The sequence below is a fragment of the Lynx rufus genome, unplaced genomic scaffold (assembly GCF_022079265.1).
Source record: "Lynx rufus isolate CCGP_SWC_20201006 ecotype Redwood Valley unplaced genomic scaffold, mLynRuf1.p SCAF_12, whole genome shotgun sequence".
NCBI classification, from domain to species: domain Eukaryota; kingdom Metazoa; phylum Chordata; class Mammalia; order Carnivora; family Felidae; genus Lynx; species Lynx rufus.
The window spans coordinates 48461528-48533616 of record NW_025814826.1 but is presented as its reverse complement, the minus strand read 5'-3'; the positions used below and the strand labels follow the sequence as shown (position 1 = coordinate 48533616).

At 39.5% G+C, this 72089-nt stretch overlaps 1 protein-coding gene across 1 annotated transcript; it reads right to left on the bottom strand.

Moving 5' to 3' along the window:
• Positions 1 to 16136: 16136 nt before the first annotated feature.
• Positions 16137 to 52742, bottom strand: COLEC10 (collectin subfamily member 10). Its single transcript, XM_047073819.1, has 6 exons — positions 52595 to 52742; positions 31600 to 31671; positions 30159 to 30230; positions 20103 to 20156; positions 18378 to 18473; positions 16137 to 16528 (listed from the first exon to the last, which is right to left on the bottom strand). Exons 1-6 carry the CDS (start codon positions 52740 to 52742, stop codon positions 16137 to 16139), a joined length of 834 nt encoding a protein of 277 aa, XP_046929775.1.
• Between the last annotated feature and the right edge of the window lie 19347 nt (positions 52743 to 72089).

Below are 72089 nucleotides of genomic sequence, written 5' to 3'. Positions count from 1 at the left end.
TTTCCGCTTTTGGGAAATATTTAGTAATTGTCAAAACATTTAGGGGAACTGAAATTTTATTTTTTTAAATTTTTTTAACGTTTATTTATTTTTGAGACAGAGAGAGACAGAGCACGAACAGGGGAGGGCCAGGGGAGGGGCAGAGAGAGAGAGGGAGACACAGAATCTGAAGCAGGCTCCAGGCTCTGAGCTGTCAGCACAGAGCCTGATGCGGGGCTTGAACTCACGAACCGTGAGATCATGACCTGAGCCGAAGTCGGACGCTTAACCGACCAAGCCACCCAGGCGCCCCGGGAACTGAAATTTTGGTATGAACGTGATACTGGAACACAGGATTGATCTCTGACTGGCAGGCATATCCCCATGGGCTTACCCACGTTTGGTTTCTGTGTGAGGTAGGAAGCTGAGCCTTGTCTGTTGGATGAAGGTATTCAGAGCAGGGTGCAGAAGAGGCGCAGGGCGAAGGAGAAATATGGTGGGCGGCATTCTTCTACTGCTAGTTTTACTTAAATGACTGGTAGATACATTCTTTTACCTTAAAACCAAAACATTATATTGTAGATGAGATTGTAGCGTCTAGATGAATTTTTGAGATAAGATAAAAAACTACAAATAAATTTATTTCTGCATCATCCATAGACTTCAGCTTCCCTGGGCTGAATCACTTGGCAGGAACGAGTTTGTGTGTCTAAGTTAATCGAGAAGCTGGGAGGTGAGAGAGAACAGAAGGAAAGAAGGGGTGTAGGAGGCATCTTACAATTTAGCAGAATGGGGGTTGGTGCTTCTTGATATTTATATCTAAATCCCAGTGGTCTTAGGTCACTGGAAAGAAGAACAAAATTCAGGCCTGGGATTTCTAAGGGTGAATGTTCCAAGTAATTATGATGCATGATGCCCTCCTGGCAGAATGAAGATGGAGTAACGGCACACCGGTGCCCTTTGTCCCTTTTCATTTCTTTCCCTTTCTCTCCTTAAGTCCTTCAGTTCAGTTCAAATGAACATGATTCCAAATGCTATCACTCCAAACAAAGGTATATTGATTTCTAGATAAGTAAGTGAATGGATGTATAGATAGAAAGATAGAAAGAAAAAGAGAGACACAGAGAAAGGGAGAGATCCCATGAGTTAATTAAAACATTACTCCTCTCCCCCAATCACCATTTCACCCATTCACCTGCCACCGTGGTGGCACATGACCAAGACCAAGCTACTTGGGGACAACAACAGGACATTGTGCCGCAGAAAGCAGGGCACACCGTATTTTTTTCTGCAGTTGGTAAAGTGGAAGAATGGGGACCCGGGCTTGCAAGGGATCATCTTTCTTATCATGGGATGAGTCTGTAGAAAGGAGTCGAGCAAAGACCAAGAGAACCCAGAGAAGACAGAGCCTTTTCAGGGCCTGGATCCAGATGAGTCATAGTCTAGCCCTCGTGTTTCCCACTTTCTTTCCCTGCTTCAATTAGTCTGAGTTGAGTTTCTGTTTCTTCCCATTAAAAGATTCTGGGCTGAAGCAGAACGAGAAGGCATCTACAAGAGTTGGTGGTGCAGAGGGAACGGGTGTAGTCTGGAGAAACCATTACTTTTCCAAACGACCTTTTTCTTGATTGAACTGATGTGTTGAGATTTTATTAGAATTTAGATAACATTCAAAAAAGCAACTCACTGGTAATTTTTTTGAAGGACATAAGAATATCATTATAATATAATTATATAATAATATAATTATAACATAATTATATTATAACATAATTATATCAATAATGTATTTAATTATGTATTTAATATTACATTCATATTTATAATGATAATATATTATAATTAGCATATAATTAATATATAATGGTATAATTGATATATAATGTTAATCACTTGTTATATTGTTGTTATGTATGTGCATATATATATATATATATATATACATATATGCACTTTATAAGCATGATGGCCGTGATGTCAAAGAATTTCAGAGTCTTTTGGAAATGTTCAAAAATAATTCTCAAGTATTGGGGTCACAAGAGAGATGTAATAGAACTGAGATGCTAAGATATGCCAAGGGGTAGACAGCACTCTTGGAATGCATCCAGCCCCTTTGATTTTAGCAATTTAGGATGTTCCTAAAGTTAGGAGTCCTATCTTTTTTTTTTTTTTTTTAATCTAAATTCGAGTTAGTTAACATACAGTGTAGTCTTGGCTTCAGGAGTAGAACCCAGTGATATATCTCTTACATATGACACCCGGTGGTCATCCTAAAAAGTGCCCTCCTTAATCGCCATCACCCATTTAACTCACCTCCCCACCCACCTCCCCTCCAGTCTCCTATGGTTTGCTTCCCTCTCTATTTTTATCTTATTTTTCCTTCCCTTCCCCTATGTTCATCTATTGTGTTTCTCAAATTCCACATATGAGTGAAATCATATGATATCTGTCTTTGACTTATTTCACCTAGCATAATACACGTAGTTGAAAATGACAAGATTTCATTCTTTTTCATCACCGAGTAGTATTCCATTGCATATATATACCACATCTTCCAGCAATTACATTAGTAGGTATTTATCCAAAGGATACAAAAATGTTGATTTGTAGGTGCACATGCGCCCCAATGTTTGTAGCAGTGCTATCCACAATAGCCAAATTATGGAAAAAGCCCAAATGTCCATGGATTGATGAACATATAAAGAAGGAGTCACATCTCAATCCTCTTTGTTATCTGCCAAAACCAGTTCTGTAGACTTACCAGCTCCTTCTTCACCTATGAGTAAATCTGTATATATTTTGAAAACAAGGCACTACAACCAACTGTATTGTTTTAGATAATTTATCCTGGCCACACCTTCTTTATTTCATTAAAACTACTCAGTTCTGGATTCCTGTCCCATTGGCTCACATCTGATTTCTACCAGAAATCTGCCTAGCTCTTTACTAGCTCTGATGCTTTATGAGGATTGACCATACTAATCCTGGCTGTACACTATTAGTTGCCTTTCTAATTTTGAAGCTCTTTCAACTTCTCCATCTCATCCTGGTCCCCAGAATTCACAATAAACCATCATCAGACTGCTTGCTAAAGAAGAGTTTGGACTCCAGTCTCTGTGCTGGATACCTTTGTTCAACCTTCGGTTCCAATTCTATCTGGTTCCACCATGTTCAAAGCCTCAGAAGGCTGAATTTTATAGCTTACAACTGGGGAATAAGATTAGGAACGCCCTAGGCTTGCACCAATGGGTTAACAAGGCATAAAGAAGTACAAAGTCATAGGATGAGATGGAGAAGTTGGAAGAGCTTCTTTTCTCAAGTTTGGATAAACAAGATTAAGACTCAGGATAGAAAGGGGGGTGCAAGGCACCCAGAATGGAGAGGGGGTGAAAAGGCACCCAGAATAGAGAGAAGGCAAAGGCCCCCAAAATCAAAGGTATATGAGGTAAGCAAGATTGGGCATTCAGGGCGAAAATGCCCCCCAATTTAGTATTATAGCAGAAAGCTGCTTTCACAGGAGGGAAGGACCAAATTAGGTAAGCAGATAAATACAGCCATAGACCACTGCACTGTGCTGTGGGTGATGCTGCCCAGAGCACAGATGGTTAACAAAAGAAAAGGTGCCTTGTTAACCCTGAGGTTATTTGCCCTATCTGTCTTATCCCCTAGGCTAGCTAAGATAAATAGACACGGCGCCTCCTGTCTGCTGTTAACAACCATCTGCCCATCTGCTCAGTGCCAGGATTTTGTTTTATATTGACCCAAACCCCAAACACTGTGTATCTTCAAAACCCCTTTTCCCTCATGCCCATGAGTTAATGCTCACCGATTCATTGTCTCTTTGTGCACACCCATCATGTTTTTAAGCCTCCTGATCTTAATAAATACAGGGCAAGGACCCTTATTCGGGGTTCTTGTCTTTTCCCAGACATCAGCCATGTCTCGCTTTTCATCCTGCATCCCGCTCTCTTGCGGGATACGAGAGAACTTCAGACCCAGAGTCTATGACGACAACAACTGGATCCTTTACCTTCTGGCTCCCAGTTGGGATTGGCCAACGGGAAGCATTTTTATGAGAACAGAGAACAGTGAGAGATGTGAGTCAACTAATGACCTCTTGGCTTCCCTGTGGTCCCAGCAGCAGAAGTGGGACCTCGCTGCTAAGGCCATAGGTCCTGTCAGGTATCTCTCACCTGTGGCTCTTTCCACATCTGGTAAGCTGACTCACACTGGCTCCTACAGGCCTTGCTGCCCTTCATGTTTCATGACCCCTAATGGTTTCCCTTAATTCTATTTACACCTTTGTGGAAGGTTTCCCTTTCAACTCCTCAATTACCTCATTTATGTGTGACATGTCTTTCCCATAAAGACCCGGATTGAAACACCCCTAGTTTCTAGAATTCTGCCCTGCACATAGTGGGGCACCAGGAGACCTTGAATTCTATTCCTGGATTCGCCACTTTTAACATAGTTATTGGGTAAACATGCACTGGTTAGTTCCTATATCCTGGACACTTTGCCTTTGCCTTTAATCCCTGTCTTCAACACAAGATGCCATGACAGGAACATGTAGAGCTGGGCTTACAGAACAGTGGGAGAGCCCCTGAGGGCCTTTGGGAAGCCGAGGTTGTGAGCCGCATCCCACTAGATGCATGAGAGGTTGCTGAACACAAAACAGGGAACAATACACAAGGGCAAAACACACAAATCAGAGAGATGAACTTGTTGTGGAAACTTCTAGCACATGTGTAGATTTGTAGATTTGTAGATTTGCTACCCACCTGGAAGTGGGTAGCATAAGGAGGGACTAAAAAGGCTGGCAGAAGCCATATTACAAAGAGTGCATATTCATTTATCAAATATACAAGTTTGATAATACATTATATTATGAATTTGTGGCTCTATTCTTTTTTTAAAATTTAAATCCAAGTTAGTTAACACATAGTGTAATGATGGTTTCAGGAGTAGAATTTAGTGATTTGCCACTTACATATAACACCCAGTGCTCATCCCAACAAATGCCCTCCTTAATGCCCGTCACCCATTTAGTCCATCCCCCTACCGACCCCCCCCCCTCCAGAAACCCTCAGTGTGTTCTCTGTGTTTAAGAGTCTTTTATGGTTTGCCTCCCTCTCTGTTTTTTGTGTTATTTTTCCTTCCCTTCTCCTATATCCGTTTTGTTTCTTGAGTTTCACATATGGGTGAAATCATATGATATTTGTCTTTCTCTGACTGACTTATTTTGCTTAGCATAAGACACTCTAGTCCTATCCACGTTGTTTCAAATGGCAAGATTTCATTCTTTTTGATTGTGTGGCTCTATTCTATAAGACTATGGGTACGAGATATAATTGGACATTAGAGTTAAGTGACTTTATACCTGCAACATTTAAAAAGTTGCTTCCATCATGGAATAAGTGATTTTGCATTCTTAAAATTAAATAAAGACAACATATCATATTAAGTACATCACAATAATAAGAGAGTGAGACAGCAATCATTTAAAAGAGCTAGGGGGTTGTTTTCCCAGTCTAGAATACTATCTGTACAGCAGAGGGACCCGAATGCTTTCAGAATCCCAAACAGTGGACTTGATGTCCTCACCACATGGAATTCCCTCCAGAGGCACTCATGGTGTCCTAAAGGAGGATCTTGTGTTCTCCATCTTCCTGTCACACTCCATCCCAGGATAACATCACTTCAGCCCAGGGGACCCCAATTATGTCATTTTTCCTTCTCTTAGAGCAATTGCTTCTCAAGGTTTTTTTTCAGAGACTTCATGTTTGGTTTTAAGTGTTTTCAACCAGATCCCCCTGGAACAATCTATCTCTATTAGAATGTTTTTCTTTATGTGAGGCAGTATTTTTCCTTGCCTTCTGAAGGACAGAATAAAAGAGTTGTCTTCAGAATTCTTGAAATATCTGTTTATTCTTTTTGGGGAATGGATGAAATGTTCCTGAGTTTCCAACCTATTCATAACTGATGGAGGTATTGTGAAACAGTCAGGGCTTTGTACAGTTTTTCCTCTTTTCCATACATCCATCAATACGTGCATTGTATACGCAGATAACAAGCTCAGAAAAGTTATGTGAATTGTGAGCAGCTGCATAGAACATGAGTAGCAAGGCAGAAACTCTGGACCTTCCAGATATGCCCATTATCCTATGGTGAGACAGAATAGTGCTGTGATTAATAATGCAAACGCTGGACTGGACTGGATGGCCTGCATGGAATCTCAGCAGGGTGAACTTAGGGATGTTACTTAATCTTTGTGTCCCAATTTACCCATAGGCAGACACAGATAATAAATTAAAAACCACAAACCGCATGTAAAATGCTTAGCATAACACTCGAGTTACATCAGTTATTACCTTTGTTTTGATTGACAATGTCCAATCACCATTCTTGATCTTGTTGCTTTAACTCTCCTTTACAGAAGCTTCTTAAAAATATTTTTCGTCAGTAGATGTGACTTCCCTTTTCTGTCAAATCCTGTGGTTTTAAATTAAAACATGTGTCTCACATGGCACTTTTATTTTTTTATTTAAAAAATTTTTTTAAATGTTTATTTATTATTGACAGACAGAGAGAGACAGAGAGACAGGGAGACACAGAATCCGAAGCAGGCTCCAGGCTCTGAGCTGTCAGCACAGAGCCTGACACGGGGCTCGAACTCACAAACCGCGAGTTCCTGACCTGAGCTGCAGTCGGACGCTTAACCGAATGAGCCACCCAAAGCGCCCCTCACATGGTACTTTTAAAACGATCTACTTCCTGGAATTCTGTATGTTGGGATGTTTTCTATATATACCATCTCTACCTTCTTACAGCCCATTTCTCCATCAACCCTACTGTACTTTGTCTTCTGCCTCCATCATACTACTGATATGTCTTCTGCTAAGTTCCTTTATGACTTCATGTTGACAAATTCATCATCATTGGGTACCAACAGAAGAAACCATACTAACAGTAAAGGAACTAAGGACCTATAATCCCAGTGGCTACATCGTTATTATACTTCAGGAAAGTGTGAGGGTATTTTCCAACAACTATGGCTAGAAATGCCCGGGAAATAAGGGGCCATAAAGATTATGATAAATGCAAGGATGTTTCAGAATCTTAAACTCCTAAAATTATTTAGGAGTATTTGCAGAAAATTTAACAGTAAATATTTCCAGTGTAAGGAGATTGCACACCAGGACCCAGATATCACGTAATTTCTATCCATATGGATCTGAGGGCGTGTTTGTGGTGCTCAGAGGAACACATTCTTTGGTGTGTATAATTTCACCCTGTAAATATTATCTTGATAATTGGTAGTGGTATGAATCGGTGAGGCCAGAACATTAACGCATACCGAGCTACTGAATTTTTGAAAACGTAGGAAGGAGGGAAACTGATAATACAACATTTTGAAGGAGGGGCAGCTGTGTCATGCCCTGTCCCACTCCCAATGAGACATTAGCTGTAAAAGGAAGAGCTTAGGTAGTTTTCCTTTTGCACTTTCAAAGGTGGAGATACAAACACACAAACACACATATTCACCCCCTTCCTTTTTTTTTTTTTTTTTTTTTTTAAATAAAATCTCTCCATGCAGGGGCACCTGGGTGGCTCAGTCAGTTAAGTGAACAACTTTTGATTTTGACTCAGGTCACGATCTCAAGATTTGTGAGTTCAAGCCCCACAAAAAAAAAAAAACTCTCTATGAATCCTTCTGGGTTTCTTAACACTAAATATTTTATTTTCTTTTATTTTATCTTTATTTTATTTTAAAGATTTCTTTTTTAAAATATTTATTTATTTTTGACAGAGAGAGTGTGTGAGCACGAACTGAAGAGGGTCAGACAGAAGGAGACAGAAGATCCAAAGCAGCTCTGTGCATCAGCGCAGAGCCGGATGCAGGGCTTGAACTCATGAACTGCGAGATCATGACCCGAGCTGAAATCAAGAGTTGGATGCTTAACCGACTGAGCCACCCAGGCGCACTGGCATAGTAAGATTTTATTAAAAAACAAAACAAAACGAAAAAGTAAGGAAGGGGGTAAATACGTGCGTTTGTGTCTCCACCTTTGTAAGTGCAAAAGGAAAACTACCTAAGCTCTTCTTTTTTCAGATAATCTCTTATTGGGAATGGGATGGGACTTTGAGAAATTTAACAGAAGACCATGGGGGAAGGGAAGGAGGAAGACAGTTACAAACAGAGAGGGAGGCAAACCATAAGAGACTCTTAAATACAGAGAATAAACTGAGGGTTGATGGGGGAGGCAAGGGAGAGGGGAAAATGGGTGATGGGCACTGAGGAGGGCACTTGTTGGGAGGAGCGCTGGGTGTTATATGTAAGTGATGAATCATGGGAATCTACTCCCGAAGCAAAGAGCACACTGTATACACTGTATGTTAGCTAACTTGACAATAAATTATATTAAAAAAATAAATGAATAAATAAAAGTTAAAAAAAAAGAAAGAAACCCAGAAAAAATATTTTCAAGCTTCTTTAAAAACTGCGCTTTTTGGTACTTTATTTTAGTGTCTCCATATGTATTTTTGGATATATCAACTTATCACTTTTCTCAAGTATAGAGACCAAAATTAGAAATAACTTCTTGTGTTCATTCACTCTATTCTTTAAGTTCTAAGGTCCTTTAGGGCAAAGATAATAACCCGATTCTGTGGAAGAGAGAATTATAGTGCTTGTAAGTTGCTAGTACAAAAATCCTCATCCACCCTGAAGGTTGTGTCTCTGTAAAATACCAAGCTCATCAAATTCAAAGATAAGATTACACAAAACGGGGTTGGGGAAGATATTTTTAAACATAAACATTTCCAGAAATCATCCACTTATAGAACACATGTTTCTCCTGGTAGCCTTCTGCAGAATCACCCTCTCCAAGTTGATTTAGGAAATATCCATGTGAAATTATTATCTACTCTGAGATGAGTCTCTCATAATTCTTTGCCATGTTAACTGTACTTAATAAAAATATTCATCTAGACTTTATTAGATTTCAATTAAATGTGTTTGCAATTACATCTCTCCTTACCTCAGTTTCTCAAGACTTAGAAAATGTTCCTATGCCTGCCTGGGCTTTTCACACATCATGAAAGAGCTTATGAGTACTCGTCCCTGGAGCTGACATTCTATCAATATATCCAGGGGTTGACTGTAGACAGTCCTCATCTCCATCCCCTCTCCCAAAGGCCCACCAATCAGGTTTACACAAAGAGTAAGTGTTACCTATTGATAAATTAGTCTGCTTAAGGGTTTTAAAGTGAAAAATACATGTGCCAAAGGGTCATATAGCTTTAAAATTGCGTGGACACACATTAATCTCCATTATCTCTCAAATGCAGAGGCTAACATAGTGATTAATTTGGGGTTGCTGTACTCACATTTTAATGAATTGCAAAATGTCTGACTCACTTCTCGTCCCTTCCTCCTAATGTCCCTATTTTATTATGAAAGTGACAATCTATGGCAAATCTGAGTTTCACTGAAGGTCAGCTATAGGTCGCCAGGAAAAAATAATGCAAGGGGACATTTACCAGGTATCAATGCTCATTTATGCACAACCTCAAGGATACATTCTATCTTTGTGAGGAAGTGATGTGGGTGAGCATAGACACTGATATGAGAGCTTTTTGTTCACCTCAAAATGAGTCAGTTAAAATGGATGTGTAAATGTATTCAAAGGAATGTGTCTATGTTACTCTTTGAGAAAGGGTAATGTGGTATTGTGACATGAAAATTCCTTGCCCAACTTATTTCAGTAGATCTTTGAAGAGGTGTTATGTTGAAGAGGAAGTACACATAAAAATAGGATAGATTTATATATTCCATCCCTGACAATGGAATAAATCTTGGGCCTCAGCGTGGTAGACTTGATGTTCAATGAGCATGAGGGGAGTTCTGCCCATCAGTCTAGAAATCCGATTTGTCTTCTTTTCCATTGTGTCTCCAGCCTTATCATAGTGCCTTATCATTCAATGCTCCATAAATATATTTGATAAATTAATGAACTCTACTATCCACCCAGGCCAATTGCTCATCGTGTAGGCTCTATGCACATAGATTCTGATTTTGACTTCATTCTCCCACTACCATTGGGACACCTGCTCTGAACCCTCTCATCGAGGACTTCCCCCACCGTCTGCCTTTTAACAGTATCCTTCCTGGGGTTGAACCCTGTGCACCCATGCACCTTCCTAATAAATAGATTGTTTATGACTGAGATGCCCCACATGACTTTGAACACCATTCATACTCTACCTCTGTGCCCCTCATGCCTCACCAAAAAAATTTGAATTCACTGAATGTGGAGAATACCATCTAGGTTTAAAGAAACGTGTAAAACTGGATATCCACCTTAGTAGTCAGTGCCATAGTGAGGACAGTTCTCCCTGCCCTGATTCGTACTTTCATTAAGTACCTGCTCTAGCTTGTCTCTGGGCCAGAACTTTCAGAGATATAAACAGCAGAGACCATAACAAGGACGATGGGTGGGAATTAGAAGGAAGAAGATTTTAGTTCACCATCAGGAAAATTTCTCTAATGGGGTTAGCGAATTACCAAAACCATTCAAATATGGATTGTATTACCATCTGTTACAAGTGCAGTGAAAGAAATTCCTATATTCAGAGAAAGATTTGTGTATAGAATATCTGTGGCAAATGGTTTCTTTCCTTTAATCTTCACTCTAAAGGACATGACTATTTTCCCTTCAAATTTTAAGGGACGCAGCTAGATGATGAAGGCTTACAACCTCAAGGTGATGGTTTCCTTTTTAATTTTTAAAAAAATAGTTACTTTTTTATGTGAGCAACATGAGTTCAGATGAACCGCATCTTAGGAAAAGTAGAAATTATTTTAGGAATCAATCATATCCAGTTATGAACCTCAACACTAATTCTAATCAGCAAATTTATTCACTGCCCTGAGGATGAAAATTTTCTCTAGAAATGAGGATAAGGAAAGTTATCTGCCTGTGTATACATACATAGACACACATATACAGCACATATATATATATACACACACACATATATATAATGTGCATATATGTGTGTATATACATATATATAATGTGCATATATATACACACATATATATAATGTGCATATATGTGTATAATGTGTACAGAAATACATGCATATAGCGTATATGCTGTATACATATATTTTTTCACTTAAGTAATTTTTTGTATATAAAATGTATATAGGTATCCCCCACTTTAAGAAAGTTCACATTGTGCCACTTTGCTTTTACAGAAGACCTACATTAGTATCTGCTTTCACTAACTGAAAGAATCTGCAGAGAATTTTCACTTCCCCGGGAAAAAATCTGAAAAGTGAACATAGCGTTCAGCGTTGGTCTTGCAGGAGCCGGGAGAGAAGGAGCCACACCGTCAGGAGCGGGAGTCGTCCCACCAAGCTCCGTCCCTTGTGACCTACACTCAACATCTCAGCATCAACTGCCAGAGCTTTGACGTGTGCCCATGAGCGTCTAGGCTTTACCTCGATTTATTTTGCGGATTATTAGCAAGATGTGTCCAAAGACATCAAAAAAGCCTAAGACAGGTGATCTTTTTTTTTTTTTTTTTTTTTTTAGGTCTGGAATGCTCAAAAAATATTCCATATACATTAATGGTAATTGTTTCTTCACACCGTTTCAGTCCACAAAAAGGTTTCATGGGAATGCTCTACTTTCGGATACTAGGGGGAAACCTGTATCTTAGAATACGACTTGTTTCTTTTCAACATGTGGCTGATAGTAATGGTCAAGTTTTATCGCACCCCTGTAATGTGCCTGGCTGATACCCTGGATCTTACCTCATTACACATCCTGTCTTTAATTGTCACAGTACTCTGTGGAGGAATTATACAGATTAGGAAAATGAGGTTTAGAGCATGGAAATTTCCCCCTTAATAGGGCTAATAAGTGGCACAGTTGGCATTGGAATTCAAGACATCATGACACCAGATCTGGATTTATAATTTTTTTTTAAATTTGTATTTATTTCTGAGAGAGAGAGAGAGAAAGAGAGAGAGAGAGAACCAGCAGAGGAGAGGCAGAGAGAGAGGGAGACACAGAATCCAAAGCAGCCTCCAGGCTCTGAGCTGTCAGCACAGAGCCCAAGGCGTGGCTTGGACCCACAAACTGTGAGATCATGACCTGAGCCAAAGTCGGACTCTTAACTGACTGAGCCATCCAAGCATCCCTGGATTTTTACTTTTAAAGTGATACTCAAAACTGCAGGGTTTTACATGGAATCCCATCATGATTTTCTTTCCTTTTTCTAAGTTTATTTATTTACTTTGAGAAAGAGAGGAAGAAGGAAAGGGAGAGAGAGACAGACAGACAGACAGACCCGAGCAGGCTCCACATTGCCAGCATGGAGCCTGAAGTGGGGCTTGAACTCACGAACCTCAAGATCATGACCTGAGCCAAAATCTCGAGTCAGAAGCTTAACTGACTGAGTCACCCAGACGCCCCATAATTTTTTTATTAGAGATAATACCCGCAGACATTTAGTCTCAAATCTGTTGACAATGTAGTGGGTGCTGCTATTTAATTAACCTTTCCTATTCAATAGATATCTTATTGTCTCAAAGTATGCAATCCAGAGAGCTGAAAATTAGTTGGTTAGTAACAATCAATTCAGCCCATATTTGGTTAATATATATCTAAGCAGGACAAAATACACATATATTTTTAATGCCAACAGTTTTTATGGGTGAGGTGTCCAAAGTGTAATCAATGTCAGTTATATACGTCTCAACTCTGGGTATACATCTTTCCACAGTGTTTGGGCAATAACTCAATGATATTTCTTCTCACCTAGTTATGGAATGTGTTCCTCTGAGAAGGCAGTGCTGTGAAGTTGTCAATGTATTTTTAAAATTTTCTTCCCGTGGAAACTCTATGTAGTCTTTGGGAAGTACACAGATGTACCCCTGAAAAGTTGAGTATAAACTTAACTTTTTGAGAATAAAATTGATTTTAAATGCTAATTATTTAAGGGAGTTCTTATGAATTTTATGGGGCAAATAAATTATTTTTTCATCTTTACTTTGAGCAGATCTTGATTTTCATATATCTGTTCTGCTTTCCTTTAGCAGTAGTTATCTGCAAAACTATAGGGAGGTCGTACTAAGTCACCTCCCCAGCACTAAGGCCATGTAAAGACATTTATGAATTAAAAAATAAGCTAGTGAACACCAAATTTGTAAGTTTCTCTATCTCCAGCATGTCTGTTAATTGACTCTAATCTTTAGCTTTGGAAAGTAATCAAGAGAGATAATTTGAGTGCCCACTATCATGAGAGAATCGTGAATGAGCTTCCATTTAACATGATCAGTAAACAGGCTGGAGAGAACACTGGAGAGAACACTGGGTTGGCAGTTTGGATCAGTAGGTTGGTCTTGTTTTTCTCCCAAATGAACTGACTTTGGTAAATTGGTTAGCTTTCTTGGGTTTCAGTATTCTCGTGAAAATGGCAGCAAAATGTCTTCCCTTCCTACTGCACAAAGCGTATCAGGACCAAATGAGACATGGTGTGTAAGGGAATTTATTTTGCTATTTTGTAAAGCACATAGGGCTTCATAAAACTGAAGCAAGTTTTTAGTAAATCTAAATGTGTGGTACCTTAGACATTCTGTCATCTTCTCTTAAAAGCATTGGCAGCAAAGATGAGTCATTGAAAGAAATGTTTTAATAGTAACAATGATAATAATAACTAATAATAGTGCTTACAGTACACAGAATAAATATTCATATTTCTGCCACTTAGAACAAATCAGAATATGGATCTCACTGCAAGTGACCTCTAAGCAATGCTTGCTGTCCATTCTTTCTCTCCTTTCTTCTTATTTCTTTCTTTTCCTCCAACTGTTTCTAGGTTCTTGTTCCTCAGGCTCCATCCAAGGTTACTGGCTTTGATATAGTGTCCTGCTTTGTAATTTTTATTAAACTGTCTTGCCTTCCAAATATCATATGCCACATTCTCAAAAGTCTGATTAAGTAACAAGTTTATTAACTCGATCAATGGCAAATCCTGGACAAATTCCTGTAATTGAGCTGAACTGATTGAAGTACAAATGGGAGACCTTGACTTTGATGTCATTGTATCCTAATGACATTCGACATGGTTAGAACCTTCAGAACTTTTCCTCAGAGGTGAGAAATGAAAAGTTCAGCCTTTTGGCTAGGAGACTGTTTTGTATAACTTAGATATTTGGGCTAAAAATGGACTGATTGCAGTATTTTCAAATATGGATATACATTATGAAGTTGCAGGTTTCTGACTTCTCTTGAAATATCAGAGCATGTAGTGATATTGGATCTTCCATAGGAAAAACAGCAGTGACTGAGGAGCAGCCGGTTTCTTTAGGAGAATAAGCTGTGTTCAGCACTGGGATCCCCACCCGTTCCGCTTGATTTATTTATGTCATCTTGTATGGCCCCTGTAGGACCTGAGTCTGTGACTCTCAATAAACCCACAGAAATAACCTAATTAAATCTTATCTCATAACCAGTTAGTCATGGGTGAAATCATGGACAGATGGTTGAAGGTGAACATATGTTGTTGATCTGTTTCTCTTATTTCATTAACCATTTTGCCAGCATTTTGAATAGTCTGATCATATGTCACAAACTATAACTGGCGCAGCAGTTTAGAAGGGGAAAAATCTAGAGTTTTGTTGACTATATTATTTTCAAATTTGAAACGAAAGCTGCTTTGAGTTTTGATTTGCAGTTCAAAGTAGAATTTTACCAGCTCAATAAATGTGAGTTCTAGGCAAGTTCCAAGCTCCACACCCGCCACATTCCTATGATGTCAGAGCATGACAAAGAGCATCTCTGGTATGGGGTTTTTATAACATACAGTTATGGAAAGTAAAAGGTCTCCCATGAAACGTCACCGTAAGTGATATATTAGAGGCAAGAAGGAGAAGACTTAGCAATTTGACATTGGTAGCACCTTGAAGCTTCTAGAGTTTTCTGAAGGTTTCACAAACTCCTTCCTTTGTTCCCCATGCCTACGGGGAAGAAAGTTGATATGGATAAACCCAAGACACAGAAAAATGGAGCGATATTAGTAGCAAGGGGCAATTTAACAGGTTTACAAATAATATTGTTTGGGAAAAAATTCTCCCTTCCTTTTTTCTTTTCAATTTCTAAAGTTCCCCTTTCCTCAAATCAGAGTCAGAACCTGGAGCCCTAGGATTAAGTTGTGGGCCTATAGAAAGAGACCAAAGCAACTTCCTGGTAGATCTCAGTGAATGCTGTTAATCAGAAGCACAGTTCTCTGTGTGATTCCTTACGGTCTGGAACAGGTCATGGGCTAGAAGTTTCTCATACAGAGGCTTGGGGATGAAAATAATCTTATGGGGGCGCCTGGGTGGCTCAGTCGGTTGAGCGCCGACTTCGGCTCAGGTCACGATCTCGTGGTCCGTGAGTTCGAGCCCCGCATCGGGCCCCTGTGCTGACAGCTCAGAGCCTGGAGCCTGTTTCAGATTCTGTGTCTCCCTCTCTCTGACCCTCTCCCATTCATGCTCTGTCTCTCTCTGTCTCAAAAATAAATAAACGTTAAAAAAAATTAAAAAAAAAAAGAAAATAATCTTATGTCTGAGCAAACAAGAGGACCTTGCAAGTGTGGCTACAGGCATGGTGGGTGACCACTAAAAGAATAGGGGATCTCGGCTTCAAAGACAGATAACATCTCTGCACCCCTAGCAGAAGGCCTTCCCATGCATCTGGCTTTGAGCAAGGGTGAGTTAGCCTAATCGTCACCAACCAGCTGTCCAATTATCCACTGGGTTAAATGGACAGTGGTTTAGGAAACTAAGGAGAGACAGTGGAGCAAATGCCAAGAGAACACTTCATCTGACACATGGATAGCCACATTCTGCACAACTAGTAATTCAAACTCTCTCTCAGGATCCGTGTAACTCGGTGAGCTACTGACTCAATAATATACTGTGTATGGCAATGTTCAAGATCATCAGAGAAGACGACAGCAATGGAGATTCCAAACCTCAGTTCAGCATTTTCTACTTGTTTTGAGTCAGAATGAATTTGGCATAATTAGAAAGAAAAGGATGGATAAAAATAACTGCAATGGTAGTCGCAGAGAGAGAACAAATGTGTAGCACGAGGGAAGTTACTTTTTCTTCTTGACAAACTCACAGACAAAGTACATGGTAAGATGGCACTCTGTGTCATTCCATCTGCCTGAACTCAGCATTTCCACACAGTCCTCATGACCATAGGGATCACTGGGCTCCCCCTCTCTCCAGTTGCTGTAGTTCTGCAGTGGAGTGTTGTCTGTGAACACATACTGTCCCTCCTTCTCAAGGTCGTTCACCCCGATGAACACCCGGAAGAAGCCACTCTTGGCGACATAGTCGGCAATGAGGGTGTTGGCAGCTTCGTCCTTTGGCATGGCCAGCATTCCACCCCGGATCCGGCAGTGGGTCAGGGATTCCCTATAGTTCTTCTCCTCCTGCACGATGTAGTAGAATTTCTCCTCAGTTTCCCTAATCCCTGCGATGACTTGGCAGAGAGGAAAAGATGAGCACGATTATGTATCTCAAAAAGGGAAAAAGCAAGTATATAATATTGCTGTGATTAAATTCGTGTATTCGATGTTCAACAATTATTTTGCAAGCCCCTATTATGAGGTAGGCACTGGTTTAATATTTTTATCACCCTCGTAGTTATCAAATGGAGAACAAAGCCTTCCCATTTGCCCTCCTTGTCCTTCCTCCTTAACTTCCCACACGACTGTGAAGAAGAGACTGTTTTGACAAAGACTTGTCATATGAACTGCGCTGAGCTCCTCTCAGACTGTTCTCCCATCCTACTTTACGCTCTTCCATACAGAGTCCAACAGCCTGTCCTTCTCTCTTCCACTTCAATGACTTTTATGCCTGGGAAGTCTTCTCACTGATTTACCTGGAAAACTCCTTGTCAATTAGATCCAAGTGGAAGTATTTTCTCCTGTACGAGCTTTTCTAACGTCCCCGCACAGACACAGGGCTCTTGTGCACCTTCCCCACGTTTCCACTGCTCTTGGCTTTTTCTCTTGTGTATCCCTCAGTGCATTCCAGTCTAATGATTTGTCTGTATGTCTCGTGTACTAAACTATGAGTGTCTTGAGGACAATGTCTGTGTCTTTACCACTCTGTAGGCTCAGAGCCTGCAATAGTGCCCAGGATGGTAAAAGCTTATCAAGCGGATATCGGAATAATGCAGAAATGCGTCCGTTTGGGGCCGAATTTCTGGGCTATGAACGTGTACATAGATTGAAATTGTCCATAGTTCACTCCAGATACATGAAGTACTGAGCTACTGAATAAGATTCAGGGCAGAATTGGGGACTCAGAATCATCCTGAGCTCATAATACGGTAAATATGTTTTAGGCTTCAGGGACATCTGCATATATTTCTTAGGGTCTATAAATTAAAATTTGCCAAGAAATCTGTGACCATGCCAATATAGATCAAAAACTGTTGCTCTGTGTTGAACCTCAAGGGTCTGGGGTTTTCATGAGAATCCAAGTCATGTCAGAGACAACATCTCTAAGAGTAGTTTACAAGATGAAGAGGAACACAGATGGCATATGTGTGTTTCTAATAATGTACAACAAACATAGTTGGATTACAGTAAATAAAAGTGTAGCAAAGGAAACCAATTTCAACTGTAACTACCATAGATTCTTCATTCATACTGTCTCCGAAGAGAACACATAGGCCCTACTTTAAGGGTTTCACCGCTAACTACAATGGGGAAATGGACCAGGGATAACAAAAATGGCTAGCGTGGGAGGTTGCACAGTTCTGAGAAACACGTAATGATCTGTTGGTTTGTATTAAGGGTAGAGGAATCAGTGAAACCCACAGTCAAATCCCCACTCCCCTGTTAATTAGTTCTGTATCTATGGGCAAGGTAATTTCTCTAAGCTTCAGTGTAAACATAATACCCACGTGGTGATCATATTTCAAATTCTCAAGAAAGTAGCTATTGTTTTTACTATTACTTCTCTTTTCTGAGATGCTAACTCTGTTGGACTCTTCTTGTCCTTTTTTATTCTTAAGGCATGGCTTGTTAAACTCTGCCCTTTTCTCCATTCCCTTTTCTCCAAAAAGTATCTTTTTCTATCCATAGGCAAATGAATGTATTATGTATGAATATATGTAGGTAGTGTCCTGGAGTCTGAAGGGATAATTAGCATTTGAGAGACCTGCAAAGTGGTGACACTATCTCAGTAGGCCTTTGCCTGACCCAAGGTATTTGCCGCTAAAATACTGGAAATACTTTGGAATTGTATTCTTGAATACTGGAATTACAGTGTTGAAAGAGGTTGAATTGACAGCATAAAGCAAAAGAGGATATACTCACCATTCTTGACAAACTTCATAGATGTCTTGAGGCGAGCAACACTAATATCCAGTTGTCCAACAACTTTCCGGTATCTTCCACAATCACAGACAGTGCCTTTGAAATGACAAAAACTGTGAATTCATGTTGAAGTACACATAGTTCAGTTGGAAAGGACAATGACTCTCTTCTCAATATTTACTATCTTTTCCTAGTCTGGCTGTGTCTTTCGGTGAATGGCTATACTTTTAGTCTTTTATTTAAAACAAAGGGGTGCCTGGGTGGCTCAGTCAGTTAAGCAGCTGACTTCGGCTTGGGTCATGATCTCGCGGTCCGTGAGTTCGAGCCCCGTGTCGGGCTCTGTGCTGATTGCTCAGAGCCCGGAGCCCGTTTCAGATTCTGTGTCTCCCTCTCTCTGACCCTCCCCTGCTCATGCTCTGTCTCTCCCTGTCTCAAAAATAAAAAAATAAGAAAAATAAAAAAATAAATAAGTAAAACAAAGTTTCCAATTGACATTGTCTTCAGGAATTTACAGAATATCTTTTGAAGTATTTTGGATGAGATAAAACACAGCCCTAAGCCAGATTTTTAAAGTGAAGAGTAAATTGTGGCAAACCACTGCACACACACTGTGGACCACTTGGCATTTTTGTTGAACACAGAATGTGCCCATCCAATCTCAAAATAGAATCTTTACAGCTTTCTTAAAACAAACTTCTAGCCAGTCTCCTCTTCTGTTACTGCATTGCTCACTGGCTCACACAACTCTCCCAAGGCAGGAGAAAACTTTCATGATGAAATCGAATGGTAATTTTGATTATCCATTTCAAGTATAGCTTGAATGATCCTTGAATGTTTCAAGGACTAAATTTAAATCTTGTGAATAGATTCAACTTATAATTTCAAGAGGCAGTCCCCCCATTTGTGGATTAACTCTGATTTTAATTTCCACCATTCATTCCCGCTTTGCTCATTTACCTTTTCAACTACCTGCTGATGCAGAGGCAGAGAAAGAATTGTAAGGGGAGTGATGTGAAATTCAAATGATTCCCTTTTTCTATTTAATGGCTGCTTCGTGTAATCAGTTCCTTTTGCCTTCTTTTTTGGCAATCGAGAAGCAAAAAAATCTTATTAGCCAAAGGGGGGGAAATCTGTGGCTTTATTTATCCGTGTTCACAGTTAAATATAAGGAATTTAAAACAGTTCTTACAATTAGTCTTCACTGCACCTCTGTGAGCTCCCCTCGAAGCAATCTACCTACTTTCCCTGCACAGAGCATTGGAAACAAAACTCTTTCAGGAGGAAAGAGAAGACTCTTTCTGGCCACCAAAGGTGTGTCCTGTACCCATGGAGTCTCTCTGGATCAGGCCAGTTTGCTGCGGATCATCTCCATTTGGTTGAGATGCCGGTGGAATGCAGGGAACGCCGCTTCAGTCCCACTGCCACGGCCACGGTGGATTTTCCTCTGGCTCTGGGAGAATGAGGGCTGCTTCCTGATGTGCTGGGTTTGCTTCTCCCACTAAGCATGACTGGGATGGAATGTGCCATCACTCCCTTCCCCAGGGCTTGGAAAGTCACCAGCAGATGGAAAGGAAAGTTCCCTTCTTTCCTTTCCCCCAGCCCGAGTAAAACCAGGTTAAGCACCGAGAGGACTATTTTTTTCTTTCATAAAAATGTATTTATTTTTAAAGATGAATATATTTGGAATGATGCCAGACATTGAAGAGAAAAATGAGCAAGCCTTACCTGCTTTGCCTTTTCCTCCTGGGATCCCTGGCAAACCCTTTTCCCCTTTGTCACCTGAATAAAAACAATCACCATGAAAAGAACAATGAACTAAAATGGCAGATTATTTCTGGCAGACAATATCTTATACACCTAAAATCATAGGAAACAGTTTTTGAATTTCACTTGTAGTGTCGCCAACTAATATTCTTTGGTTTTACGTAAATAATTTGATTTTGCGTTGGCTGCACAGGTACGACTAATCAAACAAGTCATCATTTATTTAGATCGAATGTAGAATTCCGATAGAATGGGTAGGGAACATTTAAATTTGTGTCACCTGCCCTACTAACGTGGCCTTCTGAGAAAGGCTAATACAATGCTCTGCATATTTGTAACTTTAAAAGCACCATTGTTTTGTATACCTGGATCAGTTGATTAGCACATTGTGGTGCCCCAATTCTCCCATGTGGCTTCACCCTTGGCTTCTCAAAAACATATATTGTGCTTTTCCAATTTAATTCAAATATTTACTATTTATTACTTACACTGTGCAAGACAAAAGGCTTGGTACTTTGAGAAGGTATAAAGAGAGAGAAGATTAAACTTCTGACTTGAAGGGGTTTATACATTTTGGAAAAGATGTGATGTATGCAAATATCTGTAATATAAAGCTGTGTCAAATATATTACGCCAAAATATCAACCTTGATAATTTTCTCTTCTGCTCTTCTTTGTATGTGTCCATTTTCTTATTCAGTCAGAAGCATCCACAAAATAACTCTCAGAGAATCAGGAGTATTAAAGCAGAGAGGAAAAAAATGTTGATTTTTTTTTCAACTTCAAAATAAGCCCTTGAAGCCTACATCAGACACAATAATTGAAAGCAAAAGCTTTTGATTTCCAAGAGGAAATGTTTGGCTGAAGTTCTTGAGAATCAAAAGAGAAGACCCTGATAGAAGTAAAATAGAGTTTATGCTTCAATGGTGAACTAGAAAAAGAAAGAAAAAAAAAAAAAGGAATTTGGGAGGGATGAATATAGGGTGAAGGTCATCCAGGCCAGAAGGGTATGGGGCTTATCTCTGTAGGAGTTTGGTGAGTCCAGGGAATTAGTTATGTGCCCCAAAGGGGCAATATGAATGGAAATGGAGTCAGCATGAAGGTTCTACTTAACCCCATCCTTTACCAGCAAAAGGGAAAAAAATGGGAGCCACTCTAAAACCCGTAGGGTGGCCCATGTTGCCTGCTCATTAGCTATTCTTTTCATCACTGTCTGCTGAGTGCCTTTCATTAAGAGTCCTGTACATATTGGGGGCGCCTCAGTGGCTCAGTCTGTTAAGCGTCCCACTTTGGCTTGGGTCCTGATCTCATGGTTGGTGAGTTTGAGCCCAGTGTCAGGCTCTGTGCTGACAGCTCAGAGCCTGGAGCCTGCTTCAGATTCTGTGTCTCCCTCGCTCTCTGCCCTTTCCCCACTCTCACTCTGTCTCTTTATTTCTCTCAAAAACAAAGATTAAAAAAAAAGGAGTCCTGTACGTATTGACTGTTGATCTTTCAGGAAAGCCCGCTTGCCCAGGCCCCAGGAATTTGCTGAACATTTCCAAATTGACCCATGTGGACACTTCTTTTTACAGGGATGCCAGACGTTCACGGGCTCCCCAAAGAGAAAAGCAGTCCTTGAAACCCAAAATGCAATTTAAGTGTGTAGGAGGAAGCCTCAGAACTTGCACTTGAATGAAATAAGGCAATGATGAAACCCATGACAACAGAATGTGATAAATGCTGTAAGAGAGACATTGAACATTGGACAGAGATAACATCCTCTGGTTCGGGAGGTAGACGAGGCAGTACTTCAGCTGGAGGGATGAAGAAGACAGCACTGGAGCTTGGTTCTGAAGAACTTCAGCAGGTGAAGATGGGAGCAAGTTAGGGGACAATGTCCAACAGAGGTACACTGGAAAAAGCATGGGAAACATGCCATGCACCCTGATGAGGAAGACTGATCTGCTCACACCTAAGTTGTGTCCTGCAAATGCCTCCATTTCTCTTTTATGTAAATTGTTAAAGGTAAAAATAGAATTTGAGGACATCTTAATGGAAGAAAGGAATATGCCTTTGCTAAGTGCCAATCATTTTGTAAGTACCGTTCCAGATACTTTATAGATATTCATATTATTATGGATATTATCAAGTTAAATCCATTAAGCTAGCTATTATCATTATCTTTATTCTACAGCTGAAAGAATGGAGGATCCTAGAGGCAAAATAACTTGTTCATGGACATCTAGCAATTCAGTGGCAGTGCTGGCATTTCTGACTCCCTAGTTCACAGTGCTTCCCAAATGAGTGAACCAATGATTTAATGAAAGGAAGTGAAGTATTCAAAAGATGCTCTCAGTAGTTGAAAGGCATGTCAAGTCCTTGTCACCACGAGACACAATATGGACTTAAAAGCTCATATGAATATAGTTTAATATGCTATCTTTTTAAAACAGTGTGTTTTCTTTATATGTGGATCCCTTTCAATTCAACATGGGCTGAAAGTTGACTCTAGTCCTGCTATCATCCTAGTTCTGGGCTAAACCCAGTGGTGGACGTTAAAGAAGCCTAAATGGAGTATTTGTTTTATAAAAGTAATGGGGTTTTGAGGAAAACAAAGCACTCATCGCAGACCAAGGAAATGGGACACGATCACTATTACCTACTCACAGAATGAAATAAAGGAAATGCCTGCTGGGTTTTCGGCCAAGATGGCCGTGGATCCGGGCAGAGAAGATGTTCACTGAAGCAAGAGCCTTCAGCTGGATCCTAATAATGTGGAAAACGGATTTTTGAATTGAAAAATGGCATTTTTTGGAAGCATATAAGTTTACAGATGTAAGCACTGTGACTACTTTCCAGTATTTTCCCATGAATGTCTTTCCTTTTTTGACAGATGGGAAAGTCAAACCAGTGTGGTAGAGTGAACAACCAAGGCAGTCTGAAAAACCAGGACTTCAATCCTGGCTCTGCCGCTCACTAGCTAAACGTGCCCAGGTTACTTAATTTCTTTAAGCCTTTGTTTCTTCATTTTTTTTTTTTAATTTTTTTTTTCAACGTTTTTATTTTATTTATTTTTGGGACAGAGAGAGACAGAGCATGAACGGGGGAGGGGCAGAGAGAGAGGGAGACACAGAATCGGAAACAGGCTCCAGGCTCCGAGCCATCCGCCCAGAGCCTGACGCGGGGCTCGAACTCACGGACCGCGAGATCGTGACCTGGCTGAAGTCGGACGCTTAACCGACTGCGCCACCCAGGCGCCCCTGTTTCTTCATTTTTTAAGTGAAAATAATGGCACCTAAAATCCGAAGATTATTAAGGAGGATTCATTGGATAATGTCATCTTATCATGGGATTAGCTCTGTGCTTAAGCCATAGAGGCTGCTCAACCAATGTGAGCTTCTGCCAAATACTTAGCTGGTTCATGGAGGATGTGAGCTTACAATGCCTGTTTCCTGAAAATGAATTCAGGTTTAAGGCCATACACAAAAACTTATTTTGGCCCATGAGTGGGAACGTGTCAGTAATAACTGTCTTAAGCTTGAAGAATTAGAGGTTGTATTTAAAAAACAAACAAACAAAAATATCATAATGCTTCCACTGTAAAAGGATTATTGACCTTAAGTAAAAACATTTATTTTGCTATGAGGTTGAATTTGCCTGTACTAAATCATTCTCTCTTATTCCTAAAATGAAATATCGACATCCAGAAAGCTACCTTGTCCACGCAAGTGACAACATTAAGGTCATCCCAGAAAGTTGAGATTAATCTGAGTCAGTGAAAAATTTAGAAGAGCCCCTGACAAAATGAGGGCAATAAATTTCAAAGTACAGATTAAAAATGAAATTAATCCAGGTGAGCCAGAACACTAAACCTCAATTTTTTTTAAACTCCGAGACATGCTCATAAATTTTGATGGCATATCTCTGGAAGAGAAAGAAATTAGTGAATGGTGGAAATTGATGTTAAGGGACAGTAGTACTTATAGAAACAAAGAGTCAAAAAGAGGGCCACATCACAGGAAATAAAATATTTTATCATTCACGTTTTCATTCTTAATGCAAAAAACATTTAGAAAGTTTCCACTGTACAATAGGCACTAGGATAAAAAAGATTAAAAGGTAGGGTCCCCACATAGAGCTTATCTTTAAGCGAATAGAGCCAGTAAATCTTTCATTCATTTGGTCTTCCAGAGGTTCACAGTCTAGAGGGGGCAAAAAAGACAAGCTAATAAGCCATGACAATGAATAAAGAAATAACGGTATGCAGGTATGGAATTGTCTCGAAGAAGATAAGGTTAGTTAACCCTATAATTTCCAGACTGTTACTTATTCAACATTTGTGGAAATTCATCCACTGAGGCTCAGAAAATCATACTGAACTCGACTCTTCATCATCTCTGTTATCTACCACCCTCCCAAGACACATCGTCTTATTCTACGAAAGGTTTAAGACTTGATTCAAGATCACGAACTCCAATTCCCCTAGCTGGAGCCTCATCTGTGTTTGACACACTTAAATCTGAAAAATGAAGTCTTGAATTCTGGACGTGTTCATGAGCGTGACTCTCCCTCCGCCTCCACTTCTGCTCATCTCCAGGGAAATACTTAGGATCTCAACCTTATTGAACATGGCTATATCTCAGAAATCTTGAAGTCCGGCATCCCACTTTCTGGCTACATCTTTCCTTCTCTTAACTAGTTGCTACATGAAACTGATATAGCCAGGGGCAGATCCATGATTCATTTTATCTGAAACTTATACAATTTGGGGAGCCCTGTTTAAGAAAAATAATACACAATTACAAATAGAAAAGTGGTATAAAAATGAATACTTATAAGAAATAAAAACAAATCATTAAGACTTTAAAAGTAGGCAAACACCACAAAATTCACTAATAATCATAACACTTTAATTAATAAATTTGTGCCGCTATAATTCTTTTTTCATACCTATGGCCTGCATATGTTTGGCTGCTTTCATGAGTATCCAATTGACCTCGCACTATTTATTGATAAATGCATCATTTCCCATTGCCAAGTAATGTCAACTTTGCATAAACCAAATTTAGGAGTCTGTTTCTGCATATTCCATTCCCTTTCATTGGTGTATTTAACAATCTCTGCATAAATTAACACTATCTTGATGGATGTAGCTTTAAAATAAATGTTTAAATTCAGGCTCCCAGCTTTGTTTTTCTTTTTTAAGATTGTCTTTGGGTATTCTTGGCGCCTTTCATTTCCAAATAAATTTTGAATTGGCTTATTAAATTCCAAGAGAGCTGCTTCTGGGATGTTGATGGAGATAACATTGATCGATACATAAATTTGGGGATCAAGTTAACAATATTGATCATCTTAACGATATTGAGTGTTTCAATCTCTGAATGTAGTTTTAGTTCCATTTTTTCAAACATTCATTAATTGCTCTCATTATCATTATGTATTGTTTGTTGAAGAAGACTAAGCACCTTCTTTTTTAGCTTTATTCCTAGATATTTAAGAATTTTAATGCTCTAATAAGTGGCATCATTTTAATTTCATTTTTAACTGTTTCTGGTATGTAGAAACAAAATTGATTTTGGTGTGGCTAAACTGTATAAAAAACTTAATACAAATAATCTGTAGATTCTTTTTTTTTTTAATTTTTAAAATTTTGTTTTTGAGACAGAGAGAGAGAGAGAGAGAGCAGGGCAGGGGCAGAGAGAGAGGGAGACACAGAATTCCGAAGCAGGCTCCAGGCTCTGAACTGTCAGCACAGAGCCTGACTCAGGGTTTGAACCCACGAACCATGAGGTTGTGACCTGAACCAAAGTCAGACGCTTAACCAATTGAGCCACCCAGGCACCCCAATCTGTAGATTCTTTTGTATTTTCTGATCATGCGGTCACATCATCTGCAAATAATGACCCTTTTATTTCTTTGTTTCCAATGATTGTGATTCTTCTCTCTCATGCTTGCAGTTTTACTCTAGTTAGAACCACTGCTATTATGCTGGTTAAAATTGGTGATGAGGGCTCCAAATCTCAGGAGAGACGTGTTCGAGGTTTCATTATTGAGTGTGATTTTTAATGGGTTTTTGTTGCTGTTTTTGATGTTCTCTTTCATATTGAATATGTTACCCTCTATTTCTAGCTTGCTAATAGTTTTTGAAACGTGAATGGGTTTATGTTTAATTCAGTGTTTTTCAGAATTTCTGGAGTTCTAGCTGAAAATGTTGATTTTTGAAATGAGAAAGAGTACCATTTTCCTGGGCCACCCTTCTTTGGCAGGCCTTGAATACCAACTCAGTTTGAGCAACTTCTGCTTGAGCTTCTTAGTCTCATAGTGCTGCCTCGCTCATGAATTGATGAACAACTTGAAAGGAAAATTAGAATAGAATGCATAGCTCATCTTAGTGTGGTTCCCTTCTCCTCCAGATCAAGACCCTAAAGTCCTATTCAATTTGGTACCTCTCCCGTTTGTTTTGTCTTGTGGTTTTTTTTCTTTTTCTTTTCTTTTTTTCTTTTTTTAATTTTTTGGTGGTGGTTGTTTGCTTTTTTTTTTTTTTTCCTTTTTTTTTGACTCAGGTAGTCATTCTTTTTTTCTTCTTGATTTTTTTTTAACGTTTATTATTTTGAGACAGAGAGAGACAGCGCATGAATGGGGGAGGGGCAGAGAGAGAGGGAGACACAGAATCGGAAGCAGGCTCCAGGCTCCGAGCCATCAGCCCAGAGCCTGACGCGGGGCTCGAACTCACGGACCGCGAGATGGTGACCGGAGTCGAAGTCGGACGCTTAACCGACTGAGCCACCCAGGCGCCCCTCTTTTTGATTTTTTTAATGTTTACTTACTTTTGAGAGAGAAAGAGAGAGACAGAGTGCAAGCAGGGGAGGGACAGAGAGAGAGGGAGACACAGAATCCGAAGCAGGCTCCATGCTCTGAGCTGTTAGCACAGGGCCCTACATGGGGCTCAAACTCACAAACTGGGAGACCATGACCTAAGCCAAAGTCGGATGCTTAGCTGACTGAGCCACGTGGGCGCCCCTTAGGTAGTCATTCTTAAAGGATTAATGCAAGTGAATTTCTCATGACTTATAGCAGAAATCTGGCTTTTGTTTTATTATTAATAATGTAAGAAATTTCTTTCACCTTTACCACTTATTATTGATGATGTATGTAAATTAAGAATATTGTCAAATTTGAGAACACCTCTGTAAAGCTTTTTCCATATAGGAGCTGTTGGATTTAGAAAAATTTTCCACAGCCTCTCTCTTGCCCTGTACATTTCAAATGTTGTTTCTTTTCTGCAACTCACACATTTCTTGTGCTGGGGTCCCAAGACACATTCTTGTGATGATTGGATCTCTGCACTTTTTCATCATGACTTCAGATAGATCTGTGCAGTAAGTGGTAGGAATATTCTTGGAAGCTATTCCTACACTGAAATTGTTAGCAATAACTTAATTGTACCTGGAAGTAACTGCACACTATCTAAGTATATCCCATGAAGTCCAAACTAAATGTTTCTTTCCCCCACTCAGATTCCTCTTGGCGAGCTCCCTGAATACTGTGTCCACTCCCATAAGCAGCTGATACAAAGAGAAGTCTGATAGAAGGGAGCTGGAGCAGAGGGAGACAGTAGGGGCACCTGTGTGGCCCAGTCAGTTAAGTCTGACCTAGATTTCAGCTCAGGTCATGATCTCATGGTTTGTGAGTTCAAGCCCTGCATCAGGCTCTGTGCTGACAGTGGGGATCCTGCTTGGGACTCTCTCCCTCTTTCTCTCTCTCAGAGTAAATAAACAAACTTTATTTTTTTTTTTTAAAAAAAGGAAGGAGACAGTAGTGTTAACCTGTGCATCCTTGATAAGGACAATACCAGTTCAAGGATATAAAAGTCGGTTCTAGAAAGGTGAAAAATCTTGCTCTCTTTTATATATAAAGCACAAATATACACATAATACATAATAGATATATAGTCCATGGATGGTATTAAAAATTCATAGGGGAGGGCAATTAGAAAAAAAATACGCATAAAAAGGCTTGTAAGGGGGGGGAATAGTTTTGTTTTGTTTGTTTGTTTGTTTTTATGTTGAGGGGTACTATTTTAACCAATTGAGGATAAATGCCTTACTTCACAAACTTTCCCAAGCCATACGGACATGTGCACCCATTGCTAAGGCTCCTTGTCAGGGTCTGGGGAAGGACCTAAATAAGTGTGGGGCTCCAAAGCCAAAGCTTCATTCATTTCATGGTAAAACCACCCCAAATGCATAAAATGGGAAGAGTCATAATCTCTGAGGAGTCCATGTAGCTCTTCCCCAACTATGAGAATTTCAGTCACAGGCAAACATACACTATAAGCCACGGGATCAAAAAAAAGCACAGCACTTTCTTTTCAGTGGCACTACCCTCTGTCCCTGCCCTCAAATTCAGGCTGAGGGAAAATTCTCAAAGGAATGAGTTGGAAAAGGATGGGAGAGAGGAGATAACCAAGCTCCAGGATGAATGGAGAGGGACGGCAGCCTCTCTCCCGCTGCACCAGTTCACCGTTTAAGAACGCACCTCTGGAGACCGGGGGCACAATATTGGTTATGCTGCTGCTGGGGACGCGGATGGCAGGAAGGCTGCCGGGTACACATCCAGGCTGCAGAGTCCCATCGCCTGTGGCACTGAGTTTCCCCAGATCTGTACCTTTGCACTAGAATCTCTTGCCTCCCCATCAAATGTCTTTCCCTCCATTTCCATACACATGTCACCGCTCCTCAAGACCTAGGTAGGTTCTTTATATCAGTCAGGCCTTCCTCTCCCACCTGGCTCCTATAGTAGTCTTTTAGTTATTCAGAATTATGATTCTTTCTGAGCAAGTCCTGTCTTCCCAAATAGTCTATGAACTTCTTGCAAGAAAATTGTGATTCTTATTCAGCTTGGTATCTTCAAACCAAGTGGAACAAAGCATGAACTGCTGACCATCAGGAACAGTTATAACCTGCTGTCATTGTGGGGCTTTATAAGAAGACAGTAGGGAGGAGTGCTCAGATGATAAAGAGGAAGCCACCCCTATTGTATAAGAGGAAAGCAGTAATTTTGTGCAGGATGGGGACAGGACTCAAAACAAAAGAAAATACATACATACACTCAAAGCTTCTAACATGTTAATAAATTCCAGATGAAGAATCTTTATTATTTAATTCAGTTTAAGAAAGAAAATTCCAGGGGCGCCTGGGTGGCTCAGTCCGTTAAGCATCCAACTTCACCTCAGGTCGTGATCTCACCGTTCATGGGTTAAAGCCTTACGTTGGGCTCTGTGCTGATAGTTCAGAGCCTGGAGCCTGCTTCGGATTCTGTGTCTCCCTCTCCCTCTGCTCCTCCCCTGCTCATGCTCTGTCTCTCTGTCTCTGTCTCTGTCTCTCTCAAAAATAAATAAACATTAAAAAAATTTTTTAAAGAAAATTCTACTGCCCTTCACTGCATTGAGTTTTAGGAATAATTGTTTTCTGTTACTGAACATGCATCATGGTGGTGATACCCATTTTAACTGTATCAAGGATTACAACCAGCAGATCCCAGGAAATAGTTCAATGTAGAGACCACCAATACTATTTTTTAAATTAATTAATTAATTAATTAATTAATTTTGAGAGAGAGAGAGCATGCATACAAGCAGGGGAGGGACAGAGAGAGAATCCCAAGCAGGCTCCATGCTGTCAGCGCAGAATCTGACGCGGGGCTGGAAGTCACGAACCATGAGCTCATGACCTGAGTCAAAATCAAGGAGTCAGCTGCTTAATGGACTGAGCCACCCGGGCGTCCCAAGGCTACCAGAACTTTATGTTTGATTCTGTCCCTGAATTTCTGTTTAGTTTTGTTCAAGCCCCTTATTTATTTTTTAGACACATTGTTTATGTAAAGAAGGAACAGCCAAGATATGAAGAAAGAAAAAACTCATATTTTAAAAGAAAGACAAGGGGTCATTTTCATGATACAGAACGTTTTGGAATATATGAAGGGTAAGCTTGATTTGCCTCAAATTACCGCTGGAGGAAAGAAAACTGCAGCTTACCCTTCTTGCCAATGGGCCCGGTCTTGCCAATGTTGCCCTGGTCTCCTGCATCACCCAGCTCCCCCTTAATTCCTGAAAAGCAAAGCATGTGTCATCTTTACATCCTAAGGTTTTAAATTCCCTTTGAAGATGTGGCTAGTACATGATATCCGCTTGAAGGAAATACAAAAAGCATACTCTTCTGTCTGTGGTATGGAACATATATCCTATGTTTTATTATCTATCTTAATAGCATTGTAGTGTATATATGAAAACTAAATGTGGGTAAGAATGAAAATCCTGGACCCAATGGTATTGAAATGTTTACTGATACGATATTCCTAAAAGGTCTATAGCAGAGGATGTCTAATCTAGAGGTCAAATAAGGGGCTGAGTGGAAGAATTCTTGAGTTTTATTCTAATTCTGTTCCTTTCTAGATCCTTTTGGGCTTCACTTGGGAATTCTGTTTCCTCCCTATTTCAAAACAAGATTTGACTATCTTAGCCATTTTTAAGAAGGGGAGAGAATGTATAATCGTAAAACTTCATGATCAAGGGGACATCAGAGATTGCCCTACTTTTTACCCCCCAAAAATATGATCGGGATCATGATTTCCTCCAAAATTATCAGTTTTGTTTTTTTTCTACGATGACCTAAAAAACATTTACCAGTAATAAAGCTGTATAATTTTGCAACTGATTGTACATAATTATAGAATATTATACATATTTATAGAATAGCAAGAGTATAAATCAGCATTTCTCAAATTGAGGTTTCCAAATCTTGTGAGTCTTTTCTTCTCTTTAACTTGCTAAAGATTTTGAAGTCAGTGGTCTAGGGCCACCACCTTGTAACAGTTGATGGAGAATATGTCCAGTGCTTGGAAGACACATGCTTAGACACCACAATCCAGAAGCTATGTATTGGTGAAGCTACTCTTGGCGTTATGAGTAAAAACACTCCCTAATGGCCTTTGTGTCATTGTCATCTTCTTTGGCCCTGTTCCTCCCACTCCATCGTCTACTGACAGATCTTAGAAAGGTGAGTAAGCCAATGGATCAGTCAACTCTTTCTGTTCTTCTCATCCCCCTCCTTACACTCTAGGTCAGCCAAAAGGAGTTGCTTAGCAGTGGATTCTGAGAAAAGACACAGCTATGAACCCAGCTGTGTTTCTAAAACTCGTGGTTTCTTAGATATTTCTGGAGACTGCTCCTCCCTAGGTCTCCTGGAATATCCCACCCCTGCTCATCCTAAGGAGGCAGCCTGAGAAATGTGTGGTGACTTATTGACAGCCACTGTCATAGGAGCTCTCTGGTAGCGAGTACATTCATATCTGAAGTACCTTTCATTCATCTTTGGAGCCAAGAGTGTTCCAAAAGCTGCCAATCTCCAGGACAAGGCCAGTAGAGAGAGGAAAGCAATTCTAATATTACAGTGTCACATTCACATCATTGCACTTACCTTTCGGGCCCATGCGTCCCACTTTTCCATGTTTCCCCTCCTCTCCTGGATCTCCCTTTTCACCATCATCTCCTTTGGAAACGGAAAATGAATGAGTGGAGCAGCTCGAATAATAACATAGCACATCCTCCCCAGGATACGGTGGTGAACATGGTTGGAATCCATTCCTCAGCCAAGGGCTTGCCTTATAACTCTGATGTGACTATGTTCATGGGCCCACATAGACTGGACAGTCAGGGAAAGAGAGGACACTTCTGGTATCTTTACTCTTTCACTTTTTGCACGCTGTTGGGGGAGGTCATTAAAGGGATGTGACCACCCATTGACTTCTGAACCAGACCCAGGAAATCAGTTAAAAGCTACTCACCCCTTTCCCTATCTTGCAATGTATGACCACCATTCCCACAGTGGGAGCCATTTCAAGGATGCAGCTTTGACAGAGTGAGGTGTTGTTGAGACCATCTGGCAGGTATATGTGACTGAACCCTGAAAAGGCATCTATATAAACTTGAGATTCTGGTAGGCAGGTGTGGAAACTTTCTTGTCTTACCACCACTGAAGACAAGCCTCATATGTCACTTCCCTTGCTGATTCACATCACCACCTACCAATCTGGAGTGGTCTGCCTCTTTCCTTCGTCTCCCCTTGCTCTCAGTATAGGTAGGATAGGAGGGCAGTTTCAAATTTTTCCCAAGAAATTCTCAAGTTTGCAAACCTAGCTAACTTTATGTTTGAAGAAATGTCTTTGCTGGTGAATTCCTGAGAAGTTTGCAAATCTTTTTTTTTAATGTTTATTTATTTTTGAGAGAGAGAATGTGCATGAGTGGGGTAGGGGCAGAGAGAGAGAGGCAGAGAGGGAATCCCAAGCAGGCTCCACACTGTCCGTGTAGAGTCAGATGTGGAACTCGATCTTACAAACCATGATATCATAACTTAAGTCCAAATCAAGAGTTGGATGCTTAACCAACTGAGCCACCCACGCTCCCCTCTTTTTTTTTTTTAACTGAAGTATAGTTGACAATTTTATGTTAGTTTCAGGTACACAAGTCTGATCTGACAAGTCTGTAGGTCATGTTACGCTTGCCACAAGTGTAGCTACCATCTATCACCATACAAACTATTACAATACCATGGACTATATTCCTTATGCTGTACCTTTCATCTCTGTGATTTATTCATTTCATGACTGGAAGCCTGTATCTCCTATTCCCCTTCACCCATTTTTCCCATCTCCCCACCTCCTTTCCTTCTGGGAACTACCAGTTAGTTCTCCATATTTACATCTGTTTCTGCTTTTTGTTTGCTCATTTATTTTGCTTTTTAGGTTCTACATTTAAGTAAAATCATATGGTATTTGTCTTTTTCTGTCTGACTTATTTTACTTAACATAATTCTCTCTAGGTCTATCCATGTTGTTGCAAATGGCAGGATCTCACTCTTACTTATGGCTGAGTAATATTCCAGTGTGTGTGTGTGTGTGTGTGTATCATATCTGGCATGACAAGTCTTTATTTTTATAGTGAATTTGGCCAGTTCTGGAAGCATGTACATGTTCAAACGTGTATATTGATGTGTAATACATATATAAATAATATTCTATACTTATATATAATTACCTAAATATATACAAATTATAAAATATATAAATTATAACTTATACTTTGTAAACTCTTACTCTCGGACTGCATGTTTGAGAGACCCCAAGTAGTAGGCATAGACCAGGAAGCTAAGAATAGAAGACAGGTAGGAAACAGGAACAGCTGCAAAGCAGTTCTGTGTGGGCAGCAACTATCTTTTTTTTTTTAACGTTTATTATTTATTGAGAGACAGAGCATGAGCATGGGAGGGGCAGAGAGAAGAGGAGACACAGAATACAAAGCAGGCTCCAGGCTCTTAGCTGTTCACACAGAGCCCGATGTGGGGCTCGAACTCACAAACCAAAAGATCATGACCTGAGCTGAAGTCGGACCCTTAACCGACTGAGCCACCCAGGTGGGCAGCAACTATCTTAGTCATAGGTGGATCTAGCTCTCACACCCCATCTAGTCAAGGACAGAATGAGTGTTTTAATGAAAAGTGTCCTGGACCATGAATCAGGAGCCCTGGGTTCGAAGGTCATGTTAGTCTCTGATGGGTTGAGCAACCCTTCAAAAGTCAGTGATAGAGTTTATTGGCTTTAGAATAAGGCAGATCTGGACTTTATCACTTGACCACTCATTATCTGGAGAAAGTTAGGTATGTGACGTCCCTTTCTGAGTCTCGATTTCCCCCCATACAAATTGAGCTAATAATGCCTACAAAACAAGGGCCCTTATAAGAACTTTAATAAGATAAAATACATAAAAGACCTGGAACATAATCTGTTCTTAGCAATGGTGGATATTGTTATTCTTTATATCTCAGTGTCCTCATCCTTAATGTGGACTTAATACCTGCCTTCCCTACCTCTCTCAGTTATTTTAGCATCAACAAGGTAAGTATGCAATTGTGCTTTGAAAATAAAGAACACAACACACGCGATATTATGACCAGCTACCTGAATTATCACCACAGCAATCTCAGGATATGAAGGAGTCCTGTCCGTCACTAATGGAAAGAAGTAGATTAAAAAAAAAAAAACTTCTAAGGACAAAAGTGAAGCTCCTCAGATTAGACAGTTTGGGAGAGAGAAAGTTGAGATGTCATTTACTTGTCCAGAAAAAGCATGCTCAGCCATTCTCTATGTTTTCCTGACAGCAGAACGTAAATATTTTAAATGAAAGCTTAAGTCAAGTATGGAACCGTTGGATTTCCAGGTCAAAAAGCCAAGTATGGAACGGTTGGATTTCCAGGTCATGAGATGGGTCAAGCATTAAAACACTTCCCACGTGAAGCTCTAAAATCTCCTTCCGGGGAAGCTTTCAAAAAAGAACACACAGATGATTTGTGTGATCAGACCAGAGGGGTGAAGTGGATGGACAAAGTGGCATTTCTTTAGATAAAGTTAGTAGCCAATGTTTATTGAGTTATTATATGTATGCCAGCACTGTTGATCATCATACCAATTCTAGGAGGTGAAAACTATTATTGTGCCATTTTTTGAATGGAAAAATAGACTCAGTGAGGTTAAGTTCCTTGCCTAGTGTCATAGAGCTTGTGGATGGCAGAGCTAGGATTCAACATGTGTATTTCTGTGCCTCCAGATCCCTCCCAGATCCCTCCATTTATCCCTTCCAATCCAGGATTCTGTGACCCTTAGCAAATTGTGGATTTTAAATAATTTGATATTGTGTCAAATTTTTCAGGGAGAAAAAGGGGAGATGCAGAAAGAATGGCTGTTTTTGTTCCTTTTTAAAAAAAGAAACAGTGGGGAAGAAAACAAACAAACAAACAAACAAAAAAACCAGCCAAGCATCTCAATGACTTAATCCACAGGGAATGTATCCTTGAGGTAGTTCAGTATAATTGAGACCTGGCTTTGCCACTCACTAGCTGACAGAGCTTGGGACGTCCTTGACCTTTGTTGAGCCTTGATTCACTGATTTGGAGAATGGACAAAATACTATCTTCTGCAGAGCTTCAGAGGGTTTTAGTAAAGGTAAAATTAGGAAAGTATTTTCCTTCAGGAAGCCCTTTCTAACACTTTCAGGCTGGGCTAAATCCTCCCTTTAATTACCTTCATTGTTGAAAATATCACTGTATCCTGAGTCCATTTTTCTGTGTTATTCCTTACACTCATCTGTGACCTGTGGGATGGCTGGGGTTATGGGTGATTTATTCTAGCATCTTCATAAATTAACACATTGTTTGTGTCTGGTGCCTAATAAATACAGTTGAGCTGGATATATTTTGTGAGCCATAAAACATTTTACAAGTGTAATGATAGTGTTTATTGAATACTATGGGCCAAAGGGTACCTAGCACTTGATATACATCTTATCATTTGGCCTCTACAACAACTTTGAGATGGATATTATTCTTAGCTCCATTCTACAGGTGAAGAAATGGGTCAAAGAAAGGTTAAGTAACTTCCTAGGGTCACAGAGCTTGTAAGTAATAAAGCCAGGATTCAAACCAGGGCAGTTGCCTTCAGAGCCCATGTTCTTAACAAACTGTCTGATTGGGAACACATTCTTGTTAACATTTCTGGGTTTCGGATTGCTATTCTGTACAATGGGACCAAAGATACGTGTCCTGCTCACCAAAAGGTGAGATCAAAGGCAGGGATGTATGTGAAACACTTTTTGAATCATGCAACCACAAAAATTATTGGTGCCATTATTACTTCTCCTTCTTTTCCACCTTCCTCTGAGCTTTCCCATTCGTTTTCAAGCAAGTATCTAACTGAAAGCAGCCAGATGAGGGACTTAGTCATCTACTGCTCCCTGGTGGCTCCTGATGGAGACCTGGGAGGGTGAAAATAGGATTATTATTCTTCTGACCTGTGTGCCTGCATCCCAGCCCGGTGCTGAGCAGGCTGCTGGCAGAGATGAAGTAAACAACTCGTGCCCTTGCCTTCAGCTTGAACCCTGGGTTCATTTGATCTTTGAGACTTGCTTTAATGAGAACAGAAGAGAGGTATAAAAGCAAGCTTTGGAAAGGATCCCCCACATGGCTCACAGTTGTCTGCTTTCATCCTCTTGGCAATATTTCATTGGATTAGTAGTGCAATTTAGACTTTCTTTTTTCCTTTTAAAAATAGCTACTTCCATTTTAAAATGAAATGAGAAGCTATCAATTGAAATGAACTAATTTCAATTTTACAAAAATGATTTGTTTCGGCCCCCCCAGGCCGCCAGCTTGCTGTGATAATCTCTCCACCAGAATTCCAGCAGAGCGCACAGCTGACTAATTTTTCTTAGGGAAAGGGAAAGTTTTTTTTTCCCCCAACAAGCAAAAAAGTCTTTAAAAATTAAAGTCTAGTTTGAGTTGAAACTGCTGAACCTAGGTCAGTACCCCCTGCTCAAAGGAAGCAATTATTAAACATTAGTGAATTGGTTTTGGAAATGCTAAAGAAAAATCACTAGAAGCTGAACTTTTCCCACTGCCAAAATAGTCTTATGGACTAGGAGGAGGTTGTTAGCAATCCTCCTCCTGATCAGCCTTTGAATTGAGTGCAGGAGGTGGTATGGGGTGCTTTATTAACGGGGCCAGCACTCTTCTCTAAAATATATCCCTCTCGTCTCTACCTACACCTTCTTGCCAATTACATTCTCGTTCTTGGAAAGCTCTGTTGTCATATCGATTATTCCCTGGACCTCTCCTATACACCACATATCTTGGTACAGTCATAAAATGGACTATCTCCCAGTACTTTTACCTCCTGGATCACCACCTCATCCTTTTACCGAAATATTCAGCCATCCTTGGGACCTACTACTTTTGCTTTCTCCCCAGTCCCTCTGTTTATCAGTCCCTCTGTGCCTTTACTTATCTCCCCATTAATCCTGAATTCTTTCAACTCAGTCACTCCTAACACAGCTCTCCCTAAGGCAAAGGGACTGCCCTCCTTTGGTGAAGAGAGCTCTGGGACAAATTCTATCATTTTTCTGAATCCCAGTGCCATCCATTAAATGGAGAAAATAATCGTTACTTCATAGGATTGTTGTAGACTAATGGAGACAATGCATGAAAAGTGTGCAGCACAGTGCCTGGTGCTTGGCAAACTCATCTGTTCTTCTTTTAACAAGAATAGAAGGGAGGTGTAAGAATGATTAGCATCATCATCATCATCACCACCAGAAATGACATTTCTTTTAAACCTTCCTTTGTATTCACTACCTCAATCCTTATCCTACAATCATCACTTACTTTTTTACTTAACTATGTGTGCTAAGTAAATTTTCACACAATTAAAGATAAATGGAAATAGATATATGCCCATTACTGAGGTTTAACAATTAACATGTTGTCATTGCTTCATCTATGTATTTTTACTGATTTTTTTTAAAAAAGTATATAACGGACATCACGACATATCTTCCTTAAATACTTCAGCAGGTCTCTAAAAGGTAGGAACATTCTCCTGTGTACACATAATATCATTATGTCAATCTTAAATTTTAATTGACTACCGGGATTTGCTAAAGCCATCTTTATAGAGTTCTGTGGCCTCGTTTATCTTGAGCCTGTACTACTGTGCTGCATATAAACTCATAAAAAGAGGTGAGCCCTTAGAAAGAAAGACAGACATTCAGAGGAATAAACTTAGGTTCACTGAAAACAAATCATGACAAAAATTCCATTTTTAATTCTGAAAGGACTCCTAATAAATCAAGAAACTGTCATGACCAGAGTGGCTGGGAGAAGACACATTTCCATTGGTCATTCACAGAAGACTGCAGTCCCTGTGAGGCTGGGAGGATATATTGATAAAATCCATGGGCTTCATTCTTACAGATCTTGAATTCAATTTCTAATTATATCCCTTTGTGTGTGTGGTATTTAACCTCTCAAAGTTTCTGTCTTGTCTGTAAACGGAAATAAATAGAGTAACTACCTGTTTAGTCTCCCGAATTGAGGGCTGTTTCCTTATGCTGAAACACATGATATTTTTCTTTCATTTCAATAGCTTTGTGATGGAAATTGCAGGTAGAGGAAGAAATCAGTACAAAGGTTTCTTATTTCCTTTTTCCCCTATCCAGTGTATTGCCAGGTTATGTCTAGTGTTACCTGCCCATTCCTTGAAGGTGGGATTTTTCAGCTCTCCAAATGGCCTCATATCCTAGGACTGGCAACAAACACTCGGATAACAGGAACCAACAGGAGAAGGTGATCTGTAATTTAAAATCAGGCTTCTGCAAGCATGGCTCACTGACCCTCAAAGATAGTGGTCATAAACTGTGGAGAGATTACAGACCCTTGGTGACATTTCATCACAGCTCTCTTTCCCCATTTCAGACATGGAGGGGGTTTTCTTCATATTTCTTTTAATGAAAGCAGAAAAAATGAGCAAGCATAGTTTTTAAAGGAAGAATGTCGTGTAGACATTACTTTGCATCTTCACTGCCATGAGGCAACTTATCTGTGGGTCAAGGGAGACCCAGACCTTGGCCATCTTGGCTTAAGAAGAACAGCAAAAATAATAATAATAATAATAAAATACTATGTTCCTCATGAATGGAAAAACATCTTTCCATGACAGTAGGGCAGGGGTCCTCTAAGAGATTTTTCTGAGCTCCTCCCTAACATTATCTCACCCAGTTATAAAGAATGTGCATGAAATAAGACCATCCTTGTAAAACAATTAACATCTTTCCCAATACATTTAAAGCATTTGCAAAATGTTTATTTTGGTCCTACAGTCGGGATATGATTACAAAAGAACTAAGTTCATTTTAGTCCATAGGAAGCTGCCTGCCTCTAAGGAGAAAAGCTGTCCAAGGGACAATCTTCTGTGGAAGAAAGCAGCTCTTAACCAAGATACAATTTGGCAAGGGTCTCAGCCTTCAGAACCACAGGTCTTTGGAAGCTTGGTGCAATGGGAAGAATAGGAGTTTTATAGCCTGTTATGGGCTGAATTGTTTCCTCATCTCCAAAATTCATATCGGAGCCCTTCAAGTTGAAGCCCTACTCCCAGTACTTTAGAAGGCAAATGTATTTAGACATAAGGCCTTTAACGAGATGAGTAAGTTAAATTCTGGCTGTTTGGGCAGTCCTAATCCAATCTGGCAGTGTCCTTATGAGAAGAGGAAATTTGGACATACAAAAGGATACAAGGACAAATGTAAAAAAAAAAAAATCCCTGCAAAGGCCAAGTGAGGACACAGTGAGAAGGCGGCCATCTGCAAGCCAAGGAGAGAGGTCTTAGCTAAGAGAGACCAAATTTGTCAACAACTTGACCTTGGCCTTTCAGCCTCCAGAACGGCAAGACAATGACTTCCTGATGTTTAAGCCACTCAGTTTGTGGTATTTTGTTATGGTAGCCCTAGCAGACTAATTCATAGTCACAGAGACCTGGGCTCAACTCCTACATCTCCACTTAACAGCGCTTTCATATTATGCTAAATAAGTATAGCGCGTACTCTCTCTGCTTCAGTTTCCTAAACTAGAAAGTTGAGATAGTTACATTTTTCTTACACGGAGTTGCTTGAAGATTAAACGATATTATGGATGGCAAATTTCACAGAGGATACCTGTGCATTGAGTGTGCCCTTAATGATCCACTAAATGTTGAGTGTATAGTGGGGATCTCTTGCTTTTACCTTCCTGGTATCTTCTTCTGTGCTTCTAGTACCGGTCCCACAAATTTCCATAGGAAACCACGCTTGCTTATTCTACGTCCATGTGTTTTAAACCTAACCCACAGTGATTGGTTCAGCAATGGACATGTGACTCACCAAGAGCCAGTGAGTCTCAATTCGTAGATAAGTCTCCTCAACAACTCAAGCAGTTATAACTTTCAAAAATGGAGGCTTGCTCTTTCTGCAAGGGTTGCAGAGAGGATAAACTACTATTGAAATATGTGAATCTATTTGACCATCACGAAGGGAGAAGCTTCTTTAAAGTGAAGTCATTATTGAGGAAAGCAGAAGCAAGGTATGAAGACTGAGTCCTGAGCACCTCACTCCGGACTGGATATAGTGCAGCTTGAATCCCTCCCTGTTACATGAGTCTATAAATTCCCCTTCTCTCCTCTGCTTGTTTGACTAACCAGTTTAAGTTTACTTCCTTACTAATGTAAGGAAACTTATGTGTCTACTAGACACAGATCAGGACAAAAGGGCCTTCCTATGAGGAAATCAAAACCTCAGGAGAAGATAGGCATATAATTACTGTGATAAATGCTAGAAGAGGAGCTGTTATGGGAGCACAATGGAGGAAACACCTGCCTTTACCTGCTTACACCTGAAACTCTCCCCTATTCTTTCTCCGGAAGAAATGGGATCCCTTGCACTGGGCTCCACCAGAATAAATTCATAACTTAAGTGAAAAAATAAGATAAAATACAAATTTGTCATTATATGAGGGCAGGCTGTTACTACACTGTTCTCATCAATAAAAGTTCATGTGGATTTTTATTTTCCATCCAAACCATGCATCCTGTGGGTTCCGCTCACATGTCACGTCCTTTCCCCAGGAGTCTTCTTGGTACAGACTTTCTTGCTGCCATCTCCCTCTTTAACTGTCAGGATCATCTCATTTTCTGAAGGGAACACCCCTCCTACTTCAAAGCATCCACCACACTGTGTCACATGATGGGACAGGTCAGGGATATGCACTATATTCTCTGTATCCCTAGCACTTGGCACAGCGTCTCAGATGTAATGGGTGCTTTCTCAACAAAGGTTTTCAAAAGAAAGGGAATAACACCCTTAAAGTTAAGATAGATAAATGTGAGCTTAATGAGAATACAGTTAAATACATTAGTAATTGATTGAAATGTCATTCTCTCAAATGGCTGATTAATGAATTGACTTGAGTCAGCTGAGAAAGGTCTGTGTGATGGCTTGTAATCTAGGAAGGCAGCCAGACTGGCTCTACTACTCTCTCCACCCCATATTTTTGTCCCCTCTTCTTTTTTTTTTTTTTTTAAGTTTATTCATTTATTTTGAGAGAGAGAAAGAGAGTAAGTGCATGCACATAAGCGGGGTAGAGGCAGAGAGAGAGGGGAAGAGAGAGAATCCCAAGAGGCTGAACTCATGAACCATGAGATCATGACCTGAGCTGAAATCAAGAGTCAGAGCCCAACCGACTGAGACACCCAGGCATCCCTGTTCCCTCTTCTAATTTGCCCGTGTCTCCCAGTGTTGCCACCATGCTCTAATCTCCCAGGCTCAGTACCCAGATTGGCTTTGGCTATTCCTCCTTCCTAACTTCCACCTTGAGTCTTACTTTTTCTCACATGTGTCCTTTCTTTTTCTTCCTAACACTACTGCCATCATTCTACCTCTTCCTGTCCTCATATAATCCCTATTCCTTGTGGGTGGTCCCTAAATGGTCTGCATGGTGTCTTATTCACCAGTGACTCCAAGGGCCTAGAATAGTGTCTATTCAATGAATAATTGTTTAAATACTGGTTTCCTTAGATCTGAACTTCACTTTTTCAAACCATCTTGCAGACTAATCTTTATAAAATAGCATTTTCATTATAAAACTGCCCCATTCAAAACATTTCAGCAGTTCCTCTGTGTTTATAGGCCAAGCCCAAACTAGTTAGTCTAGCATTTGGACTTTCACAGACTGGCATCGGTGGAAATTTCTGGTGTTATTTTCTGTCATTGAGTTGCATAACCTTCTATTCCTGTTCAACTTGGTTATTCATTTTTTTTATTAAAATGTCTTTCAATTCATGCCTCCATTGAGTGCCACACACTTTTCTCTCTGTTTGAAGTTCGTCTCTTCAGAGGAAAAAAACACAGATGTCATAAAAGAAAAGCAAAACATATATGACCATATGAGAAATTAAAAGTTTTTATATGATAAAAGATGCCTCGTAAATATATACAGTTTATAAACAAATATATGACAGACAAGGGAAAAAAATCAAGCACTAAGATACAGAAAATGATTGATATTCTTAACATGCAAAAAGCCTTTGCAAAAAGATAGTAAGTGAAATAAAAAGATGATCTAAAAATATAAGTAATAAATGGTAGATGAAAAGTGCCCATACTATTAGTCAGAACAATAGTACATATGGAAATGTCTTTATGGTACTTTGCCTTTAGATTTAGTAATAATCTAAAAAGACTAGTAGCATCAAACGATGCCACAGATGCGGAGAGCACTCAGTCATTGCTTCTGGCAACATCAATTGCTACACCATTTCTGGAAGCTAGTCTGTCAATAAGGATTAAAATAAAGAATCCAAACCATCTATTTTACCTTAGGGAACCTATTTTATGGGAATAACTGTAAGAACTAAAAACTACTTGTAAGAACGTGTGTGTGTGTGTATTTATGTATATGAAAACACTTGTTTGCTGTGGCAAAAACAAAAACCATAAACCATCTGAAAGTTTGTCATCATGGAACTGATGAAAATACAAGGAGAAATACTGTGCAGTTACTAAAAATAATGAGTTAGAGCGAGACCTCTGGAGAAAGCACGAGCTCCATGTTATAGTATATAAAGAATGTCTCTTGGAGAGTCACATGCATATGATCTTACTTAGAAGAAAGAATAATAAACAGAAAAAATATAGAGAAAAGTGCCAATACCAAGCTCTTAATGATGACTACATGGGAGAAGTGGGTCTGGAAAAGGAAGAGTGACAGTGAAATGTGAAATCATTAGTTTTTTCTTTACACATCTTTATTCTGCATATATTTATACATGCTATATGTTTAACAAGCATAAAATACTCTTTCAATTTAAAAAATAAATCATTAATAATATAAAGAAACTATGGCCCTTCTCTCCCTTTGTAAATTTTACCCATCAGTCTGTCTCAAATTCTAAATTCTCTGAATCTATTGATAGAATTATTTCCTTGGTAATTCACCATCTGCTTCCCTGTTACTACTCTATAATTGCTGCCTTGGAGTATTATTTTAAAATGCACTGTTATTTAACTTTTTGTGTTAATGTCAACTCCTTAATTGGAGTGTAAGTTCCTTGTGACGAGGGCAGATATTTTACACTTTGCTCTCAAGAGCTGCTCAAAACTTCACAATTTGCTCACTCATTCTTGAACAAATATTTATGGAGTCTCTACCAACTACTAAGTCCTGTGTTGAGTCCTAGGCATACGGCACGGTCTCAGACTAGACATGATCTAAGCCTAAAAGTTTGGTTGGAAGGAGACACCAAACAAAGTCTTCTAAATGTCATGAGTATTACGAAAGGGAAATTGTCATGTGTGTTGTTGGCACCTAACAGGGTGTGATTTTGAAAAGATCGGTGATATGGGAGTAAGGAGATTTGGCTTTTATTAAACTCTACTGCTCTCTCCTCAGATGACAAGATAATGTGTCAAATAAGGAAACAGAAAAGAAGTGCTTTTTCTATATTAATATGCTAAGTAATGCAAGGAAATAACATATATAAGGACATATAATTAAGTTATCTAATAACAATATCAATGTCAGTAATGATAACAACTGTGTTTACTGGGGGCTTCCTGTGATCCAACCCAGGTCGTTGACGTGCATGACCGTGATATCAACCAGTTCTTTTATTGTGCCCCATCAGTTTCAGAGACCGAAAAACTTTATTCCTCCTTCAGCTCATTCCTGTGTGACCTGGCAAAGAAAAGCGAAGATTTCAAATATCCTGCAATATTTCCTACTTGGATTATAAAGCACCTCCTCTTGCTTTCAGGTTTACTTGATTTAAAAAGAATTACTACTTGGAACCTACAAGTCTTTTGTAGTCACTGCATGTCTGAGTAACAGGAAGAAAAAAACCCAACAACAACTAACATTGTACTTAATGAAAAATACAATATCAAGGTTTGTTGGGCAGGTTTCTTCTGCCTGCACATATCATTCACTATTAAAATTCATTCACAGCCATGTCAGTAGAAACAAATGCAAGGAGAAATCCCATCCATCCAGGACTAAGTGGCGAGTGCTTTTGCAATGCAGTGCGGTAGTTAGGAGTGGAAGATCTGGGATCTAAGGGCTCAGTTCAAGTCCTGGACCCATCACTGGCTCAGTGGCAACCCACTTAAATTGTACAAGTCTAAGTTGTTTATAAATCAGAGTAGTGAAATATCTCCCTCACAGTGTTGTTGAGGGGAGTAATGTGATAATTCACATGAAGGGTCAAACGGCGCCTGGAATGAGGTGAGCACTGGAGACATTTATAACAGTATCATCCAATAGCCACCTAGAATTTCTAGCCAGTAGAAATTAAAGGGATGCAAAGAAGAGGCCAAGGGCAAGCAGTGCCTCTTTTAGCCCATTCCTTGGCTGTGCAGATTTGCAACTCCCTGGCTGAAGTGTATTTTTGCTTCCAGAGATTTATGCCACTGGCATTGAAACGTTCACAACACTCTGTAGATGTAACATACAACATTCTGTCTAAAATTCTTTTCAGTACAAAGTGGGGCAGAAACTAATTTGAAGAAAAAGAGTAGCATTGTAAGTAATAACTGTGCGATTATATCCCAGCATCCCAATCCCTGGGCATCCCACCTATCTGTGAGAATGGTGGTGTCCTCCTCCCTGATGATTCCCCTAAATGAGACAAGTCACAAAAACCGTGAGTCAAGACAAATAGTGTGATTTGTTTTTGTAGAGAAGAAATGCCTAAAAAATGTTTGCGATATCTATTTTCAACTGCCTGCTGGACTTTTCCATCTGAATGTCCAGAGGCAGCCCAAACTGTTTAGAACTCATTATAACCTGCCAGTTTTGCTTCTGAAATCTCTCTTTAATCTCCCCCTCTCTTCTTATCCCAACAGCCCTCATTAATCTCTTGCTTTTAGTTCATATCCCACTGGGAGCTTCTCACATCCTTCAGTGTTTCAGTCTACCTTCAACCTTGCCAAGAGATTCATCTACCTGAAAAAAAAAATCTAAGTTGCTTCATTCTCCTACTCAGACTTCCAATGGCTCTTCTGGTTTAAACTATCATTTGGCTGGTCAGACCTGATACAATCTTACAACTTCTACAAAATAGCATGAAAACTGAAAAAAGAAAAAAAAAGAAGAAAGAAAACCCAAGGTATAATGAAAATTAGGTTAACAAAATGTAATGAGCTTCCATTTACAATGAAGCCATTGGAGCTAGAATAGGGAAAACATTCTGTGCTCTACTTTATTAAAAGATTGATTTTAATAAAAGGAGATGGAATAACACTTAGTTTCTCCTCCAGTGGACACCCCTGTTCCAAGAGTAAGTTGCCACTGACCAGAAAATTAAGTCAATAACTTTGTTGCATTAGTGATGCATTTTGACATGGCAGAGTACTATACCCTAACCTCCCACACCCACCCATGTTTCTAAATCCAAAAAGTAAGATAGGAAGGAATACAGGAGAACAGGGAGTAAGAGTGATGCATTTGGGAGATTCAGTTCTCAATAGAAAAGCCTTATAGGCAGGTGCAGAAACACCCTGGCATCAATGAATGCTGAGCATTTTAATTTTGCATACACTCATCTGTGCAGAGTTAAAATGTTAGAGAATCAGGAAGAGGGAGCAGGAGAAAGTTCCACATTGGCATGATTGGGTCACCTTCAAAACATACTAACATGATATTTCCTCCTTTGATCATGAGGAGACAAAATATAGAGACAGTTGAGATAGGGAGAGAGAGAGAGAGAGAGAGAGAGAGAGAGAGAGAGAGAAAGAAAGAAAGAGAAAGAGAGAGAGAGATTAATCAAAATGTCGAGTCCATTCTAATTTGAAAAATAAAATGTTATCTTAATGGTCCTCTAACCTAGGAAAGTAGGTCATCTTTCTTGCTTTTGCACACTTTATGTGAGTATTATTTCAGTGTATTTGGTCTGTGTCTATGGACTAGTACTGACTTTGCCCTAAGATCACTGGCCCAGCCTTACTCTTCAAGTGCTAGGGTAACACTGATAAATGCATTCCAGAGAACTTCCTTTGTAATATGTCAAAGTCCCTCCATCTCTTTGGGGACTTTTGCTTTGGTCTAGAGCATATTGTCTTACTTGCTTACTTACTAGAGCATATTGTCTATCTCCCATTGGACATAAGGGTCTGTTTGGTCACAGAGCATGTGGTCTGAGGAGTGGGTGTGGTGGGGAACTTTGGTGCTGCCTGTCAAAATCCTTTTCTAGATTTTTGTTCATCTCAAGCCAGGCAGAGCAACATCATTTAAACTATTTTTGGCTGTACTCAAGACTGCAGTGCCTGCACATACAGTCGCCCCTGGGTGATAGCAAATAAATGACCCTCAGAAGGGTCACAGGCAAGAGTAGTGTGCTTTAGTTTCTTCTCTTTAAATAGGAATAATGATTCCTGTAGTATGTCACTACAGCCAATGAAAAATAATTGATAAACCTTTGTGAATTCTAAAGACTCATATTCGTATACTTTATTTAACAGATACCAGTATTTTCAAGTGGCCACAAGAGACGTGAAACGATGGTTCTAGAGTTTTCAAATCAAGAATGATTATAGTAAATAATTCGCAAACAATTACATTATTTAGCTGCTACTACACTTGAGCCTTTGAGTGTCATATTTTCACTGCACATATTTGGAGCAGAGAACGTTGCAAACGAATTTTGTGAAAGTATAGAATATTGCAGATCAAGTATGTGGTGCAAAAACCAGCCAGACTGGTTATAGGTTGGAATATCCTGAAAATATGCGAAAAGGCCAAAACACACCATTTCTAACAGAAGTATATCTCATAAACATAAAAAAAGAGTGAGAGACTTAAGTTTGTATCTGGCTTACGTATATGGTCAAGATCCAAGGAGAACAAACCTGCTGGCCTGGGTCATGGGAAAATGTTCTTTAAAGGAAGAAAAAAAGACCCCCAACACAAGAAACACATTCCTGTTTTCTCTCGAGTTTTGCTAATCCACGGTTTTCTAATATTTAAAGAGTCCTTGGCAATATGTGAGAGACAGTGCTAAGTGCTTTGTGCGGCTTAACTCATTTCTCCTCACCACTAACCTATGAAGTACTCACACTATTATCATCCCATCTTTTCTTACTGGAAAGAAAACTGACTTTTGGTTTTGTGGGTTTTAACTCATTTAATCCCATTCCATCCATAGGGGTATTTACACTATTGTTATTCCTATTTAATTGATAAAGATTACCAGGCTCAGTTGGAGAACTGCCAACTGCGGAAAGAAGGCAACATTAGTGAAGGGTAAGGGTGGTCTCAAGTTTGTGAGCTACTGATGAACAAAAGTGGACTTTGCCTTGGGGCTACACTAGGCAGGAAATTGCAGCAACCTGCAGAAGATAGTGGCATTTCCTGGGTAGGTTTCTATTCACAGAGCCAACTTTACAATCTGTGAGCCTTTTGTCAGGATGGGGGAAAGAAGCAGCTTATGGTGGCTGGTAATCGAAAATGGAAGCTAATGGCAAAAATGAGGATGGCTGAGCTATATGCCGAACATGTTTTAATTTTCAAATGAAGTATTTGACATGGACAATGTTATCATCTCCATTTTAAAAATGAAGGCCCTGAGGCTTGAAGGTCTCGTGAACAGGTAAGTAGTGGAGCTCAAATTCAAAGTCCATGATCTTTACCAACATGCAGGTGCCTACTACTGTGGCCCTAGCAGTGACAAATAGGTGGTCAAGTTACTGTGCAAGAGAGTTGGGGAAAGAGGGGGCATGAGTAAAGGACACATCCTGATTAAAACGAAACAAGCTAATTTTTTTAAATCATTATCATTCAGGGCCTCCTGACTCGTCTTTGCCCACACTTTGATTGACTGGAGTTTTACTCTTCTTTTTCTGGTTTAACCTTGAAGTACTTTCTTGGTATCTATCCAAAAGGAAAAGGAGAGGAAAAATCGTTCAGAACAACCTGGCCAAACCATTTAAAATTTTGGTTTGTCTTTAGGCGTAGGATGCATATTAAAACTCTCAATGAAAGAATCTAGTGAATTAATGCCGTTAATATAAAGGTCTTGGGAAAATACCTACTTGCTTAACCTCTCTGATAAAGTCACCAGAAAGAAATTAGCTACTTAATTTATATCAAGGTGACCGAGCTAAAACAATTCTGTACCATGTTTATACATTGACCTCACAGGACTCCTTTTCTAATGTTAATTTATAAAACTAAGGGAAGGATCATTTCATGCTTAATGAGAATGACAAAATGTGAGGATGATGATATAACATGGTAGAATGGAACAATGACTGGCCTGACAAATGGAATATGAGTTCCAGTTCTAGCCCTGCCACCAATTAACCACTGTGTGACCTAGACCAAGTTATTCTACCTCTCTGGGCTTCAGCTTTAACGAATGTAAAATTTGTAATTTGGGATGAAACCAAATTACCTCTGATAGTTACATTACAGGTAGTGAGACTTCCAATTTGGCTGTGAAAGTGATCCCAACATTTCTGGGCATATTTGGCCATCCGTCTGGGGAAGTCACAAGAAGGTTTGTTTGCACTAGAGACTGAGAAGATTCCTGGAAACAACTCAAGTTTGTGCCAATTACCAGGACCAGAAAATGAAGGGTATCAGGTAGGGCCTCCTGTGAAAATGGCATTTGAGCTAAAACCTGAATGAGGAGAAGGAACTATCTTTGGGAAAATCTGGACTGGGGTAAGGTTGGGCCAGACAGAGGGGAGCACTGAGTACAACGGTTCTGGATTAAGAATGAGAGACAAAGCAATGGCGCCTGAAGCAGACCACAGGTGAAGAAGCAGTTTCATGTGGTACAAGTAGGGAGAAGCCAGATGGATCGCAAAGGAACTTTTAGGCCACACACACAAAAGTCATTGAAAAGCAAAAATCTCCGCAAGAAAAGAAAACTAATGGAAGCCACCATAAGCTGTTAGGCAAAATACCTTTAATTTCCAAGCGAACTAATAAGGTAATGGAGTTGATTATCAAAGGGGAGGCAATCATTATTTTCAGCATATACTGGTACAATGTTGAGCTGTGATGTTGCATGAACACTGTGTTCTTAGGCATTCTTGCATCCATTTCTTTACCAGCAAGGGTCAGTGGAATATACTTCCAAACCTGATTCTAATAGAAACCAGTGGGGGCGCCTGGGTGGCTCAGTCAGTTGGGCGTCCAACTTTGGCTCAGGTCATGATCTCGCGGTCCATGAGTTTGAGCCCCACATGGGGCTCTGTGCGGACAGCTCAGAGCCTGGAGCCTGTTTCAGATTCTGTGTCTCCCTCTCTCTCTGACCCTCCCCCGTTCATGCTCTGTCTCTCTCTGTCTCAAAAATAAATAAATGTTAAAGAAATTAACAGAAACCAGCAGATGTCATGGAATGGCACTGGACCCAGAGCCAGACGCCCAGGGCTAAAGTTCAAATTACATATCTATTCTGTAAGTATGTGAAAGAGTTTGAGAGTTCCTCTTGGCCTCATTGAGATTGTTTCCTTATCTTTACGTTTAAAGTAATTGCTACCACTTAGGGAAATTGTGAGAATTAAACAAGATAATCTACTTGAAAATACTTTGGAAATTGTGAATCATCACTCAAATATTTATTGTTTTACATTTGTTTTTAACATTTCTTGTTAAAATTTATCACCCCTGCTGTTTTCAATTAAAACCACTAGAGGTCAGAATTTTACACGAATTGTTTAAAGAAACAACGTAGGTGGGAAAGAAAGAACATTTTCTGGCCGAACAGCATACAATAGTAAACTTAAGGCACAGAAAGAAAAGACGACTTTCAACAAAGAAGTTTTGATAATTGGAACAATGCTTATTCCCAAAATTGTTACTCAACAGACTTAGATAAACAGGGAGAGGAAGGAAAGATAAGTAGAATTTAATTATCTATTTATGATGTCTACATGGCTTAAAGTTTACATTGTTTACCTTATATTATTCTTCAAACAGTTCTCTGATGAAGCTCACTTTGCAAATAAAGAAACTAAAACTCAATAGGTGTAATAACATACCGAAGATCAGATTGAATTCAATGTCTTTCTTACCACCAAGGCATGCTCAGGAAATAATGCAGTAAAAAATGATCAGTGTTTGTTGGAAAACATATTATATGACACATTAGCATTACTGGTTTTCCACATACAACTCTAAATGATGTATTTAGCTCCCAGTCTCCCAAATGAATTTAGGGAAAACTCCTTTTAATGTTTCTCAGGGTATCTAGAGAAGTTTCTGCGTGCGATACTAGTAACTATGGTATTGACGTGATTAGCCTTGAAGAAAAATATAGACCAGCTTGCTCGTAGGAAAATATATTGAAAAGAAGCAATAGTTCAGTCCTTTAAAATGTTTCTTTATCCATCAAGCTTGTTTCTTTATCTTTCTTTTTTTCTTCCTTCCTTCCTTTTTTTGTGGAAATAAATATGCAAATCTGCCTTGTTGGGAGGGGAGGAGCTATGCTCACTTTCAGGAAGGAAGGAGGTAGGGTAGATGGCAGTTTACATCTTGAGAGAAGACAAAAACTAAGTCCTGTTTTTCCCTGTAAGCACAGCATCCAGCACAGTGCCTCGAGTGGCAGAAAGGCAGGGATGAACATGTATAAGTTGCTCCAAGTGCGTGCATACAGGCAATTTGCAAAGAGAAAATGAAATAATTGAGCCCTGAGTCCAAGAGTTTGCAATCTGATAGCTTGAAATGCAGACACGTTTTAGGACAAGTGCTTTCATTTGAAACCTTTAGTATCTAACATGAGGCCTGAGATGTCGTAGGTATTCAGTACGTTCCAGAATTGGGGAATCTCTTTTATAAGAAGGGACTTAAAATTCATTTTAATGCAAAGTCCCCAGGCTCTGGGAAAAGAAGAAGACATCATACCAGGTCCCTAATAGACTTAGTTCTGGAACCCAGGGTTCTAGAGGGCTCCTTTCCAAGTATCTCCACCCAGGAAGACTTACTTCTTCATTCTGTCATATTTTTGCTTGTAATCATCTCATAATTTCTACAAGGCTCAGGAAGAGAGTGAAGGAGATTTACATCGTTTGAAATCTTAGCAAGGTTTCTAGGAGGAAGGGGGAAATTTTGCATTAAGAAATGAGGGTAAGAAGACCATGGCAAATAGGCTGCTGCTACGCAATAAATATTAATTGCCCTCCTTCCCTCCTAAATTTTTTCTCTACTGTTCATGACACTGATGTATGATATTGAATGCATCTATTACGCCTAAAACAATGCTTGGAACTTAATAGGTACTCAATATATGTTGGCTGATTGGAATAAATAGAATTGTTGAATAGGAATCCATTATGTTTTGGATTATTTTGGCAGAGCTTTGCCCATTCTTCTTATAGCTTGAACATTGTAGTTTCTCTGCAAGGAAAATTGTTCAACAGTGCTATTCTCAAATGGACTCTCCCATTTGCAGGAACAAAGAAAACTTAATTTTCAGCATTTTCCATGAGAGCCCAGGAATGGCACAAAGTTTCTTATACTCTTGATGGAAATGCCACTAATAGTTCTAAGTAAATACTTTTATTTCTAATCAAAATTTTCTTTTCTGAACATTTGCCCTCACATTATTCATTTATTCACCCAAGAAATTATTTGGAAGCCCCAAGGTCTCATTGTTCTTCCCTGCATTTATTTTATGGTATCAAAGGTTAAAGCTTGGATTGCAATCTTAGGAGGAAATTAATTCACTGATTACGAAAAATGCACTTTAAGCAATACACATTTAAATAACAGACAAGCATAGGGCGATGTATTTCTGCTTTTTCTGAAAGACCCTTTTTTTCTGCTTAAAATTTTAAGCAGCTGCGATTCTTCCACCCTATAGCCTGGAGAAACATAGCAGGGATTACTAATAAGGGCACCGATCTACACTGCAGTGACCACTTTCAGAACAAAAGGGTCAGAACTGAAACCAGGAAAACAGCAGCATTTTTTATCAACCAGTTGCTTGAAGCACATTTAGACCTTGGCTCTACTTGAAAAAATTTTGCAATAGTCTATCCTCCTTCCACTGAAGGCACTTGGCCCCGAAGACTCCACTTTCAATGAAGAAATGTTCATTTATATACTACCTGCAATCCTCAACAAAAATTTTCCTCCTCTTTGGAAACCAGAACCCCACGAATTTATGAGATATATGAAAGATTTAATTTTCTCTTTACTGAGCTTTTGCCTGGTAGCTTTACCAAAATCAGTACCCAGAAAGGCATTGGAATAGAGCAGCCCAAGAACAGAGATGATCTTCAGGAAAGTATCCCTGAAAGACCAAAGTTGTGGCTTGTGTATCTTCCCCTGGAGCAGCACAGAGGAGGGAATTTTCTCCTGACCTGGGCGCGTCCTGCCCCCTCCCCACATTCTCCTGCCTAACACGAAGGGAGGTTTTAAAATAAATAACAGGTTTTGCAAAATAGAAGGAAAGAAGGAGGAAGAGGGAGAAGAGAAAGTCATTGAGAGCTCCAGTAGGGTTGAGGGAGGAGAAAAGAGAGTTCGCTTATTATATATGAACATTCTGTTTTTCTTTCCTCACCTTTGGGTCCTGGTGCTATAGTGTGTGTGGCACAGACTTCAGTGGTAGGACGACTCTCCATGTCCAGACCCAGACTCTGAATTTGCAAAAGAAAAAGCACCAGAAGGATGAACTGGTTTCTTCCAAGTAGGGCTCCAAAGCCACTCATGGCTGTGGTTCTTCAAAAATGATTGCCCAGAAGTGCCAAACAAGCAGCTTTATTTTAAATAAAACGTCTGCTTTGGGGAAGAAGGTAGCGTATCTGGAGCACACATTCCAAAAAGGGCTACAAAGACAAGAAGAAAGCATATCCTAGGTTGTTTATTTTCTCAGTGCTCCAAATGGACCATACATTATCCAGACTGTTTATTTTCAAGTGACAACAGTTTACTGAAAATTATCTCTGAGCTAAACACTCAAGTGTGCAGGTCAGTAGAAACAACCTAGAGAGCAGAGAGGATAGAGATGCCTTCTGCTCAGTACATGAGCTGACAACTTAATATCCTATGTTGCATTTCTATGTTGGGTTCCAGAAAGATGGTGTCAGAGACTGCTTGAATTACCTGCATGACATGGAAGCACTGTGCAGGGCTTTGAGCTTTTTCTTAAGGAAATATTCATTACCTGTTGGCGGCAGCTGAAAGCTAGGGCTCCCAGTGTTCTTCATGACCTTATTTCCTTCTCTCATTACAAAGAGTTGTCTTGGGATTAAACCCCCAAGGAATGAACAGCAGCTTTTCTACAAAGCAATTTGGCAAGAATATTAAAAATGTTTATAGCCTTTGGTCCAGTTATTGCCTTTCTGTTACACTATTTTAAGAAAATGTTCTGAAATGTGGACAATATTTTATTCGAGAAAATGTGGCAAAAAGAGGAAGGGACATCAATTGCCTAACAATACATTATGGCTGGCAAATCATAGTTAATAACAAACATATGAGAGAGTATGACATGACAATTTGACAACATTATTAAAATGATGTTTGTAGTAAGTTTTTGCTAAAATGGGGGGGATTCTATAGTATTATATTTCTTTTTTTTTTTTAAGTTTATTCATTTATTTTGAGAGAGAGCGGGGGAAAAGAGAGAAAAGCCCAAGCTCCATGCTGTCAGCGCCGAGCTCAATGTAGGGCTCGAACTAATGAACCGCGAGATCATAACCTGAGCTGAAATCGAGTCAGACACTTAACCGACTGAGTCAACAAAGTGCCCCTATTACTGTTGCTTAAAAATCAGGACCTTATCCTGATAAGGGCTAATGAAGAATTATTTCTAAGAGATGTCATTACAAGTAATGCTCAATGTAAGAAATACAGGCGTATTCGTTTTTTAGGGCTGCTGTTAACAAAGTGCTGCAAGCTGAGTGGTTTAAGCAAACAAAAATTTACTTTTTCATAGTTCTGGAGGCTGGAAGTCTAAGACCAAGGTGTTGATAAAGCCATGCTTGCTCTGAAGACACCAGAAAAGGATCTATTCCAAGCCCCTCTCCTAGTTTCTGGTATTTGCTTGGCTTGTGACAGTACAACTCCAGTCTTCTCACAGCTTTCTCCCTGTGTGTTTCTCGATGTGAAAATGTTTCCCTTTTTATAAGCCTACCCATTCTTAGTGGATTAGGGCTGCCCCCCAATGATCTCATTTTAACTTGAATACCTCTTATAATCCTATCTCTGAATATGGTTATGTTATAAGGTACTAGGATTTAGGACTTCAACATGTGAATTTTTTTTTTTTTTTTTTTTTTTTTTTTGGTCTGGAAAGACACAATTCAACCCCTAACAAAAGGTTTATCATATGACATAACTGGACCTTTTTATTAGCAATACGAAGAGAGGGAGGAAAGGGAACTGGCATTAATCGAATAGTCATTATGTGCAAAATAGGGTTGATCTCTTAAGTGTATCTTTTTTAAGCCTTAAGATAGCCCTGTGGCATGCCCATTTTGCAGACAAAGTACTTGAGGTTCAAAAAGATAAGCATTCTGTTTAACATCACTGTGAAGGTTAATTTTATGTATCAACTTGACTACATCATAGAGTGCCCAAGTATTGGGCTAAACATTGTTTCTGGGCTGCATGTGTCACTGTTTCCAGAGGAGGTTAGCAGTGGAATCTGTAGACTGTGTCAAGCAGATTTCCCTCCCCAATCCAGGTAGGCCTCATCCACATCACTGAGGGTTTTACTAGAACAAAAAGGTAGAGGAAGGAAGAATTCCCTCTCTGCCTCATTGGTGAAACTGAGATTTCGGTCTTTTCCTGCACTTGGATTGGAGCTCACAGCATCATCTCCCTGGGTCTTGGGCCTTTGCACCTAGACTGAACTTAACACCATTACTTCCCTGATTCTCAGGCTTTTGGGCTTGGACTGAAACTATGCCACCAGCTTTCTCAGGCCTCCAGCTAGCAGATGGCAGATCATGGGACTTCTCAGCCTCCATAATCATGCGAGCCAATGTCTTATAACAAATCCTTCCATCTCTCAATTTAGAGATAATACTGATGTATACAGAATATGGATATCGACACAGACATATCTTGATGGTTCTGTTTCCTTGGAGAACTCTGATTAATAGTCACCAATTGAAAAAGGGACCAAAAAAGGAGTGCCGGGGTGGCTCAGTGGGCTAAGCGTTGGACTTCAGCTCAGGTCATGATCTCACAGTTCGTGAGTTGGAGCCCCATGTCAGGTTCTGTGCTGACAGCTCAGATCCTGGAGCCTGCTTTGGATTCTGTGTCTCCCTCCCTCTCTACCGCTACCCTGCTAGCGCTCTGTTTCTCTCTGTATCTCTTAAAAATATATAAACATCAGGGGCGCCTGGGTGGCGCAGTCGGTTGAGCGTCCGACTTCAGCCAGGTCACGATCTCGTGGTCCGGGAGTTCGAGCCCCACGTCAGGCTCTGGGCTGATGGCTCAGAGCCTGGAGCCTGCTTCCGATTCTGTGTCTCCCTCTCTCCCTGCCCCTCGCCCGTTCATGCTCTGTCTCTCTCTGTCCCAAAAATGAATAAACGTTGAAAAAAAAAATTTTTAAAAAAAATATATATATAAACATCAAAAAAAATGAAAAAAAAAAGAAAAAGGGACCAAAATAAGTCTAATACAAATCACTTCCCCAAATTCCTGCTTTTTAAAATGCTACTTGTCTTCCATAAAGGTGAATAAGCTTAAGCTTTGAAGATGCATTAATTTTCACATATTCTTAAAATGTCAAAATGGTTTCATTTGCCATATTAACAGTGATGGGATAATAGTGGGAATCCATAGAATGGTGTGAGCAACCTCAAATTCCACATCTATCATAACCAGACAAATGACATAGAGCAGAACACTCAATTTCAATTGCTATAAGTCATATAAAGTGAGTTTAGACTTGATATATAGTGTATTTTCTTAATTCTAAGATACTCTGAGAATAGGTGTTATTTAAGTTGTTTAGACTATTCTAAATCTATTTCATTTTTTTTTCAAGCATTTCCTGGCAAACAGTGAAATACATTCATTACATTTATATGTAGAAATCCACTGGTAGCAGTTTGAAGCAAATAATAGTTCTTAGTACTTTTCCTTGGGATAGCCTATGCCTATTTTTTCCAACCTCTCCCTCCCCCCGCTCCTTTTTTTTAGTTCAACAATTCATAGAGACTTCCAGAGAAGATGGCAGAGTAAACTCACTCATCCCACAGATACATCTAGATACACTCAGTTTAAATAACCCAGAAAATGACCCAAAGACTGGTAGAACAGACTCTCCCCAGCTAGATGTAGAGAAGAGGCAACATTGAAGAGGGTGGGAAGGGCAGAGACATGGTCAGAAGCCAAACAGACCCCCAGTACTATCTGTGAGAGGGAGGAACACCACAGGTGTGAAGAGGGGGGAGGACCAGATCCCACCCCAGGCACCCCAGGCATGGGGAACTTGCAGGAAAAACAGAGGGACACAATTTCATGAGTTCTTACTCAGCTACATGCAAAAGAGTGAAACTGGACCACTTTCTTACAGCATACACAAAAATAGATGCAAAATGGATTAAAGACATACATGTGAGACTTGAAACCATAAAAATCCTACGAGAGAGCACAGGCAGTAATTTCTCTGACATCAGCCATCGCAGGTCTTTCTAGATATTACTCCTGAGGCAAGGGGCATGAGCAGCATGGAGTCTGCTTAAGATTCTCTCTCTCTCCCTCTGCCCCTCCCCTGCTCTTTCTTTCTCAAAATAAATAAATAAATAAATAACCTTTAAAAAATAAATAAAATAGAATAGGTCAGGTGATTGGATAAATGAAAAGAAGTGGTCAAATTATGTTAAGTGTATTCATTTTAATGTGTGAATAATATACCTAATGCCCAGACAGATACCTAATGCCCCAAAGAATTTCTACTGAGATGTAAAACAATTCAATTGTTTTCTTTTTAGAAAAACATGGTTTGGAAATAGACAATAAAACCTATCAAGTTTTCAGCAGGTATAAAATTGGAAGAAGTTAATGGTAACTCTAAAAAGACAGGACTTAGTGACTGGCTTATGAAACTGTCTCTGTAATTCCACATTTTCCTGAATGTTTTTGTCTTCCTCTTCCCAAGGCATTGAAATTTCAGGCTTGGTTTTGTGCTTGTCTGAATAAAACATTCCACTAAAGTGAATGATATGTGATATTTCCCCACTCTTATTCTTTGACCCATTTTTCATGGGGTTGAATGGTGAGCCCATGAAAAATATGCCCACAACTTAATCCCTAGAACTTGTAAATGTGATCTTAGTTGGCAAAAGTGTCTTTGCAGATGTAATTAAGCTAAGGCTCTCAAGAGGGAATAATCTTGTATTATCTGGGTGATGGTGACAAGTGTCCTTAGGAGACACCCACAGGAGGGACATAGGGACAAAAGGAGAAGGTCATGTGAAGACAGAGTCTGGAGAGGCTGAAATTATGCAGCTGAGGAACACTGGGAGCCACCAGAAACTAGAAGAGACAAGGAAGGGTCCTCTTGAACCTTCAGAAGGAATGCAGCTCTGCTGATGCCTTGATTCACTTCAGGCCTTCAGAACTGTGAGTTCATAAATTTTTCTTCTTTTTAATAATTTTTTTAATGTTTAATTATTTTGGGGGGGGGAGAGAGAGAGAGAGAGAGAGAGCATGAGTGGGGGAGGAGCAGAGAGAGAGAGAGGGAGACATAGAATCCCACGCAGGCTCCACACACACTGTCAGCACACAGCCTGGTGTTGGGCTCGAACCCATGAACTGTGAGGTCATGACCTGAGCTGAAATAAAGAGTTGGATGCTCAACTGACTGAGCCACCCAGGTGCCCCCTCAAATTTTCTTGTTTTAAGCCATCACATTTGTGGTAATTTGTTACAGGAGCCCTAGGGAATTAATACACCATTCTTATGATATTCATATACAGTTACTGGAAGGAATGACACATCAAAACGTTTACTCAGTGCCTGACAGAGACCGAGCAACATCTATTCTTGTGCATTTAGTTGTCATGCATCCAGCTTATGTGATATCTGGAGGGAGATGAAATACATATGAAACCAGCACATCCTAGGCAGAACTCAGGCTATCTTCAGGATGGCAACAAAATGACACACTCCTCTCCTGAAGGAATCTCCTGACAAATTGCTATACTTCCATTTTGGGCTTGGTTTTGTATGTGTCCATTCACATAAGCATCTTATTGGACTCAGGTTCTCTCTTGTGAGTTAATTCAATTGAATGCAGTTTGTAAAAAAATGGGAATTAGTAGAATAGCTTTTAAAATGACATATAGTTAGGAAACAACATGCTAACAAACACACTCATAAAATTATTTTATTATCGTTCGCTTTTTAAATTTCATATTTATAAAAGCATATTTTTAAAAAATGGTTTTAACTGGCTTCTGAGATTAAATAGAAACCTCCTACTGTTCCCATCCCATTCTTGATTCTTACTTCTGTAAGAAAATTATTTTAATAATTGTAATGCTTCTTCTTTTATCTCTTCCATATTTTAAAATAAATTTATGCTAATGTTCTTGATTTTTATTTGTTTCAATTTGGATACTCATTGTCTTCTTAATATGGAAAATGGAGATTTTTTTCTCTTTCATTCTTAGCCCTACACCCCCCTCCATACACATTTCCTTTCTTTCTCTTGGTAATTTAATAATGTTATCATTTAATATAATATTCAATGTTTATATCATAAGGATGCTATAACAATTATTCATGCCGAATCACATGGTGCATTATGATTACATTCTGTTTCTTGTACTAATTTTGTTTTCACAAGGTTTAATAATTGGGTTGTTTTCTTTTGCATAGCTTTCAATGTACCAATCCCACAATAACTACTAATTCTTTGAGATTTGTCAGTTCTGTGGAAAATGCAAAATGTCCAATTAGTTTTCATTGCTTTTCTAAGGAATACTTATTCTGGAACACTCATGCTTTTTGCTGCATCTGGACTGGATATTCTTTAGGCTTCTGGTAGAGCTATTCAATTGGGATGGGTCTTTGCCATTGTTTAGCAATCTGTTACAGTTCCTTTTCCTGTATCCACCTCTCTTTTTTTCTGGTTTCATAGTTGGTTTCTTTTCTCATTTTATGGTAGCATAAGTAATTTCTTATAAAGCATGTAGCTGTATATACATTTTTGAGATAGTGCACATCTGAAAATATGATAACTGTACCTCCAAATTATGACTATTTTGGCTGGGTATAGAATAAAACTTGTAGAAGAAAACATAACAGAAGATCATTGTGACCTTGGATTAGGGAAAAATTTCTTAGATATTGCACCCAAGCCATGGTTCATAAAAAAAAATTTGATAAATCATACCAATTCAAAAGGTAAAATATTTATGCTTCGAACACACACACACACATGCACACACACATCTTTAAGGAAAAAAAAACAGACAAATCACAGACTGGAAGAAAATATTTGCAAATCATACATCCAATAAAGGACTTTTATCTAACTCAATAATAAGAATACTAATGACTAAGAAACATGACCTAAGTACTTGAACAGACACATCTACAAAGAAGATGAATAGCTAATATACGTAGGAAAAGATGCCCTATGTCATCATTTATTAAATCACAATGAGATACCACTACACACAGAGGAGACTAGTCAGAATACTAAAGAATGTGACAAGAGTAAATGTTGGCTAATAAACTGGAACTCTGATATACTGTTGGTATGGATGTAAAGTGGTACAGTCACTTTAGAAAGCAGTTTGGCAGTTTCTTAAGAAATTAGTGTAAACTTAAAATATAACCCAACAATTCAACTCTTAGATATCCAACCAAGAGAAATTAAAAAGTGTGTCCACACAAACACTTGTACATGAATGTTCATAATAGTATTATTCTTAGTAGTAAAACACTGGAAACAATACACATGTCCATCAGGCAGTGAATGCATTTTGCCTGTCAAGTAGCGTATGTGTACAATGGAATGCTCTTCAATAATAAAAGGGAAAAACGACTGACAGATGCAGCAACATGGATGACATCTCCTCTCCAAATTATGCTACATGAAAGAATTAAGAAACAAATGACTACGTACGACATGATTCTTTTTATATTACATTTCTAGAAAAAGCAAGATTTTACAGATAGAAAGTAGATGAGTGATCGCCTAGAACTGGGGGGTAGAAGCAGGGATTGATCGCATATTGGCACGATGGAACTTCTGGAAGCGACAGATAGCTATGTTGTAAAACTGAATCACAGGGATGGTTGTGCAAGTACACAAATACACTAAAGAATCCAACTCTCTACTTCCAACGGGTCAGTTGTATGGTATATGATTTATACCTCCATAAAACTGTAAAAAATTTGACATTCAATTTGCAATCAAAACTCTTAGAACGTTTTCATTCTCAAGAAGTGTTTATAAGCCTGGAAATCATGAATGAGACAAACTTGGTTTTGCTCTACTTCGGAAAGCAGTCCTTACATGTTCAGTAAGTCATCGATCCTAAGATTGTTTCCAGTCCAGTGTACGTGGGTTTGGCACACCTAAAGAGTGTCTTTTTTCAGTTAAAGAAATCGATAGAAAATTACCAGAGAAAAGAAAAAAATATGACTATACAGTTAATTATAACAATTAATTACAGTAAAGAGCACAGGCATCGCCAATCTTTTTTACCTACTAAGGGATCAATACCTTCTGCTGGCCCTAATGGAACTAGGGGCGAATTCTTGATTTTCATTATGTTTGTTCTGTGATTAATTATATATAGTAATCTCTTGAATAATATTGGATTAATGAGAGTGGATAATTATACAGGCACATAATGATGGAAGTTTGAGTTTGGAAGATAGAAATGTATGATGAAAATGCATTAATTCATCTACTCATTCGACAACTGGTACAATATCTGTAGCTACAATCACCCACAAGACAGTCTCTTCCTTAAGGATTTTATCATTGTCTTGTTGAGAAAACATAGAAGTTTAAAGTAGTTGCCATTACCTTTTTTTTCCCCACCATTCAGATGGAGATAAATACCAGGTATCCAATTTCATAGAGGCCTAGAGGAGAGGGACCTAGCTTAGACTTGGAGGCTCAGGAAACGTTTCCTTTAGGGGATATTTCCTAAGTGGGGTTTGGGAACCTGTCAGCGTTAGACAAATAGACTTGAAAAGGAATAAAGGGAAGATATTCCACATAAACAGACTAGTATATGCTAGTCTGTAGGAAGTAAAAGTAGTTCACTGAGGCTAGAGTTTGGAACTTGGTGGGGAGGATGAGGCTCAAGCTATCAATAAAAACTAGATCCTGAAGGCACTTATGTGCCGCTCAAGAGTTTGAAAAACATTCTAAGGCCAGTGGGAGCACATAAAGGATTTTAAGAAAAGGGATGTCACTATTAGAACTAATAATCAGAATGTAAGAGATGTGTCAGAGATAAAACTTCATCAGCTTCGTGTAATAGAAACCCAGCAACAGTAACTTACTGGCTTAGTGAAATAAGACTTGTTTGGTTTGTTTGTTTGTTTGTTTGTTTTGATAATAAGGAATCTGAAGGCAGAGAATCCTAACAGAGCATTTCCATGCTGTCACCAGGAAATATGACTTCCACTTTCTGGCTTTTCCATAATTTATTTGTGGCTTTTCTCCTCATTGTCACAAAAGGGCTGCTATAGTTCAAACACTCCACCTAAATTCTAGGCAGGATGAAGGGAATGGTTGTAGACAAAAGACTAAGAAAACAAGACAGCGAAGTTAGTCACATTTTTTTTAAATATATTTTTTTAAGTTTTTATTTATTTTTGAGACAGAGAGAGACAGAGCGTGAGCAGGGAAGGGGCATTGAGAGAGGGAGACACAGAATGTGAAGCAGGCTCCAGGCTCTGAGCTGTCAGCACAGAGCCCGACGCGGGGCTTGAACTCACAGACTGAGAGATCATGACCTGAGCCGAAGTCAGACGCTCAACCGACTAAGCCACCCAGGTGCCCCAAAGTTAGTCACATTTTTAAAGAACATTCCTGGAGAGCTTCTGGGGTGAAATCAACTTGCACCTCATTAGCCAGGATTAGGTCCTACGGCGGCAGCAAGGGAGGCTAAGAGATCAACCATTTCAATTGGGTAAACCTGGGCTTTGGAAGCAAGAATGGATAGTAAGCAGGTAAACAGTAGTGCCTGACTCTGCATGCCCTGAACTTTAGCAGGGCCAATGGGAATATAGAGAAGCAAATGGATTTAAAAAAAAAAAAAAAGTGGAGGTAGCAAGACTTACTGTTTAGAAATGGAAGGGAGGGGAGGGAAGTGTCTGAGGGATTCTCAGGTTCTTAACTTGAATAGTTGGACGTGGTGCCATTTACTGGTATATGAAAAGCAAATTTGGGGGGAAAGATCCTGAATTAAATTTTTGGATACATTAGTTCAACGTCCTTCTGTATTACTCAAGGGGATGCATCTGACAACCTGGAAGAAATCTCAGATTAGGTACAGATTAGAACGTCATCCCCATATACACTGTATTTAAAGCCATGGGAGTGGATAAGACCTTGAGAGAATAAAAAGTGAGAAGAAAAGATAGTCAAGGTATTTCAAAGGTAGAATCAATAGAGTTTGGTAAGTTGTCAAACCTGTGTAGAGAAGGAAAGTTCACATTTTATAACCGGGAGATGCTTGGATGATTTTGGCAGCACAAAAACGAAATAATACTTTATGGCGCTTTTTTTTTTCCTTTTGACAAGGCATTTTATTATTTGCAGTCAGCTCAAATACATGATCTCTTTAGAATTGCTTTAATGCTCTCGAGGACAAATAGATGATTAAATTGAATACGTTTAATAGAAACTATGTTAAACAGTCGTCATGACTTGACATTTAAGAGGCCTGAGCCCAACTTTCAATTCCATCGCAGACTTTGCCTCCGGGAAGATTATTTACTTGTTCTACATCTTGCCTCTCCATGTGGCAAATGTGGAGACCCACATCCCTGCTCTGCTCGTGCAGATGGGTCAAATAAAGGTTCACGGTACCTGAGATCCAGGACACAGGCACCAGACAGATATAGATCGAGTGACTCAAGGGCATCTTTGTCTCTCTCTTCATTGTGCACAGAGGTCAGGGAAGAGGATTCTTCAGGGTAATTGCTACTGTGCACTCGTCCCCTACCCCTTGCTTCCAAAAAGCCTAAAGCAGCAGGGTTTCCACACAGACAGAGAGTATGTGGTTGACCTGCTGTATCTGTTTGACGCTCAACACAGAGGAGTTAAAGACAGACTATCAGGCATTTGTTGAACTGATGAAATGCAGAATATAAGCCATTCCTGGGAAAATATTTCCTGCACTGTGGAGATAAATATTTATTTCAGCTGTGCTGGGAAGCATGTGACTAACAAATGGCATGCTCCTTTTTTTTAACGGTCTGTTTACGTTTTAGAGACTTCACATCACAAATCTGGGTCATTTACATCATATAGAACTCCCAAAACATATTTGCCTGAAATACTTTTGAGAAGACCTAAACTTAATAATCAAGCAAATATCCTTTGTTGCCTAAATTCTCATAAATGACTCTGAAGTTTCTAGTTGATAACATGCAGAGATACTGAAGCCTTTTACACATGTAATTATTTTTTCCTTCAAAGGATCCAAAAGCTCACAAGGATGTGTCACAATATATACAACACCGAAGGTCATGTTTGTTTAAAAAATGAGTATTTCGTTACTAAAAATATCTTTTTAATGTGTTACTTTCAGAGGCAAGACTGTATCATAGAAAATGGAAGGCAGAATTTAGGGACTCCCAGGAATAATTTTGTGTATGTTTCTGGGCGCCGCAAGGATAGGTATGCAGGGGAATGTGTTAGGATACCGGGGCCAGACCTCTGAGCTCTGTTCACTTTTGGTGTCGTGTTCTGTTCCTCACTCTCAGTCCCCTGGTGCCTCTGCTAAGCGGCTCCCTGTCTGTCACATGCAATTCATCTCAATGTTCCACCCTGCTTCACTCACATGTAGGTGAATTCTTTCCTTAGATTTCTCTGACGCGTCACCGGCTCGAGGTGGTTATATGCGGTCAGCGTCCTACGGGAGCTGACAATTTCAGGGAATCTCAAACAACTGAAGTGTGAGTAGCAGGCATGTTCTTCAAGGTTCTGGAGCCAATAACATATGAGGAATATCCTCTTTGCTATCTTCTCTCGGGCTTTCCTTCTCCACATTTTTCTTGGAAATTTTACCTCCGCTCCTCTCTTCTTGGTTCCAGATACCCTCAGTTTCCATCTTCCCTGAGCTGCCAAAGAAGTTCCAAAATCATTTTTTGGGTTTGTTTTCATTTTGCAGATACGTTTGCTTTCTCACTGTGCGCCTTCACCTAAATTTACCCCATAATTTCTAAAATAAAATACCTTTTTCCCAGTATGAATTGCCACCAGCAACGCTTCTTTCAATTAAATTAAAATGCGAAAATGGTTATTTTTTTCTCTCCTCTAAAAATGGAATGGGCACAAAAACAACATCACCAGCTGATGGGAGAGAACATTGGCTTGCTTTACTGTTTATAATTTGTTCCACAGATATTGCAGTGGTCTGATAGTCTTGTTAAGTAGGCGGAAATGGAGGTTCGGGGACTTTAAGCGACATAAATTTGTGTAACTAATAAGTGCCACGAACAGAACTTGAGTTGTAGGAATTAAAGTATAGAAATTAAGCATAGAATTTAGAAGTTAAAGTACAGAAATTATACTTAAATACTTAAGTAAACACTTAAATTAAATATATATTAAATAAATTATAGATGTAGAGTGAAATATTACTCAGCCACAAAAAAAGAATAAAGTCTTGCCATTTGCAACAACCCAGACCTAGAGGGTATTATGCTGGGTAAAGAAGTCAGGCAGAGAAAGACAGATATCATATGATTTCACTCACGTGGAATCTAAACACCAAACCAAACAAAACAAATGAATAAACAAACAGAAATAGACTCAGAGATACAGACAACAAACTGGCGGTTGCCGGAGGGGAGGCGAGTGGGAAGGTGGATGAAATAGTTAAAGGGGATTAACAGGTACAAACTTCCAGTTATAAGGTAAGAGCACAGCCAAGGGAATATAGTCGATAATATTGTAATAGTGGTGACACTATTGTGGTAATAGTGGTGACCACTATTACCAGTGGTAATATCTGGTGACAGATGGTAACTACATTTATTGTGGTGAGAATTGTCCCACCCCTACCTTGTACACCTGAAGCTAACGTGACATTGTATGTCAACTGTACTTCACTAAAAAAAATAATAATAATAATAAACAAAGTAAAAGAAAATTTGTTTGAAAAAATTAAAGTCAGCAACTGTCAGCTGTAGTAGCCTTAAAAACTGAATGAAATCATACCTCGGGAAACGGAAGGATCTGTCATTGTCATCTTAAATTTTTTTTTTTTCAACGTTTATTCATTTTTGGGACAGAGAGAGACAGAGCATGAACGGGGGAGGGGCAGAGAGAGAGGGAGACACAGCATCGGAAACAGGCTCCAGGCTCTGAGCCATCAGCCCAGAGCCCGACGCGGGGCTCGAACTCCCGGACCGCGAGATCGTGACCTGAGCTGAAGTCGGACGCTTAACCGACTGCGCCACCCAGGCGCCCCAGTCATTGTCATCTTAAAACACTGGCCTGGCAGACAAACTTGTACGTGGCTCTCAGGGTTAAGTGTAGGTGACGTTACCATCATCTTTGTGACAGATCAGTATGTGCACAGGCTTGGTGTCGCTACTATTCTCCACACCTTGGCTAGCATCTGGCCTACTGGAAAAAAATGCATGTGTCTTGTGAGCCCTCGCCAGACTATGGGATGTTGGTGGAGCCACAGCGAATGAAATGTTTTGCTACGACCAAACCAAATGACTTCCTACGAATGAGAAACGTTGATAATCTTGCGGGTGAGGATGATTACAGCAATTTCGCCATCCTGGTATATTTTCTATCAGTTCTTCAGGGGCTTACAAAGTTACCCCGCAAAGGTCCTATTTTGCTGAGTCCTGGGCACTCCGGCTATCTCTTTTGATGCGTAAAAATATTAAAAATACATAATAAATAAAACTGTTACCTTTCCCATTGTACATGAGAGAAAACTGAGACACAGAGCGTTTAAGGGGCTGGCTTAGTATCACACGGCAATTGAGGCTCAGAGATGGGATTCAAGCGTGCCCTGGATTTAGGCTGTACTTGGGCTGAGCCTGGGAGTCTCCGAGCTCTGCCACCAGTTTGCCAAGTTGCTTCGACGTGTTAAGCAAAGGGCATGTTACGCATTTGAGACCCTGACAACTTAAACGATGCGCTCACTGCCTCAAATGAGGGTGATGTCTGTGCCTTTGTCCATACCAGATGCATTTTTTTCTTTTCTTTTCTTTTTAAGTTTTAGTTAACATACAGTGCAATATTGGTCTCAGAAGTAGAATTCAGTGCCTCATCGCTTACTTACGACACCCGCTGCTCATCACAGGTGTCCCCCTTAATACATCACCCATCTAGCCCATCTCCCACCCACCTCCCTCCATCGACTCTCAATTTGTTCTCTATCATTAAGAGTCTCCTGCGGTTTGTTTCCTTCTCTTCTCTCCACCCGACTTCCCATATGCCCATCTGTTTTGTTTCTTAAATTCTACATATGAGTGAAATGAGATGCAGTTTTATTTTCCTTCCTCAAGCGAAGATAAATGTCACAATCTTTCATCTATTGTACATTCATTTATTCATCCACGCATTGATAAACATTCAAAGAACAAGTATTTGGCTCCATCTGTGTGCCAAGCACACTTGTGTGTGATAAAGACCCAGACTTCCTGAGCAAAGTATTTTTGTTGCTGTTTTAAGACACTGATAACATTTTCATTAGATACTTGATATTCATCTTCTTCATAAAAACCTGATTTTATAAATATAATAACTCAGGCTCAGGGAGGTCAAAAGACTTGCTTCAGCCTGCTGGTTAGGAAATAGCAGGGACTCGAGTTCAGAGCTTCTGATTGGCTCTTGTGGCTTTTGTCACCGCAGCGCTGAAAAGGAAAGCAGTTGCTGTCAAGCAAGTTCTGCCTAAAACAGTTATCTGGGAAGAGCCAATAATGGGTACATTACTTGTATTTCATGCTTTTAGTTATTTATTTCATGCTTTTATTTCCAGTTCTCACAGGTGAATTGAAAATTTTTATTTTATTACAGACTCTTAATGTCCACAAGTAAATGCAGGTATGTTTTGAATTTTGCAGATCTTGGGGCGCCTGGGTGGCTCAGTCAGTTAAGCGTCCAACTCCAGCTCAGGTCATGATCTTGCGATTCGTGAGTTCCAGCCCGCGTGGGGCTCTGTGCTGACAGCTGGGAGCCTGGAGCCTGCTTTGGACTCTGTGTCTCCCTCTCTCTGCCCTTCCCCCACTCGTATTCTGTCTTTCTCTCTCTCTCAAAAATAAATAAACCTTAAAAAAATTGAATTTTGCAGCTCCTGCTCCTCCAGCTTGGAAAGGAGCTTAAGTCAATAGCTCTGAAACATACATGTGTTTCAGTGAAACACTTGGTGGTGGGGGCGGGGGGGGGGGGAGGATGGAAGGATTTATTCACTTTTAAAAAGCAGTTCATTTTCTCTTTTGCTCTATTTTATCGTTAGCCCAAGTATTTATTGATACATTAGTCTTTCTTGCTGGTAAGGAGGTTTCAGAATATTTTAGATGTGTGAAAAGTTAATTGGCCTCATTGAAAATCGAGCACTGTAGGAGTGCTGGGCACATCACAGAGACCTGACCAAAACAGGCAGCACAAACATGACTTGGGCCTCGTCGTTTCCATTCTGTAAACGAGTCAGTAAACCCAGGACAGAACTACTCAGATGTGGTTTCATAGGGGCAGAGAATTCCTTTGACAAGAATGTGGACTGATTCAATGGACTTTTTATGTCCAAAATATATATATATATATATATTTTTTTTCACACGGTTCTTAGAATCATGCAGTCATTTACTTAATTTTGTGTTGTCTTAAAAGATAATAGCTTTAATAAAGTAAAATAAATTACCAAGTCAAACAAGATGAGTTTTTTCCTAAAAAAATATATCCACTCAGACATTTACTCAGACTTTGAATGTATTATATATACTGTTGCTTGTAGATTCTATCTAATTAATAATTGATAAGAATTTTTTGGATAGAAAATCTTTTTACTGGCCAACTTCTGAGAAATTGTATCACTTTAAAGCTGCCATAAGGTGATTCCATAGATGGGGTACCTGGGTGGCTCAGTTGGTTGACTGTCTGACTCTTGATTTTGGCTCAGGTCATGATTGCAGGAGGTGAGATCAAGCTCCATGCTGGGCCCTGAGCAAAGCATGAAGCCTGCTTGGGATTCTCTCTCTCTCTCTCTCTCTCTCTCCCTCCCTCTGCCCTTATCCCCCACTTGTGCTCTCTCCCTCCCTCTCTCTCTCTCAAAAAAAAAAAAGGTGATTTCCATAGGTAACTGTGGGTTTATCATTAAAATTTTAAAGGGAAAATGAACTTTATTATTTATTTATTTTCCTTGACCTCCAGGAATATATTAAAAGGAAACTCAGTTATTCTCTGGTTACTGTGGAAATTCTTAGAAATTATAAATGACGAGAGCTTTGAAATCGAGTGTTGACTTTTAGTTATCTCGTCAAAAATAGTGTAGCTAAGACATGTGGAGTGCTATGGAGTGCTAGGGAACATCCCATTCTACAAGATCTTTTTTTTAAAAATTTTTTTTCAACATTTATTTTATTTTTGGGACAGAGAGAGACAGAGCATGAACGGGGGAGGGGCAGAGAGAGAGGGAGACACAGAATCGGAAACAGGCTCCAGGCTCTGAGCCATCAGCCCAGAGCCTGACACGGGGCTCGAACTCACGGACCGCGAGATCGTGACCTGGCTGAAGTCAGACGCTTAACTGACTGCGCCACCCAGGCACCCCCTACAAGATCTTTAATATACGAACTAGATTCTCACAAAAAAGCCAAGTCGTCAACTTCAGACTAGTTCAACCACAAACTATTCAACCATGCCAATAGTGTGTTCTCTGGAAATTGGAGGGAATTTAATCTTTAAATAACTGAATTCTCAGATCCCTGATGAAGATAGCTGGGAGTGCTGTAGCATGGCTCTTTTCCAGGTTCAGTCAGTGCTGAGGTGACTTTTTGTTTCTTCTTCATAGCCAATTATACAACTTCTATAATTGATGTTAAAAGAAGATTCCTTTGATTCATCAGAAATTTATGAGTACCTACTCTTCCCTGTACTTACCTAGTCAGTGGAGATAGTACAATGAATGACTTAGTCTTTGAACTTGAGAATCCCTCTTTGTTAAAAAACCAATGAAAAAAATAAACCAAACTTTAAAAATACCATTACTCCACTTTTGTGTCTTGGTAAATAAGTATGTTAAAAAATACTTTCTCGCTTTAATGATGAGCTTTGAGGATTGGGGCTGTTATGTGGAATGATGGCCCTTTATCTAGAGTCGATGACTATTATATATGGAGATAACACACAACTTGTTTGAACTCTAGAATTTACATTGAAAATCACCTTTTTCTAACATCTAGGAGATAAATATTTAGCCTGATATTTCCCTCTTTTTTTTAATAAAAGATGTTGGGTGCCTGGGTGGCTCAGCCAGTTAAGCATCAGACTTCAGCTCAGGTCATGACCTCATGGTTTGTGAGTTTGAGACCTGTGTCGGTCTCTGTGCTGACAGCTCAGAGCCTGGAGACTGCTTCAGATTCTGTGTCTCCCTCTCTCTCTTTCTGCCATCTCTGGCTCTCACTCTGTCTCTCTCTGTCTGTCACTCTTTCAAAAATAAATAAACATTAAAAAAATAAAAATAAAAAAATAAAAGAAGGCAACTCAGACTTTCCATGTGTTTGCATCATTGCTGAGAACTGTGTTTTTATTAATTGTTTTCTTTTTAGTATAATTGGCATGATATCCTTGGCATTGGACACTCAAAGCCATTTGTTTTTTTCTTTTCTTTTTCTTTTTTTTTAACGTTTATTTATTTTTGAGACAGAGAGAGACAGGGCATGAATGGGGGGAGGGTCAGAAAGAGAGGGAGACACAGAATCGGAAGCAGGCTCCAGGCTCCGAGCTGTCAGCACAGAGCCCAATGCGGGGCTCGAGCTCATGAACCACGAGATCATGACCTGAGCCGAAGTTGGACACTTAACTGACTGAGCCACCCAGGCACCCCCATTTGTTTTTTCTTACATGTTTTTTAGATTTTCTTTATGTTAGGCAATCATATTCCTACAGAAAAATGTAGAAAATTGGAGAGCTTTAGTTCAGATATTAACAAAAACCATAAGCTAGTGGGATTTATGCTTAATAGAGTAAATATATGCTTTTTGTGCACATTTTTCAGAGAGGAAACTCTTCACCATTCCAACTGATGGGGAAGGTTTTGGAAAACCTGCCTCTGCCTAGTCTATACAGGTTAGCTCTATAAGAAGACAAATATGGATAGGCTTTTGTCTTTTTATAGAAAGTAAAAGTTCACATTGCATTTTGGTCAGTAGTTTCGCCACCTTTCTACATCCTGATCCTTATAATTCAACTGAAGCTTCCTTGCTGGTGTACCAAATGCAAGAAAGACTCTCCCAACTTGATCTGCAAGGCTAATGGCTGGATTTGACACAGCATATGCTGTAACATACTATTGGTTACTGAGTACACACAGAGGCTAGAGATGGCTGGCCATGGCCACGCTTTTGGCTTGGAGTTGCGCCCTGAACTTCCACATTTGAAACGAGTCCATGATTTTCTGGCAGCCTGATCCATTACCCATGTGACAAGAGAGCCAAAGTGGTAAACCAGTTTCCCCAAGGCTCAGATGTACCCAAAATGTTTACCTTGTACACTGATCTATATATGCTTTTATTGGAAGGTGGTTGCTACTTTGTGAAAGTGCTGTACTATCTCTTTTGAGATGGTACCCATTAACATCTGTTGTTTTTTGGAATACCATATATTTAAAAAAATACATTTTTGAATAAAGTCCAAGGTAGGAGTGCTTGATGACTTAGGAGAGCTAAATCATCATTTAGGGGTTTCCCAAAGGAATGCTGTTGTCAACATCTTGTCACATTCTTAGCTGAGTTCTTGACATGCAAGTTCATGCTGGTTACTTCATACCAAAAGCTAAAGGTGAAGTAGACAATTCTATGATTCCATGTGTTTTAGGGACCATGGACTACACATGAGGCCATAGGAAGATAGTGTATGGCTCAGGATCAGGATTAAATGAAGAGAAACTTGATTCCCAAATAAGCAGCAACATGTCAGAATCCACTTTTTATTTGTGTGTTTGGAAGCAGGTAGACAGAGAAGACATCACATAAAAGTCATGAAGACCGAGATAAAAATTACAACTGTTTGAAAATCAAGTCTTTTTTTTTTTTTTTCATATTTGGAAGGAGTCTGACATCTCTAGCTTCGATTTAGAGATGGGATGTGTAGGGTGAAGCATTTGAACTTTCTATTGTTTAAGAAGTGCCACTAAAGGGATGGGTTGGCCATTATAAAATATGAGCAAAGCAACCGCTAAAATAAGATGCAGCCAATATTTATCTAGATGATAAATTCATGTCAGGAATTCCAATTTACTGTACATCTATGGACTTATGATACCCACCATTAATCATACTTTCACCGAGAGAGCCCATTATCATCGGTACAGAGCCACCAATGAAGCAGAAGCAAGGATAAAATAAAAAGAGGTTGCTAGGATGAAGGTTGCAGATTCTAAACAAAGATGAGTGACACACGTTGGGTAGGATAAATCTACAAATAGCCTGGGGCCAGACATCAGACATTATTTGAAATGACAAACTTCACATTAACTAAAAGGGAGAGAAAAAAGTTTATGGATGGAGACAGACGGTGGTGCTAAAAGTTATACAACTGCATGATTCATTTCCAGAAGAAATCAATGTTGAGGTGACTTTTTTCCTCCTTCAGAACCAATAATGAGCCTCCTATAATTAGGTAAACTTTCTCTGTCCTATCAAAA

Bases quoted from the DNA above. Each gene is read 5' to 3' on its own strand.
- COLEC10 (XM_047073819.1), bottom strand. From the start codon at position 52,742: ATGAGTGGCTTTGGAGCCCTACTTGGAAGAAACCAGTTCATCCTTCTG. The intron at 20,157-30,158 runs GTAAGCTGCAGT...GTTTTTATTCAG, and splicing joins CGGGCCCATTGGCAAGAAGG to GTGACAAAGGGGAAAAGGGT. The intron at 16,529-18,377 runs GTGAGTATATCC...CTCTCTGCCAAG, and splicing joins TATGAAGTTTGTCAAGAATG to TCATCGCAGGGATTAGGGAA.